This window comes from Heterocephalus glaber, unplaced genomic scaffold, assembly GCF_053883595.1.
Source record: "Heterocephalus glaber isolate CG9 unplaced genomic scaffold, H.glaber_assembly_v1.0 deba00001497, whole genome shotgun sequence".
NCBI classification, from domain to species: domain Eukaryota; kingdom Metazoa; phylum Chordata; class Mammalia; order Rodentia; family Bathyergidae; genus Heterocephalus; species Heterocephalus glaber.
This window is the reverse complement of record NW_028258320.1, coordinates 54,258,248-54,330,336: the sequence shown is the minus strand read 5'-3', so window position 1 is coordinate 54,330,336 and position 72,089 is coordinate 54,258,248. Positions and strand designations below refer to the sequence as shown.

The 72,089-nt window shown below is 39.1% G+C and overlaps 1 long non-coding RNA gene across 1 annotated transcript; it reads right to left on the bottom strand.

Moving 5' to 3' along the window:
• Positions 1-44,456: 44,456 nt before the first annotated feature.
• On the bottom strand, positions 44,457-65,350 carry LOC147825701 (uncharacterized). The gene is made up of 3 exons (XR_015440420.1): positions 65,245-65,350; positions 49,442-50,254; positions 44,457-48,424 (listed from the first exon to the last, which is right to left on the bottom strand). It is a non-coding gene; the product is annotated as an uncharacterized LOC147825701 (long non-coding RNA).
• Between the last annotated feature and the right edge of the window lie 6,739 nt (positions 65,351-72,089).

Genomic DNA, 72,089 nt, shown 5'->3' with positions numbered 1-72,089 from the left:
CTAGGTCTCTTATGGTTCCAAATGAATTTTTGGATTGTTTTCTCTAGCTCTGTGAAGAGTATATTGTTGGAATTTCAATTGGCATTGCATTGAATCTATATAATAGTTTTGGAAGTGTGGCCATTTTCACTATATTGGTCCTTCCTACCCAGGAGCAAGGGATATCTTTCCATTTTCTTGTATCTCCTCGATCTCTTTTTTCAGAGTGATGTAATTTTCAGTGTAGAAGTCTTTTGCTTCCTTTTTTAGATGGATTCCTACATATTTCATTTTTTTGGATGCTATTGTAAAAGGAATTGTTTCCCTAATTTCTCTCTCAGTGAGTCTGTTATTTGTGTATAAGAATGCTATTGTTTTTAGAGTGTTGACCTTATATCCAGCTACTCTACTGAATCTGTCAATTAGGTCTGGAAGTCTTCTGGTGGAGTTTTTTGGATCTTCTATGTAAAGTGTAATATCATCAGCAAATAATGACAGTTTAACTTCTTCTTTTCCCATTTTTATTCCTTTTATTTCTTTCTCTTTTCTAATTTCTGTGGCTAATGTTTCCAGAACTATATTGAACAGGAGTGGTGATAGTGGGCATCCTTGTCTCATTTCTGATTTTAGAGTGAAAGTTTTCAGTTTTTGACCATTTAGTATGATGTTGGCAGTTGGTTTTTCATAGATAGCCTTAATCAGGTTGAGATAAAGACCTTCTATTCCAATTTTCTGTAGGGTTTTTATCACGAATGGGTGCTGGATTTTGTCAAATGCCTTTTCTGCATCTATTGAAATGATCATATGTTTTTTTGTCCTTGACTCTGTTAATATGGTGTATTACATTTATTGATTTACGAATATTGAACCATCCTTGCATCCCTGGGATAAATCCAACTTGGTCAGGGTGTATGATCTTCTTGATGACACTCTGTATTCTATTTCCCAGTATCTTGTTGAGGATTTTTGCATTTACGTTCACTAGGGAGATTGGCCTGTAGTTCTCTTTTTGCGATGTGTCTTTCCCTGGTTGTGGAATCAAAGTAACAGTTTCTTCCAGGATTGAATTTGGAAGTATTGCTTCCCTTTCAATTTCCTTGATGAGTTTAAAGAGAAATGGCATTAGTTCTTCTTTAAATGTCTTAGAAAATTCAGCAGTGAAGCCATCGGGACCTGGGCTTTCCTTGTTGGTACATATTTTATTACATTTTCAATTTCACTCATTGTAATTGGGGTGTTTAGAATTTCTATATCGTCTTCATTTAACTTTGGCAATTTGTATGTATCTGGGAATCTGCCCATTTCTTCTAAGTTTTCCATTTTATTGGAGTAGAGGTTCTCGAAGTAGGTATTGATGATCCTCTAGATTTCTGCTGGGTCTGTTGTAACTTCACCTTTTTCATTCTTAATTGCATGTATTTGTGCCTTTTCTTTCCTTTTTTTTGTCAAAGTTGGCTAAAGGTTTATCAATTTTATTTATTCTTTCAAAAAACCAACTCTTTGATTCATTGATTTTTCGTATTGATTTCTTAGTCTCCATTGCATTGATTTCTGCCCTGATCTTTATAATTTCCTCTCTTGTATGAGCTTTGGATTCCTTATGCTCTTCTTTTTCTAGGAGCTTGAGGTTCTGGATTAGGTTATTTATCTGAGTTTTCTCTGCTGTCCTAATATGGGCATTCACTGCTATGAATTTCCCATGTAGAACTGCTTTCATTGTGTCCCATAGATTCCTGTATGTTGTACTGGCATTATCAATTGTACAAGCTGTCTAATTTCTTTAATTTCCTCTGTGACCCATTGGTTGTTCAGGAGGGTGTTACTCAATTTCCAGGTGTTTGTGGGAGTTTTGGAGTCTCATGTTATTGATCTCCAGTTTTATTGCACTGTGGTCTGATAATATACAGGGATAATTTCAATTTTTTTACATTGACTTAGACTTGTGCTGTGAGCTAACATGTGGTCTATTTTGGAAAATGACCTGTATGCAGCTGAAAATAATGTGTATTCTGATTTTGTGGGGTGGAACACTCTGTAAATATCTATTAAGTCCATTTGTTCAATAACTGGTTCAGTTCTTGAAATTTGTTGTTAATTTTTTGTGTAGATGATCTGTTTATTTGTGATAGTGGGGTATTGAGGTCCCCACTACAATTGTATTAGTGCTTATTTGGTTTTTCATGTTAATTAATATTTGTTCTGTATAGTTGGGGGCATTCATATTTGGTGCATATATATTTAGGATTGTCATCTCTTCCTCTTGGATTGTTCCCTTCAGAAGGTTGTAGTGACCCTCTTTGTCTCTCTTAATTAGTTTTGGTTTGAAATCTACTTTGTTTGCAATAAGATTGCTACCCCTGCTTTCTTCTTTGTTCCTGTGGTGTGGAGAGCTCTTTTCCATCCTTTTACTTTCAGTCTATGAATTTCTTTTTGAATTAGGTGTGTTTCTTGTACACAGCATATTGTTGGATTTTGCTTCTTATCCATTCTGTCAGTCTACTTCTTTTGATTGGTGAATTGATGTCAGCACAGTTCTATATTGGTCTGCCACCATGTTACTTTTCTGTTTGTCTCATTTATTTCTCTTTTTTATTTTAAAAAAGTTGACCCTGTCTTGTATTAATGAAGAACATTCGAATTTTCCAATTAAACTCTTCTATTATTTTTCTAGTTATACCTCTTTACATTAAATATAGGCGACAAGCTCTTGGGATTATAGTATACATCTTTAACTTGTATCAGTTTATCTCAGTTTACCTAGAATTATTATTGAATTATTTGAGGTGAAGGCTAGGAAATTTGCAAAGCAGATTTGCATTTTCCCCAACATCATTGTTGTTATGTCAACAAAGAATCTCCACTGCAATTGTTTTTTTAAATTAATTTTATTGGTACATTTTAGGTATTCAACACAGTTATATTCCTCATTGGAAATTTACCCCTTTACATAATCTCTCTTGGTTCTTATTTTTTCCCCGTTTTCCTGCCCTCCCTTCAACCACTCCATCGCTCACTATTTACAAAGACTTTCTTTCCATTTTTTCATTTTCTCATATTGATTCCATTCCCTTCTTTCCTTTCCCCTACCCCTCCTCCTTTCCCTTCTGCTTTGCCCCTTTTCTTCCTATTTCACATAATCTATTACACATTTTAGGCTTTATTTACACTTTCAGTTTCTCACACTAGAGAAACTATTTGGTATTTACACATGTGTTTCCTATCTATTTCACTTGAGAGTATCACCTCAATGTGCATCCATTTAGCTATAAATGACTCTATTTTCTCATTGTTTATGGCTGAGTAGTACTCCATTTTATTTAAAAGAAACTCCACATTTTCTTTATCCAGTCTCCAGTTGATGAGCAATTGGGCTGCTTTTAAATTTTAGCTATTATAAGTTGTGCTGCTATGAACATGGGTGTACATATAGTACTGTGGTATGACCCTTAAAATTCTTTGGGGCAGACAACCAGCAGAGGAATAGCTGGGCCAAATGGGACTTCTAGTCCTAGTTCCTTGAGGTATCTCCATACTGATTTCCACAGTTGTTGCACCAGTCTACACTCCCACCAGCAGTGGAGCAGTGTTTCTCTTTCCCCACATCCCCACCTGCATTTGTTATTTATTTATTTATTTATTTATTTTTGGTACCAGGGATTGAACTCAGGACTTTGCACTTGTGAGGCGGTGGCAGAACCACTGAGCTAAATCTCAGGCCCACATTTGTTTGTTATTTGTTGATTTCATGATAGCAGCCATTTTTTCTGGGGTGAGGTGGAATCTCAGCGTTGTTTTCATTGGCATCTCTGGAATGACCAGTAATGTTGAACATTTTCTTACATATGTTTATTTGCTATTTCTACTTCTTTGTCTGAGAAATGTCTGTTCATTTCAGATGCCCAATTTTTGGATTGGGTCTTTAACTTTGGGAAGTCTGATTTTTTAAGTTCTTTATAGATTCTAGATAGTAGACCTTTTTCTGAGGAACAGCAGGTAAAAATTATTTTCTCACATTGTGGGTTCTCTCTTCACACTGTTGGTGGTTTCTCTTGCTGTGCAGAAGCTTTTTAGTAGGAAGAGATACCACTTGTTGATTGTGCTAGTTCACAGGCAACTGAGGTTTTGTTCATAAGATCTTTTCCTACATCAATGTCTTCAAGAGTTGTACCTAACCTCTGTTCCAGCCAGTTCCCCGTTTGGGTTTTAATTTTTTGATCTGTAATCCATTTTGATTTTATTTTAGTGCATGTGAGATATTTAGGTCCATTTGGCACATTGAAACCCAATCTTTCCAGCACCATTTATTAAAGAGGCTATCTTTCCTCCAGTGAGGGTGTTTAGCTCCTCTGTCAAAGATGAGGTGGCTGAGTGTGTCTGGAGTTGATTCTGCATCTTCTAATCTGTTCCACTGGACCTCAGGTCTGTTTATTTTCCAGTGCCATGCTGTTTTATCACAGTAGCTTTGTAGTATAGTTTCAGGTTGGAGGTTGTGATACCCCCAGCCATGTCTCTGTTGCCTAGAATTGCTTTTGTTTTTCTAGGTCTCTTCTTGTTCCAAATGAATTTTTGGATTGTTTTCTCAAGGTCTGTGAAGTGTGCTGCTGGAATTTCAATTAGGATTGCACTGAATCTATATGGCAGTTTTGGAAGTATGGGCATTTTCACTATGTTTATTCTTCCTACCCAGGAACAAGGGATGTCTTTCCATTTTCTGCTATCATCTTCAATCTCTCTTTTCAGAGTGATACAGTTTTCAGAGAAGAGGTCATTGATTTCTTTTGTTATGTTGATTCCTAGGTATTTCAGTTTTTTGGATGCTATTGTGAAAGGAATTGTTTGCCCTGTTTCTCTCTCAGTGAGTCTGTTGTTCGTGTAGAGGGAAACTGCTGATTTTTGTGTGTTGATCTTGTATCCAGCTACTCTACTGAATTAGGTTATTAAGTCTAGAATACTTTTGGTGGAGTTTTTGGGGTCTTCTATATAGAGTATCATGTCATCTGCAAATAATAGCAATTTGACTTCTTCATTTCCTATCTTTATTCCTTTTATTTCTTTCTCTTGTCTAATTGCCATGGCTAATGTTTCTAAAACTATATTAAACAGGAGTGGTGATAGTGGACATCTTTGTCTTGTTCCTGATTTTAGTATGAAGGGTTTCATTTTTTCACCATTGAGTATGAGATTGGCTGTTGGTTTTTCATAGAAGGCTTTTATAAGCTTGAGGTAGAGACCATGTATTCCAATTTTTTGTAGGGTTTTTATCATAAATGCATGTTGGATTTTGTCAAATGCGTTTTGCATCTAAAGAAATGATCATATGTTTTTTTTCTCTTTTTTCCCCATTAAGTTTATTGGTACATTTTAGCTATAAAATACAGATACATTCATCATTGGGATCCTGTATCTTTACATGAGTATCTTGGTTCTTTGTTTTTTCCCTTCCCCTGCCCTCCCTTCACCCCCTCCACCCTTCCCTATTTGCAAAGACTTTGTTGCCATTTTTTCCCTTTTCTCATATTTTTTCTTTTCCCTTTTTTCCTTTCCCCTACCCCTCCCAATTCCCCTGCACCTTTAGACCTTTTCTTCCTGTTACACAGTATCAATTATAAATTTTTAAAATTACAATATCAAGATCTAGGGGACATTACCATAGATTTTACAGAATTTAAAAGGATATAGAAAGCGTATTACAAAAATCCTTTTCGAAATAAATTTGACAACTTGTAAGAAGTACCTTGGAAGACAAATTAATGAAACTAACTCTGGAGGAAATATAAAATTTGAATAGCACCTATTAAAGAAAGTATATTCCTAGCTTGAAAACTTACCTATATGACAATAGCAGGCTCATATACATTTTTTACTGATAAATTATATCAAACAATTAAAGCAGAAAAATGAAGGAACACTTCTCCCCTCATTTTAGGAACTCAACATTATGCTAATCCTAAAACTGGATAAAGATAATAGAAGAAAAATGTATGAACATAGATAGAAATTTGTTTAACAAAACAAACTATTAGAAGTCCGATCTGGCAGTATGTAGAAAATGGTTTTGTTATAGGGATGGCAGTGTTGGATCAGCATGGGAAGGAAGATCCACCCCCATAAGTCATCATTTTAACAGAGGAAAGGAAAAAGCCATATGATCCTGTCACTAGTTGGAGAAAAAGTATTGGACTAAATTCTACAGCTATTCATGGTAAAAGCTTTCAGGAGACTAGAAGTAGAACAGAACCTTCTCAACAGATTAAAGACATGTACTCCATATTTCCAGTGAGAATGCCTTATATGCATGGAGAAGATACAATGCTTTCTCCTTAAGGTGGGGAACAAGGACAGATATGCTTACTCTTATCTGTTCATTAAACTTTGAAATCTAGGCCCCACCAAAATAGTCTGGCAATAAAATGACACAATTAGGATAGGATTGGCAAGGTAGAAGAAAAATCTTTATATGTAGATGAAATGATCATCTAGAGAGAAAATACTAAGAAATCTCTAGGAGCCCCTAGAACTTGTATTTGAATTTAGCAGGATTAGAAAACACAAGGTATATATAAAAATTCAGGTCTGTGTATACTTGCTATAAATGAAGAATTGGATATTGAAATTTAAAGTTATGTAGGAGTACAAAGGACCTAGAAAAGTTAAAAACAAAAATAAAAACAGTGTTGTAAGACATTTAGTACCTAATTTTAAGACTTCTTCTAAAGCTACAGTTATCAAGGCAGTGTTGGTGTAAGAAAGACATATAGATCATTGGAATAAAACAGAGAATCTAGAAATAGAACCACACATATATGGTCCACTGAGTTTTGAAAGATTATTTAACATTAGCATTTTATAGAATATAAACTCAATTCAAGAGCCGAGGAAGAGATAGTGTTTTCAGCAAATGGCACTTGAACACCTGGTATCCATATATAAAAAATTAACCTCAACCCTTTATTTCCATACTTGAAAATAACTTGAAGGGATCTATGATACTAAATATGAAAGCATGAAAGTATAAAACTTTAAGAAGAAATTTTAAGGGAAAATACTTATGAATTTAGGGTAGGCAAGAACTGCCTAGTATACAAAAGACATGATGTATAAAGGAAAAAAATTGATAAATGAGATTCCATCAAAATTCAGAACTTTAAATGACATCATTAAAATGAAAAGTAGTCCTTAAACAGACCATATTTACAATGCATATAATCTATGACCAGAATATATAAAGAATTCTTAGAGCTCATTAATAGACAACCCAATTAAAAAGTAGACGTAAGAACATGATAAATAGCCAGCACAGCACAAGGAAAGGTGTGCCACTCTAGAGTCAGAAAAATACTAATCAGTACAATAATAAGATTGAATTATACACTCATGAGGGAGATGAAGTTAAAAGTTTTAAAAGCCTTGTCATCACTTTCTCTTTTTGTTGGATTCTCAACCTTTGCGTTTAATTTTTCACTCCCAATGGATTCATTCTGCTGGGTTTCCTGGGGTTGTGATCCTCATTGTCTTTTCCTAGGGTATTGTCTAAAATGGTTTGGAGTGCTGGTTTGATATTCATGAAGTTCCTGAGGTGCTCTTTGTCATGAAAGTATCTTATTTCTCCATCAATTTTGAAAAATAGTTTTGCAGGGTACATCAATCTGGGTTGGAGGCTGTTTTCCTTTAGGGCTTGAAATACATCACTCCAAGCTCTTCATGCCTTGAGGGTTTGCATTGAGAAGTCTGCTGTGATTCTGATGGGCTTTCCTTTGTCTGTGATTTGTTTCTTTTCTCTCACTGCTTATAGAATTTTGTTCTTCTGTTGGATTTCTGGAATCTTAACTATTATATGTCTATGTGTAGATTTTTTTTAATCAAGGCTATTTGGAGTCCTATATGCCTCACTTATCTGTATGTCAAGTTCTTTTCCCCTCCTTGGGAAGTTTTCTGCCATCACTTCTGTGAAGAGTTTTTTTATGTCATCTGCACTCTCTCCTCTTTCTTCATTGCCTCCAATCAGTCTTATGTTATTCTTCTTTGCATCATCTAGCAGCTGCTGGATTAATTTCTTGTGGTACCTTACTATTTTAAAGAAATTTTTCTTTTCCTGGTCACTAATGGCAATCTTTCCTTCTATATCTGAAATTCTATCCTCACATTGGTTCATTCTGCTGCACAGACTTTCAATGGAGTTTTTAATCTCTTGGAAATCTGTTTGTATTTGTTTTATGGATTCCATTTTTTCCTATGTTGGTATTCCATCATGTTCCTCAGATCCTCTATTTTTTTATCTGTGTCCTCTCTAGGTTTATTAGTAATGTCTTGAGCCATGATTAATAAATGTCTTGCTGTTATCTGAGTAATTATTTCTGATTTCATTTTTCCTAGATCCTCTTTTGTTGCCAATTCAGAGTTCAGGTGGTTGAGTATCAGACTGTTCCATCTCGTTTCCCTTTGGGTGATCTGGAAGTCTGTTTTTGAGGCTTGTTTACGTGTCTTCTCATTTCCATTGGCGGGGGGGGGGGAGTGCTTCTGGCACCTGCTTGGCTCACCTTCTCTGCCCTAGGAGCTTGGGATGGTGGTGGCAGAGCTTCCTTCCAGGTGCTGGGACTGGCTCAGCTTCTCTCATGTGGTTTTTTCTATTGATATAGTGTATTACATTGATTGATTTGTGTATGTTGAGCCATCCCTGCATCCCTGGGATGAATTCCACTTGGTCAGGGTGTATGATCTTCTTGATGATCTTCTGCATTCTATTTGCAAGTATCTGATTAAGGATTTTTGCATCTATGTTCATTAGTGAGATTGGCCTAAAGTTCTCTTTTTTGGTTAGGTGTTTTTCCACTTTGGGGATCAAGGTGATGCTTGCTTCCAGGAATGATTTCAGGAGTATTTCTTCCCTATCAATTTCATTGAAGAGTTTAAACACTAGTGGCAGTAGCTCCTCTCTAAATGTCTTGTAGAAATTGGCAGTGAAGCCATCAAGACCAAGGCTCTTCTTAGTTGGTAAGTTTTTAATTACGTTTTCAATTTCATTCATTGATATTGGGTCGTTTAGAATTTTTAGGTCTTCTTCATTCAACTTTGGTAATTCATATGTATCTAGGAATCTGTCCATTTCTTCTGTGTTTTGCATGTTATTGGTGTATAGGTTCTTGAAGCAGGTATTGATGATCCTCTGGATTTATGTTGGGTCCTTTGTAATTTCACCCTTTTCATTCCTAATTGCATGGATTTGGGCCTTTTCTTTACTTTTCCTGATAAGGTTGGCTAAGGGTTTGTCAATTTTGTTTATTCTTTCAAAAAACCAACTCTTGGCTTCATTGATGTTTTTGTATTGTTCTCTTATTCTCTGTTGCATTGATTTCTGCTCTGATCTTTATACATCCTTCCCTTGTATGAGTTTTTGGTTTGTCCTGCTCTTCTTTTTCTAGAAGCTTGAGGTTCAGCATCAGGTTGTTTAATTGGGCTTGCCCTGTTTCCCTAATATGCACATTCACTGCTATGAATTTCCCTTGTAAGACTGCTTTCATTGTGTCCCATAGATTCTGATATGTTGTATTGTCATTGTCATTTAATTGTAGGAACTGTCTGATTTCTTTAATTTCCTCTGTGACCCATTGGTTATTCAGAAGTGTGTTATTCAATTTCCATGTGTTCATGAAACTTTGCACTTTCTTTTGCTATTTATCTCCGATTTCATCGCACTATGGTCTGATAATATACCGGGGATAACTTCAATTCCTTTGCACTTACCTAAATATGTTCTTTGAGTATGTGGTTTATTTTGGAGAATGACCCATGTGCAGCTGAAAAGAATGTGTATTCTGATTTTCTGGGGTGGAATACTCTGTAAAGATCCTTTAAAGTTCATTTGTTTAAGAGTTTGATTGAATTCTAGTATTTCCTTGCTTATTATTTGTCTAGTTGATCTATCTGTTTGTGACAGTGGGGTATTGAGGTCCCCCAGTAATATTATATTTGTGTTTATTTGACTTTTCATGTCTATTAGTGTTTGTTTTATATACTTGGGCACACTAGCATTTGGTGCATATATGTTTATGATTATCATCTCTTCTTGTTGGATTATTCTCTTTACAAGGATGTAGTGTCCTTCTTTGTCTCTGTTAATCAGTGTTGGTTTGAAATCCACTTGATCTGCAAAGAGAATAGCCACTCCTGCTTTTTTTCAGGTTCCTGTCACATGGAGCATTGTTTTCTACCCTTAACTTTAAGTCTATGAGTTTCATTTTGAATTAAATGTGTTTCTTGTATGCAGCATATTGTTGTATCTTGCTTCTTGACCCATTCTGGCAGTCTATTTCTTTTGATTGGTGAATTGAGAGTAATAACATTTATGGTTATAACTGATACATATTGACTTATCATTGTTATGACTTTGTATTTGTTGGATTCTCCCCCTTTGCATTTAGTTTCTTTTTAAAAATATGTGTATGTATGTATGTATGTATGTATGTATTTATTTATTTATTTGGTACCCAGGATCGAGCTCAGGTCCTTCCATTTGTGAGGCAGGTGGCATAACCACTGAGCTAAATCCCCAGCCCTCAGTCATGCTTTTAATGAGTAGCAGGCAAGGCCCAGGGTCCTGGCCATCATCGTCCATACTGTGGTCTCTGACTTTGCCATGAGTGTGGCAAATGGAGCCCAGTGTTGTTTAATGTTTTGGCAGAATGCGTCCTGGTTCACTCCCTTTGCTACTCATAAGCCTTTTTCTTTATGTGGCCTCCTGCTTTCCTCTCTGCCTTCCCACCTGTCACCTCTTCTCTTGTCCAGGCCAGGTACAGGTTACCTAGTAAATCAGGGTAATTTATCTTCCTTTGTAACACACTTCCTTTATGATCCTCTTCATTGTTTCTTCCCTACTCTCTTCCCCCAGGCAGAATTAGGCACTGTTTTAGTCCCTGGGACCGGGAAGTTTTCAAGGAACAGTGATTTACTGACCAGAGGCTGAGAAGTCCAAGAACCTGGTGAAGACCTAGTGCTGCTTCAATTCATGTCAGAAAGTGGAGCATTTAGTTTCTTGTTGTGCCCAATGGAGTCATTCTGCTGGGCTTCCTGGGGTTGTGATCCTTGTTGTCTTTTCCAAGGATATTGTCTAAAATTTCTTGGAGTGCTGGTTTGGTATTCATGAAATTCCTAAGGTGCTCTTTGTCATGAAAGTATCTTATTTCTCCATCAATTTTGAAAAATAGTTTTGCAGGGTATATCAATCTGGGTTGGAGGCTGTTTTCCTTTAGGGTTTAGCATACCTCACTCCAAGCTCTTCTTGCCTTGAGGGTTTGCATTGAGAAGTCTGCTGTGATTCTGATGGGCTTTCCTTTGTATATGATTTGTTTCTTTTCTCTAAATGCTGGTAGAATTTTGTTCTTCTGTTGGGTTTCTGGAATCTTAACTATTATATGTCTATGTGTAGATTTTTTTTGATCAAGTGTAGTTGGAGTCCTATATGCCTCACTTATCTGTATGTCAAATTCTTTTCCCCTGCTTGGGAAGTTTTCTGCCATCACTTCTGTGAAGGTTTTTTTCATGTCATCTGCACTCTCTCATGTTTCTTCTTTGACTCCAATCCATCTTATGTTATGCTTCTTTGCATCGTCTAGCAGCTGCTGGATTGATTTCTTAGGGTCCCTTACTATTTTAAAGAAAATTTTCTTTTCCTGGTCACTAATTGTAATCTTATCTTCTATATCTGAAATTCTGTCCTCACCTTGGCTCCTACTGCTGCATGAACTTTCAATGAATTTTTATTCTCCTGGAAATTTGTTTGCATCTGTTTTGTAGATTCCACTTGTTTCCTGTGTTGGGATTCCATCATGTTCCTCAGCTCCTCTATTTTTTTAATCTGTGTCCTCTCTAGATTTATTAATCATGTCTTGCACTATGAGGACAATCTCTGCTGTTCTGTGAGCAATTATTTCTTATTTCATTTTTTTCTGATCCCCTTTTTTTGCCAATTCAGGGAGTCCAGGTGGTTGAGTATCTGAGTGTTCCATCTCGTTTCCCTTTGAAGTTGCTTTAGATGACCTGGAAGTCTGGTTTTGAGACTTATGTGTCTTCTCATTTCAGTGGAGGGGTGTGTGTGCTGCTGGCGATGGTGCAGCTCACCTCCTTGCCACAGGGGGTGGTGGTATGGTGGCCAGGAAGGCTCCTTCTCAGTGCTGGGGGTGGCCTCACTGCAATTGTTGATGTTATATCTACATATATTATATACAATATCCAGTATTATGAGTTTTGGCTAAAAAGTCATAGACCTTTTAGTGAAAATAAGGCAAAAGAGAAAAGAAAAAATATAGCCAGTGTTCATTTATTCACATAGTTAATATGTCTGTTGCTCTGTATGCCTCCTTCCTGTACCTCTGAGTTTCTATCAGTGTTATTACTTTTCAGCCTCTTGTGTTTCCTTTGTTTTTCTTCTTGTATGTCTTTTGGTGACCAATTTTCTCAGCTTTCCTTTTTTTAAATATGGTCTTCACTTCAGTCTTATGTTAGAAGGAGAGTTTTGCTTATTGCAGACTTTTTGGTGAATATTTCAATTAGAATATGAAAAAATAATATTTCCTTATCTTCTGATCTCTTAGGTTTTTAGAGTATATCATTCAACTAGTGAATGATATTGATTGTATAATTATTTTCTTATATGTAACAAATCATTTTTCTCTGGCTTTATAAAAATATTGTCTCTATTTAGCTTTAGTTGTTTTATTAGTGTAGCTAGCAATGGTTTATGCTTGGGTTTGTGGGATTAATTGCCATTTTTGGATCTGTAAGTTAATATTTTTCACCAATTCTAGGAAGTTTTTGTAAATATTTCTTCACATGATTTTTTTCCTGCCTGATTTAATCTCTTTCCCCAGTGAGACTCTTGTAGTATATGTTATGGGTTCTTGAAACAGTCTCTGAGGCTCCCAATCTTTTTTCTCCCTGTTCTTCAGATTCATAACTTCTTTTTATCTATAAACAAGTTAACTGCTCCTTTCTCCAGTGCCTTCACCAATCCGCTTGAGCCCTTAGAGTGAATGTTTAAAATTTTATTTCTAGTTTTCAGCTTCAGAATTTCCATTTTTATAGTTTCCATTTCTCAGTTGAGATTTCCCATCCCTTCAGTTATCTAGACCATTTTCCATTTTATTCTTTAATTCTTTTTTATCAGTGTTGCTTTGAAATATTGGTTTATTAAATCCAAAATGTAGGCCCTTGCTAGTCAGTTTCTATAGGCTGCCTTTTTCCTGTATATAAAAAAATTTTTCTGTTTATTTGCATTTCTAGTAACTTGGGTTTAAAAATTAAGTCTTATAGATAATATTGTACAATGATTCTGGAGTCTGCTGTGTTCAATATTTATTTTTGCTGTAATTTGCAGGTAATATGGTTGACCTCAGATTATAAACTTGGTTTTTTTTGTTTTGAATTATGCAGCTCTGACAACCCTGTTCTAATTTCAAATACTCCCACTGTTATTATGCAACCTACTTTTGTAAATTACACTTGCTAATATTTATGTTTCATGTAAACTTGTAGAACCAATCTGTCATAACTCTTTATGTATTTGATATTTAACCTGTGGCTGAATAATTTAGCAATCCATCAATGATTTAGGTGGAGATATATATTCAGGTTTGCCACCAATTCACAATTATTACTTCTTTCAGTTGCATTTCTTTTACTAGTATGACCCCCCCCACTTCTGTCCCTTGTCACCTGATTTCTAAATATATTTTAAGTTGCTCTTTTTAATATTTTATGTAGTTGTTTTTTACATTTTAATCACAGGAGGAAACAAAAGTTGCAGCAGATTGAAGTTTGTATGAGTACTTCAATTTTTGCTTCATGTGTTTTAAAAAAATCTTTCTTCTGGGGTAAGGATGGCGTGTGCAGGAGTAGCTCTGTGGCAGAATGTTTTTAGTATTCACAATGCCCTAGGCTCAATCTTTAGCATATGCACAAAAAAATCTGATTTAGGGCTGAGGATATAGGTTAGTGGCACAGCATGTATATATAAAATAACTTTCTTTCTTTTTTTTTTGGTACCAGGGATCAAACTTGGGTCCTTGCGCTTGTACAGTAGGCAGCAAAACCACTAAGCTAAATCCCCAGCCCCTATATAAAATAACTTTTAAAAGTAAATATACCTTTTGTGCTTGCTTATTTCATGATTTACAGCATTTGGCCACATTTTTGAAAAAATTTAAGTAATTATCATAAGAGTGAATCTATTGTTTTTCCTTATTTTCACTAGAAAGCTTTATAAAGCTTTCATCATTATTTATGATTCTATGTGTGGTAGAAATAGTTAAATATGCCAAGTTCTCAAAAGTTGAGCTGTTTTGTTGTAAATCAGAAATGGAGGCCCAATTGTATCAGTTGTATTATAAGCTTTGTTTTTAAATTTTATATAGGTGTTATTTGGTTTATAGTATGGTTTTTATTAGTATATTAAAACCATACCAATATGCTTTTTAATATGCTTTATTAAAAATATGAAACCCATCTGTTTTACAATCTTATTTTTATACTGTTCTATAGCTACATTTCTTTGATTACTCTTGAGACTGAATATTTTTTATATGTTTATGAGCTATTCCAAATTCCTCTCTTGTGAAATGACTTTGCATGTATTTCTATTTTACAGTAACTTTAAAAAATGGATTTGTTATACCTTTTTACATATTGTGAATATTAAACCTTTGTACATGTTGCATCAATATCTTCCCTAGGGATAATTCATTCTCAAATTTTGTTTGTGGTGCTTACAGATAGAACGTTCTGTATTTTTAAATAGTGCAGTGGGGCAGGGTTTTTAAAATCTGGTTTTCTACTCTCATTCCTTCCTGCAAGTGCTACAGTCATCAGCGTTTCTTTCAAGGTAGTCATAACTTGAATCACATTCAAATTTTCACTCTTTCAAAGAGATGTTTTGATAGGAGTGGTAAAAGAGAGGTGTAAATATCATTTCCCTATGGATTCCCATTTTTCAAGTACTATATGCTAAAAAAGCCTTTCTCCTCTTCCCATGTACTTGATTTTAATTAAGCATTTATATATACTTGGAATTAGTTTAACTTTGTTTCATTCACTGTGCCTCTTTCCCTATACTGTGCATACACACGTTTGTGTATCACATGATATTCTAATGAGCATATTTATATAATGCATTTCTAAATTTTATCGGCAAACACCTTTGTTACTCTTCTTATTTTTCCTCTAATACTATTATATATTTTTATTTTCAAAATAACTTGCTTTTTTTTCTTTTTTGATACCAGGGATTGAACTCTGGACCTTTCACTTGTGAGGCAGGCAGTGGAACCGCTGAGCTAAATCCCTGGCCCTCAAAATAACTTTTGAAATATTTTGTCAAGTCATACTATTTCTCTGTGAGTTCTATTGAAATTGTATAAAATCTGTGGAGGTAACTGGGGAAATATCACATCTTTCAAGTGTTGAAATACTCAGAAACAAAATAAACCTTCATTTGTTCAAGTAAATTTCAGACTTTGATCATATGCATTGTTTGATTTAGGTAAGTCTTGCACAATTCAGGATATTTTTGTTCCCAGGACCCCCATGAGTATTGTAGCTATTGTAAGTGGGATTTTTGTATTCTTACACAACACTTGGTTGTTACTGGGCTATACTAAAATTAGTAGGTTTAGAGTTCAGGTTTAAAAACCCTTCTAATTTCCTAAGCAGTAGGGCTTCTGGGAGCATCTTTTGTCTTCATATATGGTTTTTGACTTAGCATTCCTAAATCCCTTGGAACTTCCTTAGTAACAAAACTATCTTCTATTCCTCCAAAGTGACTTTTGGTAGGATCTGGAATATGGGCTGCTCACCAGAATGACTAAGTCAGGATTAGAAAGATAGGAGCTTTCAGCTCCACCCCTTACATCTGGAGAGGGGAGAAAGGATGGAGACTGAACTAATAATTGATCAGTTTATGCAGTGAAGTCTCCATGAAAAATCCATAGCCTTATTAGGGTGCTGAGCATATGGAGGTCCTGGGAAGGTGGTACATCCCCAGAAAGCATGGAAACTACCCCTCCTTACCCTGTCCTACACATCTCTTCCACCGGGCTATTCACTAGTAACCTTTGTAGCATCCCCTATAATAAATAAGCCAATAAATGTGTTTCCATGAGTTCTGTGACCCTTTGTGGCAAATAATTGAACACAGAGAGTAGTGAGAACTATCACCTTATAAGAGGTAGATGGGAGGTACTACAGGCCTGCACTTGTGACTGGCATAGGAAGTGAGGGAGATTTGTGGGACTGAGCCCAGATCTGTGTGGTCTGCAATAGCTCTGGACTGTGTCAGGATTGAATTGAACTAAGGGATAGATACTTAGTTAGTGTCCACTAGTGAATTGCTTGGTGTGAGCAAGAAAAACCTCACATATTTGATCACACAGGTTGTGACCATTGATCCTGATAAATCAAATTCTTTGGATTAACAAATGCCTAGTAGATTAGCAATGAACCCTTGCCACTGTGTGTGTCTAGGTGGATCCTCGAGCCATGACCTTGGGTACTGTATATGGAGCCTTGCCCATTCATTGCTGACACAGTTCTCCTGTTCTGTTTTCAGGGCTCTATGAATGAAGCAGCTTTGTTCTACCACAACCCTTCCCCACAAGGTTTCTGTCTTGGAGCCAGCAGACTATGTGACCATGTACAGAATGTCCTGAAACCATGAACTAGATTAAGTTTTTTTTCCTTTAAATTGTGGGTGATAGGAATTGTGTCTCAGCAATGAGAAAGCTGAGTAATACAGGAGAATTTTGTGTTAAATGTTGAGAGTTTAACAGTGGAAACTGGTTAGCTTTTTCATGCTATATGCAAATAGGAAGGACTAATAGTTTAACATAAATTTATCTTAATTTTATTTTAACATTCTTAGCCCTATATTTTCTATCCTTATTTTTAAAATTATCTATAAAAATCAAGAGTCAATGTTAAATTTGGTCAAGTGGCTTTTAGACTTACAACAATAATCACAGTTTGCTTTACTTGGTCTTATGATAAATCATATTAATGCATTTAAATTTTTTATAGTAAAATATTTTTATCATTTTTTGTTATTTTAAATATTCTGATAAGTTATGTTGTCTAATACTCATTTGGAGTTTTAAACTATTTATTCACAGCTAAAATAACCATATAGTTTTATTTTGGATTTCTAAAAATTTTGGTGTCAGAGTTATAATTAACTAGAAAGTTTTCCAAATTTCTATGTGATGAAATAATTTAAACAGTAGAAGAATGATGCATTTTTGAGTTTTGAAATTACCTGCTCATAAAAATGCCTGGACCTGGCATATCTTACGAGCAGATTTTGGGTGACTTTAAACATTTCCACTTTCACATTAATTTTTAACTATAAGCTATGTATGAATACACTTTTGTTATATAAATTTAAAAAATATAGATGAAGCAAATTCTCTCCTGATTATTGGATGTCTCCTTTCCTATTTCTCAGCAGAAACAGTTATACAGTGAAGTATAGATTCTTGCAGATTTTTTTCATGTCTTAAAGCATGCATCAGTACTTAAAGAAATATAAACTTTTCCTATCTGCATTATTTTTAATAAAATTGGGTACTTTGGAATGTGTATTATGAATCTTGTCTTTTCCTTTAATAATAAATCTTTGAAATGTTTTCATGTTTTTGGGTTTTTTTTGTATCAGGGATCGAACTCAGGACCTTGCACTTGCAAGGCAGTCAGCAGAACCGCTGAGCTAAATCCCTGGCCCCTGTTTTCATGTAAATATATGTGACTGTAATTCTATATTTTACTATTTCATACTATGTTGTATAGTGAAAAGAACCTTGGTTTACTTTATCTTTGATGCTATCTCTTTCAGGGTTATTGGTTCATTTATATTATCCAGTGTTTCTTTAAACAAGTTTGGAAACATTTGCTTTCCTAAAGTGTCTGACATTTCATCCAGATTTCCTTATTTCTTTTCTCTCTTCCCTCCCTCACTCATTTACTCATTCAAATAACACCAATTAAACACTTGTTATAGGCCAAGTGCTTTTCAAGTAACTTAGCATCTGTCTCTAAAGACAGCCCCAAGCCCTGACATGGTATTGCTAGTGTCCGAGCTTATTTTAAAGTCATAGATATGAACTGTTTGTTAAAAGCATTAAACATTAAAAGATTTAATCCTAATTTTTAGAATGTTTTCTTTTCTTCTCTTTTTTTTGCAGGGAAGGTCTTGCTATGTAGTTTAGGCTGGTCTTTTTTCTATTAGGTGTTTGGAGTACGTAAAGTTTACATTCATTACACTCTTCTTAGGAAGTAGGTACATGTACTTAACATACCTTGATTCTTCTAATTTCCCTTCCCCTCCCCACCTACCTCCCTTCCTCTGTCTCTAGACCCTCTTCCCTCATTTTCACTATTATTATTTTAATTATTATTTTTTGTTGATATTTGCAACATATAATGATTACATTCTTTGTGGGTATTTGGTACATGTACATGACACTTCTTAAATATTTTTATTTCCCCTTTCTCTCCCTCCCTCCCCTCACTTTGAGTCTCTTGGATCTCTTCTCATTTACAAAAGATCTACCTAATTCCTTTTATCAATCTTTTATTTTACTCCTCATTTGTTCTTTGCTTTACTCAAATGGCAGAAAACATATGATATTCAAGCTTGTGTGTCTGATTAATTTTACTTAACATTATGTTTTTCAGGTGAATCCATTTTCCCACAAATGTCTCCAATTTATCCTTTATAGCTAAGTGATATTCCATTATATATAGATACTACATTTCTTTATCCATTCATCTATTAAAAATGAAAATTCCATTTGATCCAGCTATTCCTCTTTTAGCCATCTTCCCAAAAGACCTAAAGACATCACATTATAGTGATACATGTATAACAGGGTTTATAGGAACATAGTTCATAATAACTGAATCCTGAAAGCAGCCTTTAGGCTGGTTTTGAACTCACTACGTAGCCCAGGCTGGCCTTGAACTTGTGATGATCCTCCTGCCTTGGCTTCCTGAGTGCCAGCATTATAGTCACATGTTATCACATCCAGGAATATTTTCTCATGATTATCCACCTTTGTGAAATTTGCTCCTTGTTTGTGATTTTCTCCTTTTTTTCATTCACAGGGTATATTTCTGGTTCCTCTTCTTATGTGCTTGATTAGAATGCTTCTTTTCGCTGATTTATTTATTTTTCTTTATTATCAATTTTTATCTCAATTAAAAGCCCACAAACAAAATTTATGATTTCCACTATTTTAAATAGGTTTATTTCTTCATTTTTCATTTTAACTGCACTGCTTTCTCTATTCTCTTTAATTTTATTTCATATTCTTCTCCTAGGTTTTCAAATTAGATATTCAGTACACTTGTTTTGTTTCTTTATTGCTTAAAAATAAACTGTGTTTCAGACCTGTGTGTTGCTGTGAGAAAGGACTGGCATTTATCATCTACTTGTTGATAGTCAATGGCAAATATATCCATTTAGTTTCGAGCATGGCACATATTCAGCTGTCTCTATTGAGCTCAAGAATTTCAAGAATTTGTGGAAACCACAGTGAGCTTTTTCCTTGTTGGTTCCTTGACAAGGAAGCGTGAGTTTGACAACGTCATCATGGGGCAGAGTGAACCAGGGTGGCCTATTGACTTCAGTAAGGGAGGTGCTAGGAGAGGGAGAAGACACATTCAATATATGGAGACCTGTGAAGAAAGGGACAGTCTGAAACCAACTCATTCTTATTTTTACCTAGCTTAGTGGCTTTATTGGACTAGAACAGTATTTTTTCATGAGGCTCAAACTTCAGAGATTTTGGCATGTTATGTTCAGACCAGCATCACTCCTTAAGTTTTCCATGGTAACTGTTGCTGTTTTTATGAGATTAATAAAAGCTATTATTTATCAAGTGCTTAATGCCTGCTGGGGGATGTACTTGGGTCTCCATTACCTCCTTCAGTCTTCAGAACAGCTCAGCAGGCGACTCAGTATATTAACTGTGAAAATGAGGCTTTGAAAAGTGGTGAACTCCCTGAACTTGTGGAGTTAGTGAGTGGTACAGCTTGTACTTGACCTCCTAGGACTGTGATTCCGAAGCCTACACTTCTTACCACTTAGATTTGAGAATACATAGACATTTTATTTTGTTTTATATTTTACTTTTATTTCTCTGTTTATCCCTTCTCTTTGCAGTCTAGGGAGAAATTCTCCAGCTGGTCATCTAATTCGCTGTTGGAATTGTGCCTGAGTTCAATTTTGTTCTCTCCTCTATTGTCTTTTTTAATCCGGCAATTCTGCTTTTCAACTGAAAGCAATATTCCTGATGACAGATATATTGTCATCTGAAATTTTCTTTAAATTTTTCAAAATAAGGAATTTAAGATTATTCTTTTGGATATTGGGGTGAATCTGATTCACAGTCGGATGATGTTTTTGACCTTGCAGATTTTGTTCTTCTTTTAGTTAATGAATTAGTGTGCATGTAAGATTTTTGTCTGTTAATTCACCTCTGTGAAGAGCTGCAGACTATGGTTACCCATTACTGGATTTGAGACGAAATCTTGCATAGATTTTATTGGATCATTTTTTTCAGGTCTTTCAGGGTAAAAGAATGGTTGGCTTTCCTCTCATTTTATTTGGCCAAATCAGACAAAATGTTGAGGGAAATCCAGGGCTACTGTTCCAGTTGGAGGCAGTGGATAGGGAGGGAGCTTTATTGCTATGCACATGATTTCCACTGCATTGTGACTTTTTCACATTGGTTCTGGTAACCTGGATTTCCTCAGCCACCTGCTGACTACTAACTTGCCTGGGACTCTGTCCTCATCCTCACAGCTTTCACTGGCTCATTGAGACAAAGAGTACACACTAGTACTCAAAGTACTACATGTCCATTTTCAGAAAAACATAACATGTGTTTGCATCCACCCTTGGTGTTAGCCTCAGGGCCTGGTTTGAATTTGTGGGGGAGGCTGCAAGAGCCCTAAAAGGAACTTGAGGACTGCAAATTCTCTGACAATGATGGAAGGCTCTAGGTATCATCCAGATCAGTCTCTCCTACAACCAAATTTGCAGTCTCTCTGGGACATGGACATGGGCAGGTGTGCTACTGTGGCTTCTGTACTGCTGAGCCAGCATGATCGGCCCCATCCACGTTTCTCTGTAGATCAGCCACTTTCCACAGCGAGGCTTCTTCTACTCAAAATTATTAAAATATATTCCCTGGTAACCCTTTCTCTGTGCTTTGAGGCTTCTACTGGCAGAAGCCAATTAGCCAAGCCTAGCCTGTTTCTTTTCGACAAGCCCCTAGCAGATACACCCAAGGTGATCGTGCTCGCCAAATATCTCTGCAACTATTTCTTGCTCCTGTTTCTTGACCCTGCATTTTCTGTTTGTTCATTCTCAATGTTCAACCCAATTGATGATACCTGTTCCTCCTCTAGTTCCTGGTTGAACAAGGCTCAGCTGATACTCACAGTGTCAGAGAACTGATAAATGGAACAGGTGGTGCCTCTGTCATCCCTGACACCTGTTGTTTATTTGGTCATCCTGCAGGGACATAGGATTCTTTTTGAAAATATCACACTGTTAAGTCATGTTGACTGTGGTCCATTTACACCTCTGCTAAACCACACACCATTGGGCAGTCTCGGGAAAAATCCTCGACTCTTGGTCTTTTGAACTCAGGTGTAGGACATCACATTTATCTTTGCTTAACTTACCCTGAGCAGAGTGGTTCATCTCTCCAAGGGACTGGCCTGTACATTCCACAATGCAAAGCAATGTATACAGGTTATCTTATTTCATTTCATTTCATCATCACAAAACCCCAACCAATGATGTGAGGTGGCATAATCCTCTTTACAAAGATAAGAAAACTAAACATTTAGGATAGTCTAAAATGTCCCAAGACACTCAGGAGGGAAACAGTGAAGCTGGCTTCATGCTGGGTATCATCCTCAACCCTAATGGTCATCCCCACATCCTGGGCATCCCTGCCTCTCTGTGTTGGTTGCCACAGCACAGAAGTGACCTTTTTGGAGGGGCGTGGTTTCCGTTTCAAACCATCCTCCTTCTTCATTGCATTTTTCTTCCCCAACAATTTGCCCCTGCACTGGCTAACGCACACAAAGCAGATTAAAAGTACTTAACCTTAAGAACTTGCCACCCAACCTTCAGTGTTTGCTTCTGGGAGTATCTTAAAATCAAGCCGGCTATTGAGAAATGGTTTTTTTTTTCTCCCATCTTTAATGGACTCTGAAAGAAAAGAGAGACTTCTACTCTCTTCTTCCTGGGGTCTCAGCCCCAGAACTCTGCCCTACTCGCAGATCCAGCCCCAACAGGTGTTCGCCTCTATTGGCAACAACTCAAATGTGAGCTGGGCCTCTCAGGGCATGGGCATGGCCAGCTGAGTTCCTATGGCTGGTTTCTGTGGGATCTGTGTGTGGTTTGGAGGGCTGCAGGTGACCACCACAAGATGTTGACATGCTTACACATCCACTGTGGGACTCACAGGTCCTTGTTGTCCTGAGGCCCTCCTAGTAAGTAATTGAGAGTGAGCTGTCCAGGGACAAGAGATTCTTGTCAGAAGAGAAGTGAGAGAGGACACTTGGTTCCCTTAAGTGATTTTGTCTTAGTAGACATGGAAGTATTGCTGACCCCACGCTCCTTCCCACTGATTGCATGTTTATGTGTGTGTGTGTACTGATTGTATGTGTGTATACATGCTCACGTGCCTGTGCACAGGGTGTGTAGGTGTGTGTGTGTCCTTCTGAGTTGCTCTGAGGGCTTTGCCCTGAATCCCGGCTGTGCGTACAGGAGTTTCGCTTGGTTTTACTGGCTTTCTTTTTTCTTTGTGGACACTCATTCACTCCCTTGGCTGCAGGTAAATTCTGTCAGCCAGTGAAGCACTGATGTACATTTCTGGTATTATTTCTGAGACATAAACCACCTGCCCACAGGACCACCCAATGGGATGTGTCATGGCAACTTAATATTCTATGTCTCAACCTAACCTCATCTTTTCCCTCCCTTTGGGCCTGTGCCTCCTCCTTCATGGGCAGTATCAGATTCAGATCCCTCCCTCTGCCCACCTGTCTGTGTCAGAAGTTCCAGGATACCTTGAGGACTCACTAAAGACTTCATGGTCTAATTGCAATTCTCTATGGTGAGAGCAGGGTCTCCTTTTCATGACATAGGAATCCACAACTTTATCCCTTGAATTCATCCTCTTATTCTACTTCTGCCCCCTTGCAATGTTCCCAAACCAGTTATGCTTTTGTTGTCTGTAGAATTCAGTATACAGTTTTTCCTTCAAAACAATCTATTGAGAGAATGTAGAGAAAAAAATCTAGAAAATGAAATTAAATAGTTAAATATGCATGAAATGTTTCAGATTACCATCCAGTAAATCAAGATTCCCAATTCTCCAAAGCAGTGAAATTTTTAAAATCAAAAATATTTTAATCAAATATTTCTTTCAACCAAATGACTCGCTTTTCTAGTTTGCTTTGGTTCAGAAGACTTTCTCTCCCATTGTCCCAGGGACTCACTCTGACTTTTTCTTCCATGCTGAGCTCACATGCTGATTCTTCTAGCAGGGCCTTGTGGGCTTCCCAGGAGCAGGTACATGAGTAGCCCCATGCTGAAGTCTCACAAGCTTCACCCAGAATCTTCCCCACCTGCTCTCCAGTGTCTGTCACAGTGGGGAGAGTCCCACCATGAGGTGTTTGTTGAAGCACTAACACTTCAATGTGTTTTACAACTTGAAGGTGAGTCATGTTACACAATCACTATCCAGGTACAATGACAAGGACACCAGCAGCAAATTCTATTAAATACAAGAATCAAAATATACGGTGAATATTTACTTTTTTTATTCATTAAGTTTGTTGGTACATTTTAGATTGACACATCTTATTACAGTAGAAAACACGTTGCCATTACCCGCCCCCCCCACACAAAGTTTTTCACCTTTGCTTCAAAACACTCTTATCCCATCATTCTTGCTGCTTTCTGAAGCAGTTCTGAAAGTCCTCTTCTGAGAGTGTCTTTATGACATGTGATCAAAACTAAAATGAATGCTGTTGCTGAGTCCCACTGAAAAGAAAGGCAGGCTTGTAAAAAAATATCGCAATGTGTCCTTATTCACCTTATTCACCAGATCTGGCACCATGAGACTTCTTGCTCATTCCCAAAGACAAAATGACAGCGCAAGGCAAATGTTTGAATTGATTGAGGACATCAAGGCAGTCATGACAGCTTAACTAAAGACACTTATAAAAGGGGATTCCCAGGACTGTTTCAAAAAGCGACAAGGAAAAAGAGCACTTCTACACTGGTGGGAATGTAAATGAGTACAACCACTTGGAAATGAGTATGGAAACTCCTCAAAAAACTAAAACTAGAAATTCCAAAGGCTCATCTATTTCCCTCCTAGGTGTCTTCCTGAAAGAGTTAAAGACATCATGTTACAGGGATACATACACTCCCATATTTATAGCAGCACAACTCCTAATAGCTAAATCTTGGAGGCAGCCTATATGTTCATCAACAAATGAATGGATAAAGAGAATGTGGTATTTATACACAATAGAGTATTGCTGAGTTATAAAGAAGGATAACTTTGAGTCCTTTGTAGAAAAATAGATGAACCTAGAGATTATAATGCTAAGTGAAATAAATCAAACACACAAGGTTGAATATCATATAAGTTCTCTTGTAGGAGAAATGTAAAATATAAATAAATTTAAAATAAAAATAAAAAGAGGTAATAGGAAATTGGGAGATCCACCTTTTGCAAAAGGGCAGGGGACTAAGAGAAGGAGGGAAGGAGGATGAAGGGAGGAAAAGGGGATGAAAAAGAATTAAGGTGCATTACGCATACTTACCAACTCTCCGTGAGGAATATAATCATTGTGTATTGTAAACACGTACCAGTAAAAATAAAAATTTAAAAACATAAAGAGGAAAAATCTACCTGATCAATAAAATTTTGAAATCTTAAAAAAAGTCACAAGAAACATAAGATAAGTGTTTTTGTAGCCAAAGGGAATTTTTAGGGGGATTAATGGCAATGTGTCTTTTGGTGTAATAGTTTTTTTTCAATTAAGTCATTCACCATATTGTTTGGGCACATCTTGTGTTTTAACAAAACAACAATAGTCACACACCATCAGAGTATAGTAGATGAGGAAATAATTTCCAAGTGATTTAAAGAGCCTAGCATAGTGGTAAAATCAAACATGCAAAAGCCTTTAAATAAATGAAAATTAGAGCCTAATATCTTTGTGAATATGTGAAAGTTCTTAATATGTTATCAAGCAAAAGTATATACCATAAGTATATATGGACATAAGTACACATCATGCATATACACATATTGTACTGATACACATATATACCATGCGTATATCTACATACACACATGATGGTGAAGAGAGATGTACTGGAGAAATGCAAAATTTATTATCGTTTGTGTTTGCATTAAAATAAAAATGGCAATATGTAATTCAATATCTGACTAGATTCAAAGAAAGTATTTGACAAAATTCAACACTCATTAATGACACCTATTCTCCACAAATTCAGAATAGAAGCAAGCTTCCTCAGTTTGATAAGCAGCATCTATCAAAACAAGCACAGCTAACATTACAATTACCCTGTGATTTATTAAGTGAGGTGATGTTGGTTTTAGTGCAGTCAACTTTGGTACAGTGAGGAACACAGACAAGGATGATGAAAACACTTACTTTATTACCACAGATCCTAGAGGGAAGAAGGAAGCAAGCATACCTTGCATGATCAATGTGAAAGGGCCATAAGAACACATGTGCTCAACCAGCAGTTAAGGAGTAAGAGAGAGAAGAAAGCACCTGAGGGCTGCAGCTTATACTGGGGCTCAGGATATTACATAGGTGAATTTCCCAAGACAGGGCTAGATTGATTAATTTGAAGGGAATGTTAGGCTAAGAACAGGGACTCAAGGATTACACTGTCAGGTTCAGCAGGCTGAAGCCAGAGAAAAGTGGTTCAGCAGTTTAGAATGCAGGGCCTTAATGATCTACAACAAAAAACCGGTACTAAGTGGAGATCATCTCAACATATGTAGGTCAAGGGTCATAAGAGACCCAAAGTTGATGATGTTGAGCTAGCAATAATATGAATAAGAGATGTGATAACCTAATAATGAAAAAGTAAATATTGCCTCCGAAGATAAGCCACAAAGAAGGCATGTCTGCTCTCAGCACACCTATTCAACACTGGCTGATTGGTCCTGGGGAGAGCAATAAGGCACAAAAAATAAGTATAAAGTAGTAAGTATATGAAAGTAGTAATCATGCAGATGACAGTCTCCATAGAAAATCCTTAGGAAAATTGAAGATCAACTAGAATTATAAGACACCAATTTTAAAATTATGCTTGCTTTTTCAAGTCAATAAAGAAAAAAATTTAAAAATACAGAAGAAAACTATAAAAAGTAACATTGGATTTTAAAAAGAACCAGTGAAAAACTCTGAAATGAAAAATGCAATAACTGAAATTAAAAATATATTAGATTGGCTTAGCAGCTGACTAGATACAGTGAAGGAGATAATTAGTAAATTGGAAGACATTACAAAAATTTCTCCAGAATAAATCCCAGAAAAGAAGGTCAGAGAAATCTCACAGAACATGCTGATGTGATGTACATTAAATGGAAGACCCAGGAGATTGTACACTCTTGGCTTTTTCAACTGCCTTCATCAAAGAGGTGCAATAAAATCTGAAATGACAAGTGGGAATTTTCCAAACTTCGTAATGTCATCAGTCTTCATAGCTCAAATCCCATTTATACAAGAAAGATACTCCTGGAAGCATCATCTGGAAACCTGAATTGAGAGACAGGGAATCTCTTGAAGGCAGCAGTATGAAACATCACTGAGTATGGAAAACAGCCTGTCTCCCAACCAACCAACAAATGAGTGAATGAACAGAAATGGCAAAAACAAAAGAGTTAAACAGCTACCCACAGAACTGTTCTTCAGGATGAAGACATAGTAGGTTTTGGACAAGCACAACAAGAGGATATTTCACCAGCATATGTGCATGGAAAGAATTATTTATGGGAGAAAAGTGATCCCACTGTGAGAGATATCTGAAAGAGCAAAGAACAGAGAGGGTGAGCATTTGATAAACTTGGTGAGTGTGGTTTCTCCAGGGGTCCACCATGTATGGTGGGCTGTGTTGGTAATGGGCAGGGTAAGACAGTAGCTCATTAGTCAGACTCTGGGAGGGGGCTGTGCTCACTACCTGCCACTCAGATTATTTCCTTAGCTCTTGCTGCTCTACTCTCTTCTGTATCTCAAGAAAGCTGAGGCTAGGCAAGGCATTCCACAAGACAAAGAATAAATCAAATGTGTTCACTTTTCCAGACACCGATCCTACAGTAATTGAGACAAGGAGGCATTGGCACAAGGATGGACATAGAAACAAATGTTTCCCAAAAGAGAAGCCCAAAATATTTACTCTATGTCATCACTTGATTTACAGCAGAGTTGCAGTGCAAATGTTGGCTCTCTCTACAAAGGAAGGCAGGAAGTCTTTTTTAAAAACTGGCTATTAGGCCATATGGAAAAATAAAAACAGGATAAAATGGCTGATAAACATATAAACTTGCTTAACTTAATTAGAAATCAGAGAAATACAAATAAAAATCATAATGGGATACTAATACTCATTGACTAAAATTTGAAAGATGAAGCATAGTTGGTGTTGGCATGGATGTGAAGCTGTGGGAACTTAAATATACGCTTGTATAAGAATGTGAACTGGATGAGCACAATGGAAAACTAGTCAGCATATTTATGTGAGTTGAACATATACATGTGCCAAAACCCAGTAGTTCCACATTTAGGTATACACCCAATGGCAATTCATGCACACATGCTCATGAAAATGCATTTAAAATGCCCAGCACTTCATCATTTACAATAGCTAAGAATTAGAAACAATTTAAATGTAGAATTAATAGGCAGACTAAAGAACACAGAGTACACAATGTGTATAACTCTCACAAATGTTATGTTGTATGAGAAACTAGGACCAAAAGATTTTGTGGATGGTTGAATTTGCATAAATAAAGAGTAAAGGTGTGGTGTATTAACTAATGGTCAACTTGGCATGCCCAGCTGAACTGAGTCAGTGGAAGCCCCAGGTGAGGATTATTGCCAATGGCATAAAAGGAGAATTGGAGGGGAAGATTGTATGCTGTTGATTTTCCTGGAGAAGCTTGCCAAGGCTGGTTTTCCTGATGTGAACTTGGCTCATCATTGGAGGAGCTCAGGTCCTCACTGTTGCTGGGAATGGCTGCAATTCTCCTTTGGGGAGCTCTGGCCTTTGCCTTGAGTATTGGTTCCCAGCTCCAGTGCAGATCCTTCAGCCTGGTGGCACAGCTCCTTCACCCCACTGGTGCAGACTTTCTAGCTTCCACCACTGGCTTTTGGGCCTTCCCAATGCAGATCCTTGATATGGACTTGCATTGCTGTGGGCTCTAGGCCTCTGGCTAGACTCATGGAGAACACTGCACTGGGCTCTAGGCCTTCGGCTGGACTTATGCAGGACATTGCCTTGGATCCAGGCGCTTGGCTGGTTTCTTTGGGCCTTTAGCACGTGGACAGATCTCTTGCACTCCTCTGCATCTGACTTTTTGGATGAATATTATAAAATAATCCTATAAATTATATGTCCTGTATTAAATCTATTCCCTTGCAAACCCTGACTACAACAAAAGGTAAAACTAAATTAGAGCATTCAAAAATGAATGTGTGTGTGCATATGTTTTTTTTTTTTTTGGTACCGGGCATCGAGCTCGGGTCCTTGCACTTGTGAGGCAGGTGGTGGAACCACTGAGCTAAATCCCCGGCCCCATGTGTGCATATGTTAAAACAAGAAATTGAAGATTTCAAGACAAACATCTATGAAAGAGAGAAGAGAATGGAGTTGCGATGTAAAGGGCTCCTAAGAAGTGTCTGGAAAGCTGGCAATGGTCCATTGCATGACTTGGTGCCTATACAGGGCTCATTTTATAATAACTCATCAGGTGGACCTATTTGGTATATTTAAGTAAATTTTACAAAATAATGAAATAGTTAAAAATAAAACCCAGGCAAGTGAATGACCCATCAGAAAATTTTACACGGAATTCCTGCAAAGACCCATCACACAGGACTCAAAGGAGTTAGAGGAGTTTGGGCTGCATCCAATGAGACAAATCAAGCCCACTGTCCTGTGACCTGTGAAACTTTGAATGTGACAAGAAGGTCTAATGGCAGACCATTCTAAGTCCATGGGTGGTCTTGTCGCCTTGTTAAAGAGTTTGTTAACATCTGAGGCTGAACATGACCCCAGTATCTCAACTTCCAGCTCTTGAAATGCAACTCAAACTGACCACTTGGTCCCAGGGGGCCTCTGGCTTCTCTCAGGTCTCAGACAACCTGACAGCTTCTTCACAATTTTCCATCCCTTCCTATCTCTTTGCCTACATTTCCTCCTCCTTTGGATATTGGTAAAAAGAAAAGAAAAGAAAAATAGTCTAGATATAAAGATATTAATTGACCTAAGAATTAAGTCATGGTGGGCCGGAGATTTAGCTCAGTGGTTCTGTTGCCTGCTTCGCAAGCACGAGGACCCGAGTTCGATCCCCGGTACCAAAAAACCAAAAAAGAATTAAGTCATGGTAAAAACAAAGCAAGCAAACAGTCTGTTGAGGTGTGATGAGATATGTAAATCTCTTGGATGTAGAACTCTCGGTGGGGGCAGGGTCAAGTATATTCTCCCCCAAAAACTCGTACACCCTTGAAAAGCCCCTTTAGAGATCTTAAAGTAGCACATTACCATTCATAGAACAAGTGTAATTTTCATGGGTAATTTTATTTCAAAAGGGAAATATTTTCTAGTGTAGAACCAAATACAGAAAGGTGTAACTAAGTTGGGCCTAATGACAAACAATGTGAATAAAATATATAAATGTTTAATTTTGGCTCTGATAAACCAGATGCAAATTTCCTGTGTCCTCGAGCAATGCAAATACTGATCACTTATATGATTACTTTGAATAAGGGTCAATTTTTGGTATAAGAAATATTAAATATTTATGAAACAGAGTTACTGTAGCAGGAGGCAGAGGTCTGGGCTGAGCAGCTAGTTGCTAAATCATTGCTGTGACTTTCACTCCACAAACTCCTTCTTTAGTATTTGTGTTCTTGCTACTGATGGGGGCCAAAGGCAGGAGAAGTTCATTTATTACCTAGGGGTAAATGATGCCAAATGTGAATTTTTCCCTGCATCAATGCGGATGAAACAGAAGAATTTAAGAAGCAAACATTTGAGCAATAGTGCAAATTACTTCAATTAGTTTGTTTGTATGAACTTATGCTATGGCCCATCCTTCTGTTGACTATGAAAGGAAAGATAATGATGTTCTCTGCTGTTGGTTTACTCATTAAAACACCATAAATATGGTAAAGGAAAAAAAGTCATCAACTATTCTCTATAAGATCACTAGCTAGAAAGTATGTCTCTGATCCCCTTTCTGCACACTGGACGCTGCAGAAGAGCCATTTGGCAGTTCTGCTCGATTTGCAAAGAGCTTCTGTCCCTCTCAGATGGTGGACATGGGAAAAAGAGTCATCATGAGTTTAAAATGTGCATAAGGGGATCAGACGATATACCTATGTTAGGAATATAGTATCCAAACACACATAAACACACAACATATAATTTTATGCATATTATTTATATAAGCGTATTTATAGGCATATGTTGTATGTGTATATTATACACACATGTGTATCTACATTTATAGACACACAGTCATGTGTGTATACACACCTGCACACTCACAAGCACTTTTGATTTGGGACAGAACAGACAGACAAGTAGAGCCCTTTAGTGATGCCAATGTGATGTTTGCCATGGAGTATTCTAATTCTTATGGGAACAGCGAGATCCAATCCCTGCACGGACTTGCTCAGAATGTGCACCTCTTGACCACAGTGTTTTCTTGAGTATGTGAGACAATCTAACCATCCCTGACACATTGCCCTTACTGGTTTCCTTGCAGAGGCTACCAATTCCAGTCCAGAGTTTTGGAGGGGTGTCTGTGAGCTCCCTTTTTCCTAAAGCAAGTGTGTGTGACTTCAAGTTTAGCAACCTGTTGAATTAACAAGTCACTTTGGCCCACTGTATCAAATGGGCTATGCTGCATATCAGCCCTCTCAGGAAGATTCCAAATTGCAGCTACACTGATCGGACTCTCCAGAGGAATTTCATAACCTGCTGGATTGATTAGGCATCACTGCAGCACAGTCTGGAAAGATTTCATATTATGTTTCCCTGGACATCAGTTTCTCATGCTGAGCTATCTGCCCTTTCTGCAGAGGTCAGAATGGAAGCTGGTCTGACCTGCACTGCCATGATAACACCTCTGTTCTTGATCTGGATCAAGATTCAGCACATGCTGCTCAATGCTCAGGCTGACCTGAGCTCTCAGCAAGTCTTGACCTCCTCCTAAGAACTCTCAGTGGCTGCTGCTTCTAGCAGCCTCTACTTCAAGCCTCCCACAAATGTTTCCACAGCCAGACATACATTGTCTAAACTTGTTTGTGTGAGGACACTCAGAATAGCCCTTATCACTCAATTGATTTCAAATATCATTGACCTGAATTTCTAGTATATTTGGTAATTTGGGGATTGGGGATTTTTCTGGGAAACGCTTTTGTGAGACTGCAGCTTCTTATCTCTTCCCTAAACATCCTGATTTTCATATATTTCATATATTCCTTTTGCTGTGTCTCTTTTTAGTTCTTAATTGATCTTTCCTCTTTCTTTGGTCAGTTTCCCTGCAACTCCAAGTGTCCCTGGGCAGGACTGCCTTTCTTGTACCTAGTGGTCACTCCATAGTTCTTAGAGCTAATGGTCATCACAAGTTTGATTGTTTCTGGACCAGAATGAACTTGATGTCATGGTGTAGGGCCCCTCTAAACCTCACTGACTCCCTATTTCCTTAGTCTACTTTGTCTGGGCATCTTTGTGAAGATCTATGAAATACTCTGATAGAACATGAAGCACAGAGTCCTTAGCAAACCTGACATCTTCCCCAATTAGACCTTGATCCAGCAACAGAAACAGCTCCTACCTAGAATGGCCACTGTGCGGTGCACATGCAAGGAAGAGAAAAGTGTGCTTCAGGTGCTTCAGATGGTGGATTGGTAATGTCACCACCATTTCAAACTACCCACAAGCCATGGTTTTCAGGTTTCTCAACATTTTCCAACGCTGTGGGCAAGGGGTGGGGTGTTTTGGATTGTCATATGACTAGTGACTCCACTGGTCTTTAGAGGCCAGAGGTTAGGGATGTTAAATGCTCAAGAGTGCAAAGGATCAGTCCCACAGAAAGAAAAGTTGTCAGTCCTCCAAAGCCACTCTCGTAAGACCTCTCCTGATCTAAGTGTTACCCCTGGCATTCTCATTATGGAGAATGGGTTCTGAACATCCATGGAATATCATCTACAGTGCTGGATCCCATTTGATCTTGCCCCTCTTTTGTTCCCAATCTATGTTATTTCTCCAAAAGGATCAAGTTTTCTCCAGATAGCCATGAAAGGATCTGCTTCTCCTAGCTCTGGGGTGGCATTTAAATCTTTCAGGTTTTCTATGTTTCTGTGCCTCTCCTCTGCTCCAAAACTGACAGGTTGCCTTTCCTTGGACAGATAGGTAGGGCCCAGAGTGCCCTGTTCTCTACATGAGAGTGTGAATGCTTCATTGCTTTTTGACTCTTCACAGATGAAATGGAGGTTTTCACAGAAGACCCAGAATCAATGCAGATATCATCATTTCTGTGGGCTGTGGCTTCCTTCATAGACATCACATTCAGTTGGAGTTTGGAAATATCAAAGAGCTATATTTACAAGTCCTTTGACATTTGATAAAGAGAATCTCTTATTTAAATAAGATTTGGGATGAGGGAAAGTGAAATAGGAGTGTTGTGAATAATACATAGGTTTGTTTAGAACACCTCCTAAGTGCTCTTATAAGCCTGTGAAGATAGAGCAGAATTTCAAGAGGTAGAACTAGAAATTCAGTAGGAACATCTTAGAAAGTGCTAGTGAGAACATTTAAAACTTTTAATATCCCTTTGAGAGCATGGGAAAATATTTTAGAAATCATGGTGAATTTCTAATCTTACTTGATTTTCACACTGCAGTGCTGTTCAGGGGTCTTTGGGTGAACCCCTTGTCAAATTCCTCTTCCAAGAGATCATATTACAGATGCCTAGGTCCCCCACATGTTTGGCACTGCCAGGATCAATGATCAGGGACAGCCCACTGTGGTAGAGAACTGAGTGAGGGTGCCCCATGGTGAATGAAAGATAGGGGAGTTTTAAACTGGCTGCAACTCTGCATCAGGGTGCCAGGAAGGTCTGGGTATGACTTTTTCCCTTTAAGAAGTTAAGTCACTAGGACTTCATTTTATGATCTGCATGTTTTTAAATCTTTGTAATTTAAAATTTGTAAAAGTTTTTCAGGAACACTACAATGTATTCCTGTTTACTCTTTATCCAGATTAACTCATTTTTAAATATTTTTCCATGTTTAATTTGTTATTCTCTCCCTATTTTATTAGGAATCTAAAATTTATACTAGAGTAAATTGCTGATATTACATTAACACTTTAAAATCTGTTTTAAAAGTAAATGGGTTAAATTCCTTTCAGATCACTATTGATTGTGATGTTGAAATTGTCACATTTGTTCAGTAGGAGCTCTTTAACCTGGTTCCACTGTGCTTTGACTTGCCCCAAAGCTTTTTGACCATGACTTTATTTTTTATTTTTTGCCTCAAAAATATGTTTCGGGCTCAATTTATATTTTCCAGACCCAACCACTTACCTAAGTCGCATACTCTTTTAATTGGAGACTGTATTAAGAGGCCAAGATCTAAGCACTGCATGGCCTCATTACTAATGGAGGGTCATTGATTCCAGGTTTCTCAGAAAACAAAACAAGGAAGTTTACACAGCCATCTGTCTATCTATCAGTCTTTCTACTTATATTTTCTCTCCATATCTCTAAAACCATAAGTTCATGCTCATAACTTTAATTCTATTCCTGTACAATGGGATTTTCCCCAGTCTGTCTGCATGTCTTACTTGTATCTTCCTTTGCCAATGAGAAACCTGGCACCCAGCATCATGGTGGCATTTGCTGTCTTGTTGAGTCTACCAACACAGAAAGCCTTTTTCAGGATTGCTGCACTATTTCACTGCGGAAGCCACTTTCTGAGGATCACTGCTTCCAGTTAGGAGCCTCTTGCCTCAGATGACTAAAAAATGAAATGAGATGTGTGAAACAACTGTTTCTAACATTAAGCAATAGACAAAGCACAGGGACAAAACAATATCTGAAAGGATGGAAACAAACCCTTCCAGCCGTAGAATCACACACCTCACTGCTTGCAAGAAGTTACCATGTTGCAGCACAGAAAGGTGAATACCAAGTCAAATATAACAACTTTGCTGAGTTAATAAGATAGCCACAGTGGCTTTGAGAGGCTTTTGAGAGGACAAGGTAACTAGAATTTTTAATGCAGACTATCATAGTGTTCATTCCAGAAGTCTGTAGGGTTCTACTCAGATCTCTGTCTGAATATTAACCTGTGACTATGTGGGGTGAGTTTCCACAGGATTGGAAAGAAAACCACTGGAAAATAGAAGGGCAAAAATTCCTGGAGCTCACACAGGTATAGCAACAACAAGAATGGAGAGATTAGTAATATGTGGGATATTGAGAAGAGTCCTCAGAAGGTTGCTGCTTTAGAAGTTAGAATAAGGAATCCTTAGAAGAAAGTCAGCTCTAGACTGGAAAATCTCCTGCAAGCATACCTCAGACAAATAAGCCTGACCACATGTAAAAGGAATAAAGCACCAAAAATCACTAAAACTCATAAAAGCTGGCATCCAGTAGACATAACAGTGATGCAAATAGGCAAGAAAATAACCCATCACCTGGATGACACTCAAGTAATAATTCCCAGATATGATAGAGATTATGGAATTTTTAGACAAAGATATTAAAACAGTACACGCATGTGAACATGAAAATTAGTTACCTGTATCTATGGAATATTTAACTATGGGTTAAACCAATTATGGATCAAAAACATTTAAAAAATACACCTGTACTGAACATGTACACCCTTTTTTGTTATTCTTCCCTGAACAATACAGCATAACAAGTATTTAATGGCATTTAAATTTTTTTTAGATATTATAAGTAATTAAACAGATGGTTTAAAGTATGTGGTTTAAAGGATGTGGTTGGCTGGATGAAAGTGTTATGCCATTTTATATAGGGCACTTGAGCATCCACAAATTTTGGTACTCACAGGGAGTCCTGGAACCAATTCCCTGCAGGTAATAACAGGCAACTGTATAACAAGAGTAATTAAAAAAATGAATCACAAGAGGACAAAATAAATAGAGCATCAGGATTTGAGAAAGAAAGAAAGAACATAAAATGATATAAAATAAGTACAATTTTCTTATGATGAAGACAAGAGAGAAAGGGGTGCAGAAAAGTTATTTGAAGAAATGATGGTTGAAAAATTTTGGAATTTGATACAAACTATTACCTAACAGATTCAAGATCAACATATCTTTAACAGAAAAGAAGGCAAACTATACCAGGCCACATACATGTTAATCAAATCACTACACAGAAGAAATCTTTAAAGGATTTTGCTGAAGAGGAGCATGGATGCATATCACATAACTGCATAAGAGGAACAAAGATAAGGCTGACAGCACATGCTGTCTAAGAAGTCATGCCAGCCAGAAGAAGTGGAAGGCACCTTTAAAACACTGGAAGGAAAGTATCCTTGACTGGGATTTTATGCCTGATGAACACATCATTCAAAAATGCAGGAGAGCTTTTGAGTATGAGGGACTAAGCCAGGAAGCCACTACAGATCCAGGACACAAAGGAAACGTATACCTGAAAGTGCTGGAAGGAGGACAGGAGATCAGCTGTGGGGGTTGGAAGGAGGAGATATGTGGTTGTCCCATCCCCAGGCTCAGCCTGAACCCACTGCAGCGATATAGCATGCATGGGGCAGCACAGTTCACGTGGGTAACCTGCAAATCTTCTGGCCTAGAGAACCAGAAAAGTCAAGTTCAGAAACTACATCCTACAGAGAGCATGGAAACTGTTGAAGAGAAGAGGCAGAGAGGGGATCCCCAACTCTGTCTCCCCCATCTCAGATTAACCCCAAATACATGTGCAGCAGACTCAGTGTAGCTCAGTTCAAAGTATGTGAACAGAGCCACCTCCCAAGATAGAGTTTGCAGTTCAAACCCAACCGAGGAAATTACCTGCTAAGGGTTTTTTTTTTTTTAATTTTCAGAAAAAATAACAGATTACAGAATTTCAAACATTTTAAAATTTAGTACATGAATATTAGTACATGTTTGTAATACATAATGACTACTTTCATTGTGGATATTTGATACATGTACATGACGCACCTTAATTCTTTTTTTACTTACTCTTCCCCTGCCCTCTTCCACCTCCCTGCATCTCTTGGTCCCCTTCCCATTTGCAGAATCTCAACGTTTTAACACTCATAAATTTCAAAGCACTCATAATTTTCTAAATACAGTTCCAAATTATATGCTATATGAAAAACTACAAAAATGAAATATTTTCCCAAAAGAGAAAATGTAAGTTATATAAACAGAACCCAGCTTGAAGAAAACATTAAGACTATATTTTAGAGTTTATTACAGCTGTCCTAAGTCAGGTAAAATAAAAACATGTATGTATTTTACTCTCATTTATTCCTTCTTTGATGCTGTGCATTTCTGAATATAGATCTGTGTTTCTGATCTGTAGCATTTTCCTTCTGTCTGAAGAACTTCTTCAATATTTCCCACAAAATTCATCTCCTGGCCACAAATGTCCTGACTATTTCTCAAAGAAAGTCTTATTTTCCCTTCACTTATCTCAAGTGATTTCATTAGTTCCAGAATTCTATGTTGATAGTTTTGTTCCTTCAACACTCTAAACATTGTATCCAAAATATCTTTGCTCTCACATTTCTGATGCGAAGCCTGGTATAATTCTTATCTGTGATCTGTTACAGGGAAGCCCCTCACTCCAACTTATTTCAAGATTTTCTCTTTGTCTTCGGCCTCTGCAGTTTTAATATGATATACTGTACCTAGGTATGGGTTTTTTGGTAGGTTTTAAAAATTAATTTTATTGGTACATTTTAAGTAAACAATATAATGACATTCATCATTGGAAATTTGCACCTTTACATAATCTCTCTTGGTTATTATTTTTTTCCCCATTCCCCTGCCCTCCCTTCAACCCCTCTATCCCTCCATATTTACAAAGACTTTCTTTCCATTTTTTCATTTTCTCATATTAATTCCATTTCCTTCTTTCCTTTCCCCTACCCCTCACACTTCCCCTTCCCCTTTGCCCCTTTTCTTCCTATTTAACATTATCTATTATACCTTTTAGTCATTATTTACACTTCCAGTTTCTCACACTAGAGAAACTATTCGGTATTTACACGTGTGTCCTATTTATTTCACTTAAGAGTATTGCCTCAATGTGAATCCATTTAGCTATAAATGTCTCTAATATTTCATTACTTATGGCTGAGTAGTACTCCATTTTATTAAAAAAACACATTTTCTTTATCCAGTTTCCAGTTGATGGGCAATTGAGCTGCTTCCAAGTTTTAGATATGACAAATTGTGCTGCTCTGAACATGGGTGGACATTATCACTGTGGTATGATTCTTTTAATTCTTTGGGGAAGATCCCCAGCAGGGGAATAGCGGGGTCAAATGGGACTTCCAGTCCTAGTTCTTTGAGGTATCTCCATACTGATTTCCACAGTGGTTGCACCAGTCTACACTCCCGCCAGCAGTGAAGCAGTGTTCCTCTTTCCCCACAGCCCCACCAGCATTTGTTATTGGTTGATTTCATGATAGCAGCCATTCTTTCTGGAGTGAGGTGGAATCTCAGCATTGTTTCCATTTGCATCTCTCAAATGACCAGTGATGTCGAACATTTTTTCATTTATTTATTTGTTATTTCTACTTCTTTGTGTGAGAAATGTCTGTTAATTTCAGATGCCCATTTTTGGATTGGGACTTTAAATTTGGGAGGTCTGATTTTTTGAAGTTCTTTATAGATTCTAGATAGTAGACCTTTGTCTGAGGAACAGAAGATAAAAATTTTTTGTCCCACATTGTGGGTTGTTTCTTCACACTGTTGGTGGTTTCTCTTGCGTGCAGAAGCTTTTTACTAAGAAAAGATTCCACTTGTTGATTGTTTATGCTAGTTCACGGGCAACTGAGGTTTTGTTCATAAAATCTTTTCCTACCTCAATGTCTTCAAGAGTTCTACCTAACCTCTCTTCCGGCTGGTTCAGTGTTTCTGTTTTAAAATTTAGATCTTTAATCCATTTTGATTTTAGTTTAGTGCATGTGAGAGATATAGGTCTAGTTTTAATCTCTGGCAAGTTGAAACCCAGTTTTTCCAGCACCATTTATTAAAGAGGCTATCTCTTCTCTATTTGGCTCCTTTGTCAAAGATGAGGTGGCTGAGTATGTCTGGAGTTGTTTCTGCATCTTCTAATCTGTTCCACTGGACCTCAGGTCTGTTTCTTTTCCAGTACCATGCTGTTTTTATCACAGTAGCTTTGTAGTATAGTTTCAAGTTGGGGATTGTGATACCCCCTACCTTGTCTTTATTTCCTAGAATTGCTTTTGCTATTCTAGGTCTCTTCTTGTTCCAAATGAATTTGGATTATTTTCTCAAGGTCCGTGAAATATGCTGCTGGAATTTCTATTAGGATTGCTTTCAATCTATATAGCTGTTTGGGAAGTATGGCCATTTTCATTATGTTGATTATTCCCTTCCCAGGAGCAGGGGATTTCTTTGCATTTTCTGATATCATCTTCAATCTCTCTTTTCAGAGTGATATAGTTTTCAGAGAAGAGGTCTTTGATTTCTTTAGTTAGGTTGATTCCTAGGTATTTAAGTTTTTTGAATGCTATTGTGATAGGAATTATTTGCCCTATTTCTCTCTCAGTGAGTCTGTTGTTTGTGTAGAGGAAAGATATTGATTTTTGTGTGTTGACCTTGTATCCAGCTGCTTTACTGAATTTGGTGATTAAGTCTAGAAGACTTTTGGTAGAATTCTTGGGGTCTTCCATATAGAGTATCATGTCATCTGCAAATAATGACAATTTGACTTCGTCATTTCCTATCTTTATTCTTTTTATGTCTTTCTCTTGTCTAATTGCCATGACTAATGTTTCCAAAACTATATTGAACAGGAGTGGTGATAGTGGACATCATTGTCTTGTTCCTGATTTTAGTGTGAAGGATTTCAGTTTTTGACCACTGAGTATGATATTGGCTGTTGATTTTTCATAGATGGCTTTTATAAGCCTGGGGTTAGAAACAGTCTATTCCAATTTTTTGTAGGGTTTTTTAAAATCATCAGTGTATGTTGAATTTTACCGAATGCTTCTGCATCTATTGAGATGATCATATGGTTTTTGTCCTTGGCTCTATTGATATAGTGTATTACATTCATTGATTTTCATATGTTGAACCATCCCTGCATTCCTGGGATGAATCCCTCTTGGTCAGAGTATATGATCTTCTGCATTTTAATTGCCAATATCTTATTAAGCATGTTTGCTTCTATGTTCAATAGTGAGATTGGCCCATAGTTCTCTTTTTTGGTTGGGTCTTTCTCTGCTTTGGGGATCAAGGTGATGCTTGTTTCCAGGAATGAATTCAGGAGTATTACTTCCCTTTCAATTTCATTGAAGAGTTTAAATAGTGCTGGCAATATTTCCTCTGTAAATGTCTTGTAGAATTCAGCAGTGAAGCCATGAGGACCCAGGCTTCTCTTAGTTGGTACATTTTTAATTACATTTTCAATTTCATTGATTGTTATTGGTTGTTTAGAATTTTTAGGTCTTCATTCAACTTTGGTAATTCATTCTTATCTAGCAATCTGTCCATTTCTTCAAAGTTTTCCATCTTATTGGAGTATATGTTTGTGAAGTAGGTATTGATGATTCTCTGGATTTCTGCTGGTCCATTGTAATTTCCTCCATTTCATTTCTAATTGCCTGTATTTGGGCCCTTTCTTTCCTTTTCCTGATGAGCTTGGCTAAGGGTTTGTCAATTTTGTTTATTCTTTCAAAGAACCAACGCTTGGCTTCCTGGATTTCTTGTATCATTCTTTTTGTCTCCATTGAATTGATTTCTGCTCTGATATTATAATTTCTTCCCTTGTATGAGCTTTGGGTTTGTCCTTCTCTTCTTTTTCTAGAATCTTGACTTTCAGGATCAGGTTCTGTAATTGAGTTCATTCTGTTTTCCTCATGTGAGTATTCAGTGCTATGAATTTCCCTCCTAAGACTGCTTTCATTGTATCCCATAGATTCTGATATGTTGTATTGGAATTGTCATTTAATTACAGGAACTGTCTGATTTCTTCTTTAATTTCCTGTGTGACCCATTGGTTATTAAGAAGTGTGTTGTTCAATTTCCATGTGTTTATGAAATTCTTACAGTTTATTTTGCTATTGATCTCCAATTTCATCACCCTATAGTCTGATAATATGCAGGGTATAACTTCAATTCCTTTGCACTTACTTATACATGTCCTCTGAGCAAGTATGTAGTCTATTTTGGAGAACGACCTGTGTACAGCTGAAAAGAATGCTTATTCTGATGTTGTGGGTGGAACACTCTGTAAACATCTGTTAAGTTCATTTGTTCAAGAATTTGAGTTCTAGTATTTCATTGCTTGTTTTTGTCTAGTTGATCTATCTATTTGTGACAGTGGATTATTGAGGTCTCCAACTACTATTGTATTAGTGCTTATATGATATTTCATGTTAGTATTTGTTTTGTATAGTTGGGCCCACTAGTGTTTGGTGCATATATGTTTATGACTGTCATCTCTTCCTTTTGGATTGTTACATAAAAAAGGATGTAGAGTCCTTCTTTGTCTCTCTTAATCAGTGTTGGTTGGAAATCCACTTGATCTGCAAAGAGGATAGCTACTCCTGCTTTTTTGGGGGGGTTCCTGTCACATTGAGTATTGTTTTCTACCCTGAAACTTTCAGTCTATGAGTTTCTTTTTGAATTAAGTATGTTTCTTGTTATGCAGCATATTGTTGGATCTTACTTCTTGACCCATTTTCCCAGTCTGTTTCTTTTGATTGGTGACTTGAGACCATTAATATTCATGGTTATAACTGATATGTACTGACTTATCCTTGTCATGACTTTGTATTTTTGTTGGATTCTCCCCCTTTGCATTTAGTTTCTTGTTGCGCCTGATGGATTCATTCTGCAGGGCTTCCTGGGGTTGTGATCCTCGTTGTCTTTTCCTAGGATATTGTCTAAAATTTTTTGGAGTGCTGGTTTGGTATTCATGAAGTTTCTAAGGTGCTCTTTAACATGAAATTATCTTATTTCTCCATCAATTTTGAAACATAGTTTTACAGGGTATGTCAATCTGCATTGAAGGCCTAGTATTTTAAAGAAATTATTTTTCTGGTCACTAATTGCAATCTTATCTTTTCTATCTGAAGTTCTGTCCTCACATTGGCTCATTCCTCTGCATAAACTTTCAATGGAGTTTTTAATCTCCTGGAAATCTGTTTGCATCTGTTTTGTGGATTCCATTTGTTTTCTATCTTGGGATTTCATCATGTTTCTCAGCTCCTCTATTTTCTTATCTGTGTCCTCTCTAGATTTATTAATCATGTCTTGAACTATGGGCACAATCTCTGCTGTTATCTGAGAAATTGTTTCTGATTTCATTTTTTCCAGATCCTCTTTTGTTGCCAATTCAAGGAGTCCAGGTGGTTGAGTATCAGATTGTTCTGTCTCATTTTCATTTGGGGTTGCTTTAGGTGATCTGGAAGTCTGGTTTTGAGATTTGTTTATGTGTCTGCTCATTTTAACAGTGGGAGGGGGTGTACTGCTGGCCCCTGGGCCCTTCACTTCCTTGGCCCCGGGGGTGGTGGTTTGGCAGCCTGGAAGGCTCCTCCTCAGTGCTGGGTGTGGGGCTCTGTGCCTCTATGCTGGGGGCCATGGTATGGTGGCCTGTATAGGTTTTTCTTTTTCATCCTGGTTGTTGTCTCTGGATCTGTGGGTTTATACTCTCAATACACCAATGTTCTATATTTTGTTGTCATCCCAGAGTTGTTGGACATTCTATTCCATCCTTTTCATTCTCTTTGTGTTTCAGCTTTGAAAGTTTCTACTGACACACATCTTAAATCTCACCCATACTTTCCTTAGCTGTGTGTAGTCCATGAGCTGGTCAGAGGATTCTTCACTGTCATTCCATTGCTTTTGATTTCTGTTACCTCCTTTTGATTTTTTCTTAGTGTTTCCTTCACTTTTCTCACATTATCCATCTGCTTACCATACATGCTGCCTACATTTCCCATGATAGCCCTTAGTATAATCAAAGTTATTTTTAATTCCTTGCCTGGTCATTCCAAAACCCATACCTGAGTCTTGTTTTGATGCCCTTCTTGCCCCTTCAGTCTGTGCTTTTTGATGTTTAGTGTGCCTTGTGAATTTTTTGGTTGAAAATCAGATGTGAGGGACTGAGTAAAGGAAACAGAGGTAGATGAGCCTTTAGTATGAGGTATTCTGTTCATCTGGCTAGGAGTTAAGCTGAGTTTCATGTTTGCTATAGCTCTCAATGTGAGAGGCTAAAATTTTCCCTGGTATTCTTGTTCATTTGTCTCTTGTTGCACTTGGGTTTCCCTGAGATAGGGTATGGGTTTGACAGTACTTTTGGATGAAATCCAATTATCATGCATATTGCTGATACAGTGGTAAGTGTCCTATGAGCAAGTGTCAGTTCTTTGGGAGCTGGAGTTAGAATTCTCCTTCCCAGTTGTTTAGATTTAGATGCTGGTATAATACTACCTATAGGGTTTTTTTCTTATCTTCATGTGGCTCCTGGAGATAGGAATCACAAAGATATGGTCCCTCTGGAATTCATCCCTCACCACGAAGTTTTTAACTATCAAAATGGTCATATAATTAATTAAAGGACATCTCTGCAGAGAATTAGAAAGTCTCAGTAGAGAAATAGAAACATAACAAATAAAAATTCTTACAATAAATGATTAAATTTGTAAGTGAAATATTCATGTAGTTGTGTAATAGCCAAATGGGTAGAGGAAAGAGAAGGTGAACTTGAAAATATTAATGGAAATCATCTTAGAGAAATGCAGAGAGAACAAGATTTTTGTGTCTTTTTAATAGATAAGCCTAAGTGGCTTGTTAGATTCTTTCAAATGGTTCAACACACAAGTAATTGGATTGTCAAATGGAGAAGAAAGAGAAAATGAGGGCAGAAAAAAATGTTTGGAGATACAATGTCCAAACATGTTCTATATTTGATGTAAAACAGAAAGATGCTAAAGGGACATCAGTAAGGAAAAAATAAATAAAACACAGAGAAGACCAGACTGAAGCACATCATTATCAAACTGTTGAAAACCAAATGTAACAAGCAAATCTTGACAGCAACAAGTGAAAAATGACATATAACTTTCAAGGTAAGTACGATCCAATTAATGGCTGGCTTGTTGGCAGAAACCATGCAGACAGAAGAAAATAGAACATCTATAAAGTGCTGAAAGGAAAAACAATGTCTATTCAGTGCTCTGAGAATAAACTACATTCAGAATTTTATATTCAGTGCAAACATTCTTTAAAAATTAAGGTAAAATAGACTTTTTGATAAAAGAACACTAAAAGAATTTGCTGCTAGGCAACCTTTACTTTAAGAAGTGCTGACATAAATTAGTATGAAGGGGAATGCCACTAGATCAAAAATTGGATACTCCATAAAGAATGAAGAACATAAAAGTAAATATCTCATGTGCATTTCAAAACCCATAGCACCGTATACCCTCCAAACAGTGAACTTTAGTATATGTAGATTAGAAAAATTAACCTGGTTTTGAGGGTTCCCGGATGGAAAGGAAGTGACAAATGCATCTGACTGGATTACAAGTGTGAGGCATGTCTATGCTGTGTGAAAGGAAAAGAACTCACCTTTTGAATTGCATACAGTATACTTACTATAAAGTTAAGTATAAAAGAACTGTAGATAGTGCTGTGAGAACTGCTTCTCACATGGGTACAATTCAACAATTCCAAACTAGTTCACAGTTGTGGTAGGGTTGAATATTATGCAGCTAAATTTCACAAATTGAGAAAAAAGATTCCAAATATCTAAGAGAAAAGACTATAATAAATGCTGTAATATTGGATGAGAGAGTTATCTCATGAATTTGTTTATTTTAATGTATGATTAGATAGTTACAAAACTAATCAAGGGACATGGAACATTCAAAAGATAAATCATGCTGTGCAGAGAACCATTTAGCTGCTGGCTTTTCAGGCAACTGGCTGTCCAAAACTCTGATGTGTAATATTTGCCAGTTTCTGTGTTGTAAATATTTTGCATTGGCTGATTTCAAGGGACAAACATGATGTTTATCCATGTGCTGTTGGAAAGAGATGTGTATTATTGGCATTTGTGAGCCAGGATGAACACTCTCTTTCACATTATGAAGACAAACCATATTCTGGGTTATAAAAGTCTCAATAAATTTAAGAAGATAAAAGAGCATATCTTCTGAATATAAGAAAATTATACAAGAGATCAAGGGTTGCAGTAGCTCCTGAAAAAATAGCCAAATTTTTAAATGTTAAACATTCTTTGTGTATCTGCACATAAAAGAAGAAAGCTCAAGAGAAATAAGAAAAAATAAGAAGGAATATATTTCAACTCGATTTGTGAGACCAACTTTACCCTGATAACCAAAATCAGAATAATATATTATATGTAAAGCAGCTGGTATTTTCATGAACATATATGTGGAATTCTTAACAAAATAGCAGCCAGCTAAACAGCACGATTTTAAAAGAACAATTCAGCCTGAGCAAGTGTATTTTACCCCTTGAATATGATACTAAATTAACACTGAAAAATCAATCAAGGCAATTCACCATAATAACCAAGTAAAAATGAGAATAATTTGATTATCTTAATAGGTGCAGAAAAGACATTTAACAAGATGCAATGTCCATTCATGATAAACAAAACAAAAATATTCTTAAAAACTCAGAGATGAACTTTCTTGACCTAATTAAGAGTATTTATTAAAACCTACAGTTAATATACTTAATAATGAAAGAGCGATTTTGCTTGATGCCATATCACAAGTGCAATAAAACATGATAAAGAATTTAGAACATAAGAGTCACATAGCCTGGAAACTAAGGATTAAAACTCTGATTATGAAGTATGTGATTATTTTTGTTTGATAGCCTAATGCATCTACAAATTAAAGTAATAAAATAAATGAGTAATTTCAAAAAGGTCGTAGAATATTTGATCTATATGCAACAAATTAACTATACTTTTAAAATTATAACTTATAATTTAAAATTAAACTATAGAGATTCTATTTGCCACAGAGTAAAAAAAATTGAAATTAAAAATAACTAAAAGATATTTACATTAAACCTTCACATACTCACCTTTGTATTCCCCCATATATGAAGTACTTAAGAGGCTAACCACATATACATAAAATTTGTGGGATGAAAACTACAAAATGCTCTTTAAAGAAATTAAAGACCCCATAAATTGGAAAATATATCACATTCATTATGTAACAGAAGTTTGACTTTGAGCGCAGCCACTTTATCCATTGACTAGAGCACAATTGTTCTTGACTGAAGTGAAAGAGTGAGTTCCTTGAGCAGTTCGAACAGGTCACATAGGTAATCCAGCTTTGTGACCCATTCTGGTCACTGAAATATAGGGGCAGTGGCAGCTGTTTTTTTTTTTTTTTTTTTTTTAAATCTCTGGAGTGGCTCTTAATGACTCAAAAGCTCAGCAAATGATCTAACTTTAGAAAACCATCTTCTTTGTATAAGAGAAGACTTGTGTGTTCTGTGTCCACCTCCTCACAGAGCTGTGATATCAATTGAGGGCATGTGCTTTCATGTGGTTAATTTTAATCATATCTTAGAAAATGTTGTTAAGTTCAGGTGACATTTTCTTAGCTAGATAGCATTTCTCTGTAAATAAAAAGTACATAGTTTCACATTCAGAAGTTACCCTCTTTGACCTGAGTAGTGAAACAAGAAAGCTATCCAGTCATGGCAGCTGTGCATCCACAACCAATTCAGTGTTTCTGATATGTAATCATTCAAAGACTTGAATAATTCTGTATCTGTGGTGTTGGTTGACAACAAAACTGTACATGACATATCCTCATGCACATTTTCATGAAAAATATATCACACAAAAATGAGTATTGTTGTCAACCTTGTTTGCATACCTTAGTAACTCATTAAAGCATTCTAACAATTGTGCCTCAATGTCCTCTGCTGTTTTATCAATTAATTTATCAATCTAGTTATGGTGTTAACCAAAAGAGAAACAAATGCTACCTTTTGAACTACAGCCTCTCCTAAAATTTCATGGCAAATGTCCTTAGGAGCAGGTAGGATCAACTGTTCACCAATAATAAAGGGATTCTTAGTTTTAGCACTGCAGTTAACCACTAAGAAGGATGCTCTCAACATAGACGCATTTAATGAAATGATAGACTTTAATACCTGCATGTGTTCTTTGTGTTCATATATTTTTTCAGAAAAAACCCAAAAGCTTGTCTTTTAATGCAAGGTACTTGGTCTCCATGTCATGGAGCAGTTTTGAAGGTCACGGCTCTGTTAAATAGCTGGTTGCCACATACTGTACAAAGCAGGTTTGGAGAATGTACATCACATTTTACAATGAACCCATAATTAAGTAGTACTCTTGGCATTTTCTTTTAAATGTCACTTTCTTCTTGTTGGTATTCTTAGAGTCTTCTGGTATCTCATCATTGAGTCTTCCCACCCTTTTCATGGAAGCTTTCCAGTGATTTTTGTTTTTTACTCATTTTGGCTAGGGTTAGCTTATGGGCTTACCAAAACTGTGATGGAGACAAAAGTGCAGTATGGGACGGAGACATGATTGGCAGAGGTAAATTAAATAATAGGAAAGCCACCTGCAGACTCAAGTAAGTGTCACATTTTGACTTAAAGCTTGTTGGCAGACTAGAGAGCCTTCCATGAGATGCAGTTTAGTTGTCACTTGTTACTTACTGATAGGGTTTTGATATGAGTCTGCACACACTTGATTTATTATAGTCTTTGTGCGGTTACACCTCTCTGCTAATGTTAATCTGTATTTGTAGCCATTTCTTAGTGCTAGTATCACTGCCTCAGCTCCACCTCAAATCATCCCACATTAGATTCTCATAAAAAGCACACAACTTAGATCCCTTGTATGTTCAGTTCACAGTAAGTTTTGTGCTCCTATAAGGATCTAATGCTGCTGTTGATCTGACAGGAAGTGGAGCTCAGGTGGTAATGTTAGTGAGGAGGAACAGCTGTAAATACATATTAAGCTTCACTTGCTCACTCACCACAACAGGCCACAGACTGGCACTTCTCTGTGGCCTGGAAGTTGAGGACCCCTCAACTACACATTAAGAAGATGTACTCGTATACCTGTGTGAATGAATCTCAGTACTGTTATTTTCAATGAACAAAAACTATAATGACTGCATACTTAATTATTCCAATTATATGGAATTCTGGAAAAGGCAAAGTTATGATGAGATAAAGCCTAGGTGGAGGGGGTTGGGTAGGGGAGGATTCACAGCAAAGGGGATGAGAGAGAACTATTTTTGAGAATGGAGCTCTTCTGTATCTTGAGTGTGGTAGTGGTTAAATAATGGCATATGTTTGTCAAATTCATTGAACTTCACATTTAAAATTATTGAATTTACATGCATAGAAATCATGCCTCAATAAAAGTGATTATAATATTAAGCAAAAGACTAAAACAAAAGCCTGGGGAAGTTGCCATTCTAATCTCCTTAGGCATCAGCAGAAGAGCTAGATAGTGGCTGGGAGTCTGCCTGTTTCCTACATTTGCTTGTTAAACTCTTCTTTGGGCTGGCCTTGGTAATTGTGGTGCGCAGTGTATGATTTACCTGCTGGCTTTTCAGACAACTTCCTGCCCAAAGCTCTGTTGAGTGTGAAAGCTGTCTTGGCACCTCAGGGCCACTCTTATCTCTGAGGGTTGACTGGTCCAAAGAGGACAGAGGGCCACTGGTTTTGAATTCTTGACAGGAGCCATAGATCTTTTTTTACTGGATTCCTTGAACAACTAAACACCTTTCTGTGCAGACCGCAAGGCTGTTCCCTATGGACACTGCAGATGAAGCTTGGAGAGAACACCTAGGGAAGAAAAAAATCCTTTTTTAATCTCTGTCACCTGTGAGTCCATGTCAATGACATTTATAACATTTGCTTTCCAGCCCTTTTCAGAGAGCAGGAGGAGGCTAATTGCTGTTTTTTCTCTCTTGGCCACAGTGCTCCATTATTATCAACCAAACATGCTATCTTTGCTCATTAATTGGAAAATTGGTTCTGCCTGTGTCCAGACCTCAACTTGGAAGAGCTCTTGGTAGCTGCAATGAGGTGATCTGTGCTGATGCACAGGAAGCCTTCAGATGAGCCTGTAGGGGTTCCTTTGGTCTCTTGATTTTTCAAGAATTTGTTATATATGTGCGTGCTGTGTGTGTGTACAGATGTATGTAAAGATGAACTTCCTGAACACCTATTGTAGGTTCTCACAGACCATTCTCTTTGAGACCCAGAGTAAAACTTTCCATAAGATGTGTCAGTGTCTTCGTATATACCTGCAAAATGAGGACTAACGGGCTCCAGCTCTTACTTGTTCAGTCCTTGGCATGTAGGGTTCTAGAGACTGTATTTCCTTATAACATAGACAATCTATACAAATATACGTGTATACATGTGTGAGTGCATGGATGTTTATATAAGTATGTAGATACACCTGCATGTATGCATGCACATGTACATATACACATGAAGCCTCATTCTACATGTCTATCTGTTGGCATGCACATTTGTACATATGTGTACATATATGTGCATCTGTTCATAAGGCATGGATATGTGTTTGTGTAAAACATGTATGTGTCCATGTGTGCATGTGCATACCTGTGGGTTTGCATGTGTGTGGGTGTATTGCATGCTTGTATGGCCATGCATGCATGTGCATATGTGTGCACATGGATGTCTGCATTTAAATAGTTTGTGTAGGCAGAGGTCATCTATAGAAACATAGCTGGGCGGGTGTCCAGTGTACTCACACACATGCAAATGCATATGTATGGGTAGGGACAGAGAATAAAATAAGGGACAATACTGCAGGAGTTTCAGACCCACCTGGGTGCTGTGCCCATCAGAACAGGTGGCTGCAGCTTGGAGGTCTGGTAGCCTAATCATGAGCCTGAGGGCTGTGATGTTCTTGGTTAGGAAATCCTGGAAATGAGCTACTGTTACTCAGCTTAAATGGGGAGAATGCTCTAACCATAGAATTTCCAGTGATGGAATTTAGATCTGTAGTTGGTTTTATGTTACAGATGCGTTGTCTCTTGTAGGGAAGATTGTAAGGGGAAAATGACAACAGGAAATAGAGGACAATGATATGTGTGGTCAGGACATTTGGTATCTTCTAAATTTGTTCTCAGCTCCAGGGGTGGCTGGCATAGACATTGATGGGTCCCTTGTCCTCTATTAGTTGCAGAGATGCTCAAGAGGTGAAGGTAGACACATGAGACGAAGTACTCATTCTCCAGCTCCCTCCTTTCTGGTTGCCTTTCCCACAGTCTCCTGGGACAGGACCTCTCCTTTTGTCTTCTGGCCCCAAGCAGTCTCTGCTGCAGTTGTCAGTCCCCCATTGGGCACCAGGCCTTGCTAGGTTACAGAGCTTTTTGTTATTAGTGGCAGTTGGATCCACTTGAGGGACTCCTGCCAGGCAGCCTCTGCAGTGACTCTGGATGACACGGGGGCAAAGAAGAGGTATGAAGAGCAACCTTTGGGTTCCTCCAGTTATAGTCATAGTGTGGGGACATGCTTCCAGTAGCTGCGCCCCTATCTCTGGTTCTGCAGCCCTCGGGTCAACTCCTAGGGTCTCAGGAGATGCAGTGACAGCCTTACATGGAATTAACTCGTATTATTCTGAAATATTCTTGGTCCCTGGGAAGAGAGAAATAGGGTTCAGTCAAGCACCAAATCGCCCCAAAGTGATAATGGCATGAATGTCACATGAGTAGGTCTGCTTCTGATCCTGTGTCAGGAAGTCTGGGCCCTGAGTCTGATCCCCAGCAAGTCTCACACTACTTCCACTCCTACTCCCTTCCCCATGCCCTTACCACTCTCCCAATTGCTCAGGCTAAGGTATAGGAGTCATCTTTGACTCCTAGTTTGCATATAGTCTGGGTTTAACCTAATTGAAGTTTTACCTTATGGTGGCTTTAAATAGGTCCCACCTTGCACCTGCACCCCCACCTCCCCACAACCTTTCCCCTGGCTGCAGCTAGCTCTCTCCCTGGGCATTTGGAAGGTGGTCTTGTGACAATGGAAGCAGGTCTGCTCAATCCTGCCTGCCCCTCCTGGCCATGGTCCTCTGAGTCCTGTGATATGGCCCTTTTACTTGCTCATCCCCTATCAACCTTGTCTCCTCCCGTTCACCTCAGTCAGGTCAGCTGTTTACCCCAGACATGGTTCCACATCTGTCTCCTTCAGAGGTTGCTTCTCAAACCACCACCTCCAAACTGCTTCCCACCTGTCAGTCTTCCTGATGATACTCTGTGCTTTACATTCTGATATTTATTTATTTCCTTTATAGTTTATTTTATCAGCTAGAATGTAGGTTTCCTGAGGATGGGGATCGTGTGCTGTCTGCAGCAGATTCTCAAGTTCCTGGTCATAGTCAGCAAAATGTTTTTCCTCATGTTGAGAAGACATTTGTGAAGTGTTTTCGTTGAACTTTTGTGGTTCCTGTTTCTACTGAATGCTTCTGACTGTATTTCTTAGGTTGGGACTTCAGATGGGTGGGATCTAGTTCTGAAAGGATGTGTTTATACACTAAAATGCAATGTTCAAACTAACAGAACAAATGATTTATGCTGTGAAACCCTGTTCCTTCTCTGAAATTCTATTCCTCAAGGTCTCAGCCATTGACTGGGCCTGAGATACCAGAAGAAGGAACATCACATGGTTCCTAAGGGCTGAGACACTCAGAGGGAAGCTTGCCTCTGCGGAGACCCTCTGCCTCAGAGGACAGGGTGGCCCTTTTAGAGCACTGATAGTTGCATGTGTTTCCAATCAGTGCCAGGTGGCCTGGGCCTTGGGGCCATGAGGACATGGTGTGCTGAGAGGCCTTGAGAACATTTTAGAAGGAACAGGTGCCATCAGGGAGAGGACAAGAGGGGTGGGAACTCCACCATGTCAGTCTTTTGTTTTGCCATTTGTCAGGAGCAGAAATAACCCAGGCTGACTTGGGTTGAGCTGGGTCCCTGCCAGGAAAATGTTTCATACAAGTCCCAGGCTTCACAACCACAGGACAAAAGGAAGAACCAGGTACTGAGGTACCTTCAGAGCACCATGTGGCCCAAACTCTTGTTTCCATGTGATTTGTATCCAAATGGCTCCCTTTGTCCAGCTGACACAGTGCTCTGGGTACCAGGGCCACGATCACGCTAACCTCCTTGTTAGTGGCGCCAGCCCTGCTTGAGATGATTACAGGAAGCATTGTGATATGAAGACTTCCACTCCCAGGGCAACTGGAAAGGTTCAAGATGTGCACATTTTCTACATTATGTGTGATGGTTTGAAGACATGAAGCTGTTGTGGACTGGGAAATTTGAACAATTCTTCATAGCATGGAGTGGAAGAATAAAGTGGCTTATCTGCTCTAACCCATCTCCACGATGCTTTCTTGCTGCATCTTGGCCCCTTCCCCACCAGCCAAGAAGACCTCTGCAGAAATGAGTGGCCTGGACTCCCCAGGAAGCCACTGGGCTATGGAAGGTGAGATGCTGAGAGGCTCCCAAGCTTTTCTTTTCCTGTTCTTAATGTTGCTCCCGACCTTTCTACTCCTGACTGGTGGGCAATAATGGCCTCAGAAAGTGGGTGGAGGAAACTGAAAACAAAAGGGTCTTTTGTGTTTTGAACAGGAATCTTAGAAACACAGCAGATACAACAGCCCTGAAGACCAATACTGCCTGGCCAGAGAAAAATCATACTTTGGGCTTCAAAGGGCAAGCCCTGAAATAATAAAGTCTGGAGATGTTTTTGAGCTGGAAGAGGCCAAAAAGTCAGAGAAGAATGTACTTTTTTCTCTGGTGTTTCACGCTAAGTGCCCTGTGATTTAAGGCAAGACTGAGAAATATGGCTGTGTCCCTCTTCCTGCGATGCAGTACAGGCTGTCTATTGCCTGTTGCCTGAGTACTATGACTTGCTGAACCTAGTTCTCCCCTAGGCCAGCAGAAAGGACCGATTGGGGGACTTCCTGCCTTTACAGCCCTGAAACCACTTGATGGAGGCAGCTTGCCAATCATAGTACTGGTTAAGTGTTGGAATATTTTTTTGTGCTACTAGAGAAGAATGGCAGAAAGGGGCAGAAAGGCTAGAGGGACCCACAGAAACTTCAGGGCTGGAAGAAAGAGGACACACAGTGAATGCTGCTGGCAGATTGCTGGGGGTCTCCTGCCCAGACAAGGAGGGGGCCTGCAGCCACAGCCAGCAAGGGCAAGTGTGACAGACCAGCTGCTGCCCTTCTGATACCCAGATGATGCAGGGTGCACTTGGACTCAGGCTGTTTGGAGAGGCAAGGCAGGAAATGGACAGGATCCTGAGTCAGTTCTGTTGAGAGGCTGAAAAGGCTGAATTTTAAATGGGAAAGGAAAAAGATCACTTTGAAAAGATATAGTTATCTCCTAGGAAATGAAGCTGTGAGAACTGGAATGTATTCAGGTAGCGAGAAACACAATTATTGGTCTCCACACTCACATTCTGCAGCTGTGAGACGTGCTCTCATCACAAGCATTTTATCTCCAATTACCCAAACCCAGATTTCCTCCCCACCACCGCAGCTTGCCCAGAAATGTTGATTCAAGAGATGCTTTTTGTAGTTATTGAGAGATATTGGTGGGGCCTAAATTTAGCTCTTGTTTTCTAGTATATTCAGTGGTGTATCAGTGACAGTTTAAAAGTTCCTAGGTCCTGCTGCCACTGGGTGAGGAGCTGGGAACCCCCAGATTCAGAAGCTCAGAGAGTCAGAAGCTCAGGCTGTTTTGCCCAAGCAACATAGGAAACACCGTTTTTTCCTATTCTGAAATTAGGCTGTTGAAGATCAGTATTGCTTTGACTGAATGTTGCTGTACTTTGGAAGGAGCCATAGGCTTAACTGAACTCACCTGGGCAGGCAAGTGATGGGTTTTATATAAGGCACAGACATGTGGGATGTGACTTCAGAAGGGAGGGTCTGGCTTTGGTCTACGAGCTCTTCATCGCACTGGCAAGGGGGAGGGAAAATGCAACAATGTCTCAGCAGAAACATCTATATGTGATTCTAGGATCTGCCTCAATTATTTCTTGTAGCATTAGTCAGTATTTCTTGAGTCCCTCCCAAGGGTAAGATGTAGTAGTGTGTGTGTGTGTGTGTGCATGCCATTCATGTTCTTCCTAAATAACTGTATGAAAGATGATGTATTTAATGAAAGCTTACTTTCTTTCCCAGCCAGAGTAGCTATGATCAAAGAGACACTCTTAGTGGAGGCATCGTTCGGTGTGTGTGGCTTAACATGAAGAATGCAGAGCTGACATGATGGCTAACTTCCTGATCCTCCCTGATGCTTCTCCCCACTGGATGTAGTTTCCCTTCAGCCTCTCTTGCACCCCTCACAGGGCATCCACAGAGCGCAGCTGTCTAACTCTTGATGATAGGGTCACTGAAACTTGGTAATTTCAAAGAGAAGTTACAAGGAAAGAAGAGTGGGGGCTTCAGGATCCCTAATCGGGACACTCTCCAGAGACTGAACCAGGCCACCAAACCTTTACCAAAATTTGGCAAGCAGACTGAAGAGCCCCATACTCTGCTCCTTTTTTTTTTTTTTTTTAGATAAAAGAACACGGTTTTTCAAACAGTGGGCAGAGCATTTGACCCTACCTTACAGCACTACTATTGTGTAATTAATGCCTGTGTGTTAGATAACCATAGGCTTTGTTGTAACTATCAGATCTGATACATTAAAGTAAGACTTGCATTTACGATGTCATAATAAATTAGTAAAAGAACAGAGAGAATGCAAAGTGCTGTTTCTGCTTAGCCTCCTAACAGTTATCTCCTGTGTTATAAAGGGGCCTTGAAATGTGTGTAGCTAGTTTTGGGTTCTGCATACCAGCTGAGTTTTGTGAGTCAAGTGCCAGGTGACATCTTGGCCACACACAGCATCATCACTGTGCATGTCTGTGAAGCCAAGGTGAGCTTCTCCACCCTGAGAACTTCCACAACAGGGTCTCCCCCTGCAGGGCTTGGTGATGAAAGGGAGCAGGCAGGTGGGCAGTGCCAGAGGCAATCAGCTTGAGAGTTAGCTTCACAGAGGACAGAAAGTAGAAAATCAGCTCGGATATTAAAGTGACAGTCAGCAATCAGCCTGGCAGGTCTTCAGCTGGAGGATCTTCAGTCTTTCCTGTGAAAAGTGCTTCTTTGCCAGGTGAGAGCAGGCCTGTCACTCGGAGGTTCGAGACCATGTTTCTTCATGAAGTACTGGCGGGACCCTTGGAGAGGGGTACAAGGAAAATGCCAGCAAGGCCTGCAGGTATGGGCATCTGAGGGAGTATTTACAGGGAGAACACCAGCAAAAAGCATGTGGATATGTAGCTGGGTTTTGTCTGAGGAAGGATTCCACTCAGGGAGTTTGATTGGTGGCCTGCCCAAGTTTTCTGGGTCCCAGACAGAAACCAGCTGCACACTAGGCTGCCAGGCCCAGCTGGGAAACTCTCCCTAAGGAGAAGGGCAAGGGAAGGCCATTGTCAGGCAGCTTGGTCAGGTGTCAGCTGTGCCTGGAACTTGCCTCAGTTTTTAGATTCTGAGCTAAAAGACAGTTTGCTGCAGCCAGCCTTTCTCTAGTTCCTGATGATGAAGTCCCGAAAAGGACCAAGTCACTTCTTTCCTGCAGACACCTGAGAAGACCCCTGGATGTCTGTCAGGGCAGTGGCTGTCAGAAAGATAGCTGACATCTGACAGATGTCTGTCAGAGAGACAAGTGGCTGTGAGTGTCCTCAGGGGCATCAAGCCTCCCCTGTCTTTCAGGGCTGTGCATGTAGCATGTTGGGCAGCCTGTGCCAAGAGGCCCCAGCACAGGGACCTATATGTGTATACATCCAGAGAAAGATTTATTTTAAGGAACTAGATCATGCAGTTGTGGAGACTGAGAGATCCAAATTCTGCAGGCTGAAGCCCAGGGAAGAGTGATGATGCAGTTTGAGTCCGAAGTCTGTCTTCTGTAGATTCCCACCTTCTCAGGGACCTCACTTTTTTCTCTTCCAACATCAAACTGATGGGTTGAAGCCCAGTCCAGTTAAGGAGGGCAATTGGTTTTACTGTACGTCTACCAATGTAAATGTACTCCTTATCCAAAAATACTCTAACAGAAGTAATGTTTGACCAAATGGCTGGGGGCTAAGGCCTAACCAGTTGACACATTAACCATTAGAGAATAAATTTAACAGAAAGAAGAGCACTGACTTGGACACTAAGTATATTAGCCTTTCTGTTGCTGGGACAACACCCACAAATTAAAGGAGGAGAGGTTTATTTTGCTTGCAAATTTCAAAAGGTTCAGTTCATGGTTGGTAGGCTCCAAGACAGAAATGGCTGATAGAAAGGCACGGCAGAGGAAAGCCTCTCAAATCATGGTAGCCAGGAAGCAGACAGCACAAGAAGAGCAAAAGGCATGCCCTCCCCAATGCCCACCTTGTCCAATGATGTCCCACCTCCTCACTGCACATTTAGCTATGAACTCATCAGTGCATTACTCCACTAATGAGGATAGCACCCTCAAGCAATCACCTTCCAAAAGTATTATCTCTGAACATATATGCTTTTGGCAGATATTCTAGATCTAAGCCATAATACTAAGATCACTGGCACCATGCACTCTCAGCTGTTGAGCTGCCAAAGATAGGCAATTGTCACAGTGTGGCTGGACCAGTGTATGAAGACATCTCCCAAAGTGGAGATGGGGTACATTGACTCACCCCACTAATGAAATAGATTGCAAGTTTGTTGACTTTCATCATAGAAAAAGAATTTTCAGGATACATCAGTAAGAGGCAAGAAGAGGCTTACTGGGCAGAATTTTAAAAATATTCATTCAAAGAGTGTAGGCCCTTAAGAGGGAGAGAAGCCTTTGTGGCCTCCAGCTGAGTGTATTTATGGGGGGTGGGGAGCTGGGGGTAGGAGTCTGTGGAACTTGAGAATCTATGGAAAGAGGAAAACCAATTTACAGATGAAAGGTGACTGCCCGTTTATAGGTGACAGTCATCACAAGTGATAGAGTGGTAACAGTAGACCATCCGTAAAGGTAAGGCCCATTTTACAGTTGAAAAAGGATGGCCTAATCACAGGTGAAAAGGCCCATTTGAGTTAAAAAGGAATGGGCAAGTCTTATTGTGTCTTTAAGGACTTTAGGAATTTTTGAGTGAGTTTGTGTCCTGAAGCTGCAGTTTTTATTAAAAGTACAATTTTTAAATTATGATTTTACTTGTCTCCTTTCTGTCTATTTTATTTCTTCTCTCCTACCTCAATAGTTCCCTAAAATGAAGGCATCCACAGAGCAATTGCAGGAGTCAAAGGAAGGGAACAGGGTCCTTTGCTTGTGGACCTGCTAAGTTCATGGGAGAAGAGAGATCTCAACACAGGGGCCCAAGAAAGGAGGTGAGTTGAAGAACTCACTGTGATATGAAACACCTAGGCAATCTCCAGACTCTGGCAGCCTCTTGAGATTATCTAATACTCGCTCTGGGGTTCCTGATAGACACAGATAGCCCACACCAAGAGGTATGTCATGGAAATTCTCTGCAGTGTCCAGGGAAGCCTGTTATATACACAGCCCAAGGCTAGATCCTAGGAGGCTGGAAGTCATTGGACAGCTATGGCAAGTTATTAAGACTTCTGGGATGCCAGCATCCTTGTGTGCAGACAGAGGGTGATACTGTGAACTCTGATCCTGTGAGTGGGCAGTGAAGCCATGAAAATGCAGGCATCCAGCACTGTGACAATCCTGGGGGTGGGAATGGGGTTGGGAAAGTGGGGAGTTGGACAAGTCTTCCCACCTTGTCTTAGAGGCTCAAACATAGGAAGTTGCTTCAGCTTCACTCAATTGAATTAAGAAATATTTATTAAGCCTCTAGGATGTATAGGGCCATGTGCTCAGTGATTCAATTCTTTGTAGGTTCTTTTACATGGTTAATCCAAATGCTCACTTATTATAAAGGAAACAAAAAGTAATTGGCAACATTCAGTTTGCAAATAACTGCCCCAAGGTGGTAACTGCTAGATAGGATGGTAGTGTGAAGACAGCTGTCATCACCCTGGACTTCTTACAGCAAGAGACTATGAGTATTTTCAGCGAGCCTCAGCCAAGGCTTTATCAAGTCATGTTTTGGTCCATTAGGTCAAGTAGCAGATATTGTGTTTCCTCTTTCAGCATTTTCAACATGTAGATGGCTTCCTGGACACAGAAGTCAGGTCATAGGCAATGGCTGATGTCTGTGTGCCCAGGAGCACTGCAGATTTGCATGAAGCCTACTTTACAAAGGATTCCTGTGAATTCCTGTATTCTCCTACTGGGTAATGGGGTTTTAGTTCTTCATGAATAGTCATCTGTGTCCTTCATCAACATGAAAAGGGGGTGCTCTTAAAGCAAAGGTCTTTGGGCTCAGAGAGTTTTGAATTTGAATATAGTTTCCACTGCAGTTTTTCTTTCTAACCTTAAGGCAGTTAGTAAGACTTCTGGTATGCCAACATCCTCACAGAGGGAGAGTGATACCATGAACTCCGAAAACACGAGTGGGCAAGGAGGCCAGGCAAACATAGACAACACCATGCCTGACACTTGCGGTTAGCTTTCTGAAAATGGGATTTAGGGACTAATGTTATTTGCTCCATCTGAGAAGCAAATGTGTTATATCTTCTGACCTCAGAATTCTGGGGGAAGTTTGAGGATCTGGAGGTATTTGGAATTTTTTCATCCAGGTATGAGAAATGGTAGTCACGGGTAGTCCCAACCACAAGCAGACCTCATGAATCTGCAAAAGTGAGCAACATTGTCCTTCAACTCAGATCTCTCAGTGCTTCTGTGGCATTAGGCTTCCTGCCTAGTTAGGGGATAAACAGGTCATTTATATCTGCCAACCTCTTTAGGGGGTGACCTCTCCTTCCCCCCAGAATCAGCGCAGAATGAAGCAAACACAAGGACAAACAAGAGGAGTCCATCAGCCTGCAGCCTCTTTCCTTGGATTAGGATTAACCTTTCCTTGGGTTAGCATTAGGTCTACATCCCACAGACTCTGCCCTGCTGCCTGTGGTCCTGATATTCTGGGCTAGGAGAAAATGTTGGAAGAGGGTGAGTCCTGTACCTTAACTTTTGCCATTATTTGGAAGAAAACACAGCTGAAACTGAGACAGGATAACTTTAAACGATGGACTCCTTCTAAAGTGACCATGAAAAGAGACCAAGAGTTGGAGGGAGGGAGTAGGAAGGGGAAGTAAAGGGGATAAGAAAATTATGATGTGTCACACACGTGTACCAACTCCCCACAAGGAATGTAATCATTAGGCACTACAATCATGCACCAGTGAAAATAAAAATTTAGTTAAAAGATAAAGTGACTTTGAGTACATTTCTCATAAGGTAATTGTGGTACCAAGGGAGTGCTGGTTGCTCCAAATGAGACTTGGCCTGCTGGACTGCAGGTCAGAAGTTGGACCATCCATGTCTTCTCTTCCAACGCTGCTTAACTGTTTAGAACAGGGAGCTGGGCAAACAGCACCATCATCATCTTCCCCATGGGAAGTTACTAGTTCAGAGAGAGTTTCCCTCAGGGCAATGATGGCTTTTTCCAGGAGAGGGAGAGTTCATCATGAGATCAGGACTTTTCTGTTAAAGTCAGTTTTACTAAAATAGAACTATATTGATCACTTGTGGAATGTACAAAAAAAGAAAAAACAAAAAACACAACCCCTCAAGAAACAAATAATCTAAAATAACCTTCACTGGATGGTGTTAGGAAAAATAAAATTGAAGGCCACAGTTGAGTACCTCAAGGCCAACCACCCACAGCCATGAACTGAAACTACCCTGAGCTCCCTGTGACATTAACTTTAGCCTTAGATGAAACAAGCTTGTCCTCCTCATCAGCATGGTAACAATGCACCTGAGCTATGCAGTCTTCACACATAAGAGGGGTCTATAGATTTGGTGATGTTCTCTTGATAAGCCCATGTGTAATGCCAGGCCAGGGCCTCTTACAAGTTTGAGTTTGAGGTCGCCTTGACCTATGAATCATTTTGTTTTCACAATAAACTTTTAATAATTTTCAATTTGATCTGCTTTTATTTTTTAAATATTAAACTTTTAAACCAATTCATAAAAGAACAATACATGTGTGATGTTGATTTCTTTTATGCAACTGGAATACATGATCATCTTTCCTTCTGGGTGATAGGGCATCAGCGTGACCTACATTGAAGGGACATTGTGGAAATTCTCAAGGAGCAGAAGCCAGAGTATCCTGTTGGAGCTTTATCCCACTCTGCACACAGTAGTCCTCAAAAATGTGCAGGCACAAAAGGAATTGACAGGAAAGAAATAGACACCTTTTCCTCTGCAGGCTGTGGCCCTTCTTACTTCCTCTATTTACAGGTTTTCTCATGTTTGTTGCTTTGCCTGAAAATGCAAGTCAGAGCAGATGTCATGGTAATTAAATTATCTGTAGCCTCAGAGTGATTGCACTTGGAGTCAAAAAGCAAGATTCATGATGAGGAGCTGAAGGCCTTTTCCACTCTGATGTGAACTACCTCATTGACATGAAAAAATTTGATTGGGATTCAGATATATTTACTGACAATCTCCAATTTAAGGAAATGTTAAGTTAATTTGTAACTCTAATGTCCCCTAATGTCAAAGATTCTCAAGGAAAGAATCCTTTTTAAAATTCTGAAATAGTATTATTGTTGAAAATAAAGCTTCTCCTCGTTGCTCAGTACTGAGAAAAATCCTCTCATTTTAGAAAATTAGTGACATTGGTGTAATGACTTCCAGAATCCTGTTAAGTCATGTAATGTTAGCAAGAACATCTGAGGGAACTGGAAAATTGATGGAAAGATGACTTCTATGTAAGCAGGAAAGAAACACAGATTCAATCATAGCAAAAGGGAAGGAGAATTCACAGGATTGTGATGGAACAAGTGGTGGAATTTTAAGCATGGTAGCTTTCTTTCTGTGACTTGGGGACACCCAATACAAGGAGGAGGAGGCAATACCTACAAGGAAGGGAGCTTTCTTGGGAGAGTGGAAGGCACATTAGACAATGAGACAGATGGGTGCTTCCATCTGGGAGATGCTTTCTTGAATGGAAAATAAATGATGTCCAAGACAGGCAAAGCACATGGAATGCATCTGTAGCCCTCAAGTTGCTCAATCTTCTGCATCTTCTCACCCTCAGAACCCAGACTAAGACTGACTTTCCTGTGGTCTGCTTAGGAGAAGGACTCACCTAGCATAGAGGAAAAAGGGTCAAAGAAGAGACAGGTAGAGAAAAAGGCAGGTGAGCTTTGTCTCCTGCTGGACTCAAATGGGCTCAGTTGAATGCACACTGATGGGTTTGGACGGAAATGAAGAAGAAATGGGTGTGGGTCCAGAACTGAAGTAGGCCTGCCTGGTAGACAGGGCACACATTGTTTAATTTGAATTTCACAGAGGCGACAATTGTTTAGAAATATGTCTCAAATATTGTATCATATGTTAGCCTTTTGTTGTTGTGACAAAATCCCTGAAATAATCAACTTACAAGGAGGGAAAGTTTATTTTAGCTTGTAGTTTCAGTTCATGGTCACTTAGCTTGTTTTTGGGGGGAGCCTATTGCAGCATATTGTGGCAGGTAAGTACCTGGTGGTGTGGTGCAGCACACCACTCACTTCATGGCAGCCAGGAAGGGATGGGATGGACAGGGCCCCAATATCTGCTTCTGGGGCCCATGTCCCCAGTCAGCTAACCTTCTCCTACTAGGCCACACCTCCAAAATGTTTTAACACCTCCCAGTAGTGCCACTGGCTGGTGACCAAGCTTTTAAGGTATGGCCTTTGTGGGACAATTGAGATCCAAAAACATTATGTCCAGGGCATATTTATACTAAAAACAAATGTTTCTTTATCTAAACTTCGGCTCTAACTGGTTATGCTGAGTTTTTATTCAGTACATCTGGCAACAATATATTGGAGGGTTTCCTGGGATTTGGAAGGGCTGGGAGGAAAGGGAAGGGGCTCACAAGCCCAAGTATTAGTTCTTGGAGGTCCCTACAGCGGCAGTCCATGAGAAGCCACACCATGTGTTTTGGAGAACTCTGCAAAACAAGGGCCAGGTGGCAAGGGCTGGAGCCTGTCGGGGAGAGGCTGTGTGTGTGTGTGTGTGTGTGTGTGTGCGCGCGCGTGCGCGCAAATGTGACCATGCAGAATGCTTGTCCTGTTACAAATATGCTTCACATAATGAGCTTGAAAAATATGTTCTGTGATCCTGTGAGGAAAATGTGTAACAAAAATCACCCCCAGCAAACACTTCTACATTGGCAGGGTGATTCCAGCCTCATTATAACCCGGCTTTTCCAGCAAACACTTCTCTACCACAAAACTTTATTCTAACAATAAAATAATAATAGCTAATATATTTAATGTTCACTGTGTAACAGACATTGCACTAAGTGCCTTACATATTTCATAGCCCTTAATTCTCACAGAAGTCATCATTCATCATTTCAGCAGCTGCTTCCGGAGCCACTCCTAAGAGCTTCTAATCATCCTGACTGGTCTCCATGAAGCAGGTGGGGAGCAGAACTCACTTCCCCATCTGCTGGATGTGTTTAATCTTCACAGTAACCCTTCACAACCCACAATGTAGATAAGCAATGAACTTGTTATTTATCTAAAACTCAAGCTTCATTTGGTGCTATTATTAGTCCTCCAGAAACAGACAGATAAGTGACTTCCCAGAGTTACAGAGCTGGGAAGTAGATGAGACAGGATTTGAGCCCAGGCCACTCTTTGGCCACTGAATCCATCACCTTCTTCATTCCCACATGTACTGCCTGGCTGCACTGAACATTGTGAACAGACAAATCCTATTTACAGGTAGTGAGAGTGGTTCAAGTATGATGAAGGTTTCAAGGAGAAGTTCAGGGGCTCTGGAAGCAAGGAAATGTAGAAAGTTTTTTGGAGGAAGAAGTACTTATTCTGAGACAGGAAGCAAATTTTGAAAGGCAAGGAGGAAGAATATTTCAAATAGAGGAATTGGCTTGGGCAAAGTCCCTAGTGGTGAGAAGCCCTCTCTAAGAACAACACTGGCTATGTAATTTTGGGGGCTCAAGAAAATGAGAAGGCAGACCCCTTCACTGAGAAATCATCAGACTCAAAACAGGGCCTCTGTGTCCTGCAGGTCATACAGCCATCAGGTCTGGAGCTGGGGAAGAGGATGAGGAGGGCCTGGAGAAGGGTGGGTGAGCAGAGCATGAGAGACTGGCTGGGGGATTTCAGACCTCAGCCTAAGGGCAGACAGCATACATGGGGTTTCCAGCTGAATGGTGACAGGATCGAACTGGCATTTGAGGAGATTTCTCTGGCTGCTATGAGAGGTGTAGATGGGATTAGACACCTCGTGATTAATTTGGCAGCTGTCAGAGTAGTTTAGGTAAAACGTGTCAATGGCTCATCGAGGGAGTGGGTGGGGTTGGAAATGGAGTCCAGAGAAGATTCCAGAGCTGAGGAAGATCCATCAGGAGAGGTTTTCAGGGTGGCAACTTGCATGTCAGCTGCAGAGCTGGGGTGCAAGTCAGGGTAGATACAGGGGCTGCAGGTCTTCCATGTACATTTGCAGACAACACAATTGCAGGCCCAGGGCTCAGCTCCAATGTGTGGTCTGGGGTGGAGATAATGTGGGTGTGGAGGTGGTAATTAGAGATTATCCAGTCAGGGAGTGGACTGGGATAGGGCTGGTTGGAGCCCAATCCCCCATCAGATGGAGGCAGGTTGACAACCCGACAGAGAAGGATAGGCAGGAATCTCTGTACTCCATTATGACTTGTGTGGCCAGATGCTGAAAGCAGGAAAAGGAGCCAAGCCTCAAAGAGCAGTATGCTGGAGAGTGAACAAAGTTTGTTTTTTGGATGTATTTCAGATAGAGAAAGCATGTTCTCGCATTTTCATTGACAAGGCAGCGGCCTAGCCATGTCTGATTCTGGATTCAGGTTACCTGTGAAAGCTTTGGGAGTGAGTAGAAGCACCCTTTGGGCATTTCTCCTCATCCTCCTGTGGGCACAAGATAAGGTCTTGTGTCCTGGCTAGGGATTGTAGGAAGCTGTGTGTATCACTGCTGGGGGAGACCATGCCCAACCTGGCCCTGCCGCCTCTGAGATAGAGCTGCTCCAGGTACTGGAACTAAGGTTGGGAACCAAGCCAAGCAAACACTGCCATTATCTCAGCCAACCATGTAGGTAAGCATTAAACATTAACAAGAAGCAAACCTTTATTAATTCAGGCCACTGAGACTTTACAGTTGTTTGTGAGAAAATGACATAGACTATTTAAATACTATGTGTGACTTAAATGCAAAAACATAAAAAGACAAAAACTGCATTGGAATCATGAACTAAAGAGGAGACATAAGATGGCAGAGATATGGGTAGATTAACTAATAGTGCTCTACAGCAGAGAACAAGGCCTGGATGTGCACTCCCAGTCTTGACTGAAGGTACTCCAAGTGCACTGTTTTGAAGCAGATAATTGAGTTTCTAGGGATCTGTGCTTCAGAGATCCAGTAGTAAACACATCAACACATCATTGGCTCTAAACATACTAAAGTGCATTGCAAAGGAGCACATCTGAGCACCAAGAGGAATGGCACATCTCTAAAAATTATATATCAGAAAGTGTTAGCCTGAAAAGACAGAGCCAGGATGGAACAGGACAGGGGGGAGAAAAGGAGAAGAGGATTGTAGCAGGGGCGATGATAATAAGAGTTGGTGAAGTCAGAAAAGACAGGAACAAAATCCAAAATTCAAAGACAGAAATATAAGCAATTCTCAAAATAGAAGGGAACTGAAACCTCTGGTGCGGAGAATTGCATCAGGATGTAGACGAGATGTTAAAAGGCTATTCCAGACTCCAGAAAGGAAAGTCATATAGTTAAAGAGTAATAGACTACCACCAAGCAGTTGATTTCTGAAATAAAAGGTTGATTGATTCAATAATGGGAAATTCATAAATATAATTCATTATACCAGTAGAGTGAAATTCATCATATCAGAATAAAAGTTGTGAAATTAGATTGCTAGAGCTAGAAAGGGCATTTGATAAAATCATTGCTCCATTTATAAAAGCAATAAGAATCACAGACACAAAAAGAAATTATCTGTGATTAGAAGCATACTTTCAAAGAATGATGAAGAATATGTAACTCCAGCAAAATAATAACGTGTTATTCTGACAGAGTGATAAAGAACATGAAACCCCTACACTAGCCTTGTGATCATCATCAAAATACTACAGAAACACTACCAGATCAGAGCCCCCTCCTTCATCTGCAGGCACCCTTCTTTGCCTGGAGGACTTTCCTCCCCAGGAAGGACAGGCATGATTGTGCCTTATCACTCACTATCCTTCCCATAGAAGAAGGGGGCTTATGGGGAGCACTGGTACCTCTGTTTCTGATACAGGAGACCTTAGGGATGGCTCCTCTCAGATTCTCCTTCTCCTGATTCTCTTTCCTTATCAGTCAAAATCTGTCTCCCTTGGTTTGAGAAAATTCTTGCCTCCTCTTCCTGATACTTGGGCTAGTTCTCTGTCCCGAATTCTGAATTCTGTATTTTGTTTGGTTATTGTGAGACACAGGCACAAAATCTGTACTGACCTTCTGCATTTTGATGTCCACTGTGGTGTCCATGCAATGTTCCCACAGGTCTTGTTTTGGGGACTAACACACAGTGAGAACCTCTGAGAGTGGCTGGAATGTGCAGTGCCCCAAATGGGCAGGTGGTTTTCCAACTTGCTGAGTGCAGCTGGGAGGACCTTGTGCAAAAAGGGAGTGGCAAGGTGGGAGGTGCACTGTGTGACAGGTTCAGGCCACAGGGACACTGGAGAACTGAGAGCTGAGCACTGCCCACAGCAGCATTTGAGGGTGAGGTAGCCCAAGACACAGGTCAAAAGTCCCAGAAATATAGCACAGGCCTCAAAGGTCAGTGGGTATCTACAAGAGAAAAACATATGACAACTCCATTAAAAGCTTGCTGGGTGATTTCTCCTGGTTTAGTAGAAGTTCAATGGTTCTGACTTCCAGACAATAAGCACAAACTGTCTGGCATTCAGGCAAGCCCAGGCCTAGTAATTGTTTTCCACTTTTTTTCCTCTATCGTTCCTTGTCTGCTTTCCTTCCCCTAGACAATGCCAAGAGTCCAAACCTAGCAACACAGTCTAGACTTTACCAATCAGGTAAGATTCAGATTTGCTACACAGCTATAAAAAGTACCAGGAACGTGATTATCTCCTCTGACATTTCTTTGATGTGGGAGGAAACAAAGGCATTTCACGTATTTCAGCAATGAGCATCTCAGCAGCAGCCTCCAGCACAGGGTTGATAGGAGTGTGAGCAAGGCAGGGCCCCCGGACCAGATCAGGGAGGAAAAGGAACACCATTAAACACCCTCAGATTTAGTAGGCAGGGAGAAAGATTTAATTTTCAAAATTTCATAATGAAAAAGATCTTATAACCTGAGAATATGCTAAGAAATGGTGAGACTATGCTAATTAGCATCATTTTTATATTATTGACGCATGTTTAAGGATATTTTAATTATGTCCCTTAGTCTCTTTATCTAATTGTTATAGATCTATGAGTCACATTGCTGGGCATAGTTTGAGCTGGGAAATTAAATGGAACACCTATTCTTGTTTTCAGGGGTGAGGAGTGAATTTGGAGTTAATGTATCACCCTATTCCATTGTTTCAGGAGTTCCTAGAGGCAAAATTGGAATTGTCACCACCAGAGCCGGGTGAGTAGTCTGGTCATGCATAAGTAGTTGTCTCCTGGTGTAGACTGAATGTCATATTCCCCAAATGAGTATTCTGAAGCCCTAACCCACAATGTAATGGTACTAGAAAATGGGCTTTGGGGAGGAAATTAGTTCCTGAGAGTAAAGCCCTCATCGTGGGATTAGCCCCTGAAGAAGTGGAAAGAAAAGACAGCTCTCCAACCCCATTGTGAGGAACAGCAGGAAGTTGGCTGTGCCAGGGAGTCCCCAGAAAGAATAGAATCTACAGTTTCTTGATTGCCGACTTCCCAGCCTCCAGAACTGTTAGGAATGACTTTGCGTAGTTTAAACCACAGGGTCTATGGTCTTCTGTTATGGTTGTTGGAGCTGACTTACACACATCCCTCCAGGAGCAGCCTCTACTCACTGAGACCACAGATCAGGGAATCAGTGCAAGTGATTGACAAAAAGGAAGTCTGGGTGTTCTAGGTTTTCATGAGTGGATTTCTATGTCATTTTCTCAGGAGCAATGTTAGGACCACATTCCAGTAGTTCTCCTCCCTGTCCACCTCCTCTTCTCCTTAGAAAGAGACATGGTTTTCCAAAGGGGAGACTGGAGACTCTAGAGATCATTGTGCCACATGTGACTCCATCTCCTTTCATTATCTCTTGCATGTGCTGTGTCTTGGGGGTGAGGCTATGGCAATCTCTGTCTTTGAAGGCCCTGACCTATGAACTTCAACACTGGCAATAATGTATTTATGCTCCTTTCAATAGAAACTCACACTGGTGTCAACTCTTCTCTGGAGGATGGTTGTGATTCACCTGTTAGAGAAAAGTGTTCATCTTGGGCCTGGATTTCTCCTTTCACTTCATAAGGTGAGTCTTTTTCCTCAGGCATCTCCAGACAACAACCATCTTATCTGGGATTCAGACTCAATATTTGTTCTTATGCAATAGCTCTAGCATTAGAGGTTGTTTTCTGGGGGAGTTGGAAGAAGAGAGCTTGAGTGAAACAGTATTTATTAACCTGTAGTTGAGGAATTACAAAGAAAGGGTACAAAATGCCTAGCTTCTTTAGGCATATACTCTTATATGCAGATATTTGGGGTCTATAAAAGAAAACATGCTTATGTGCTCTAATAGTAACATAATGGGGGTTATATAGAGGAGATACATTTTTGAATAAAAATGTTAGAGTTGTGTGTGTGTGTGTGTGTGTGTGTGTGCGTGCAAGTGTGTTACTAGAGAATGAAACCAGGAGTTTTACACTGAACTACATCTTCAGCCCTTTCTTTGTTTTTTATTTTGGGACAGTCTAAGGCACTAAGTTACCCTGGCTGGGCTCAAACTTGCAGTCCCCCTGCCTCAGCCTTCTAGAGTGCTGGAATTACAAGTGTGCACCATTATACCAGACTTACATGGTGTTTATTTCAATTACAGAATTCATATGTATTCAGAACAGAAAACTGAAAAAAGATGAAAAATATCATAGTACCAAAATTAAAAAATAAAAAGAATTGTCTTTAGTGATAATGGCTAGCTGTGTGTGTACTGTTAATGCTTGGAGATAAGACCTTTTAGTCTACTTTTGTGATTATAAGTTTCCTTATTACCTCTTGAAAGTAATAATGTCATGATAACACTTTTTTTTTGTAGATTGGACAAAAGCTGTACCAGGAAAATACTAAGTAAAAGAAAACCACTGTAGCTATCTTATCAATATACTGAATTAAATTGCATTTTTAACTCCAGCAACCAACACTTAGAAAATATATCTGAAAAAAAATCAAAGTACAAATCTAAAGAATAATTATGTAAGAAAAAAATTGAAAATTTATTTTTAAAGTCACTAAAGAAGACCTGAGAAAAAGGAGAGATGTACCATGTACATGGAGAGGAAATCTCAATATCATACAGATATAAATCTGCAAGAAAATTGACTCAAAGATTCAATGAATTATGAATTTTTCTTGTGTCAAGGAGCGTGCTTATATAATAGAATTTTAATGGGCTGTATAATTTAATATTCATAAGTACCATAATTTACTTATATAATCTACTACTTGTTATTCAGATATTTTATTTTATTTTCATTAATGTAAAATGCACTGTGTCGAGCTCCTTGGATTAACTTGTCAACTATATTTCTAATTACTTACTTGACATAAATTCTTAGAAGTAAAATGGCAAGTACAAAGGATATAGCCATTTTTCATAATATTTTGCAATTTGCCCACCAGGGGCTAAATTTTCTTTAGCACTGTGATACATACTCAGCTAATTTTTTATTTTTTATCTTGAGACAGTGTCTCACTAAGTTGCTAAGATGCTCAAACTTAGCCTTGCCTGGGATCAAAATTACAGTCTTCCAGCCTCGGTCTGCCAGAGTGCTGGGATTACAAGTATACACCACCATACCTGGCTGAATAAAAGAATGAAAGGCAAAGTTGAGAAAGGACATCATATACTTTGCCCTATGTATTGATAAAGAGCATGGGAGAATGAGCATTTGTCTCACTGTCTCAATGCTAGTCGTAGAACATTGTAAGGTACCACAGCAGTTCACATTCTCCAGTGGGAAAACAATAAGCATAGAGGAAGATCAATGAAATGGATGCCCCTGTCACCCTGGCAAGTGGCTTCTGCAATGCTCAGTATTTTCAGTTGAGGAGGGAAATAATTAAAATAAATGACTTTTCAGATCCACTTTAGCTTTAAAATCTCATGATTCATTTCCCATTTTCATTTCATCTTCATATCAGAATTCAACAAAAATTGTGACATTTCAGAATAGTGATTAATAAAACATTTTATTTTATTTTATCCCTTTTTTATGTACAAGAGCTTTGTTTCCATTTTTTCCTTCAATAAAACTTTTTAATATCCAGAAACCCTGTCACTACTGGGCAGGTGCAAATGTGCAAACCACACATTGAATATTGGACTTCACATTTGATATTAAACAAAAGGAGCCAAGGATCTGGCCCATGCCAGCCACTGATCTCCTTAGCTCCCAAGTTCCCTTCACAGTGGACCTGAGTGACAACTGATGCACTCTTTGAGAACAAGCAGGGTTGAGTTTCCTACTCAGAATATTTTTGCAAAGTAAGTTGCTGATTTTACTGTTTCATTCATGTTTTATGATGGTTAATAAGAACCTGGTTCTAATTTTATAATCTTTGCTTACAGAGGGCCACACATTCTAGATTTATAGTTTACATTGTGTCTAACTTCCTTGGCATAAATCATAGACAAATTTATGTGTGTATAAACCATATGCAGCTGACAATAATTCTTAGTTTTAATACATTTTTAAAAAGTTGGAGCTTATAAAATTTGAGTGCCTGCTTCTTTTGATATCTGCTCCATGTCTTAGTTTTGGAGACGCTTCCACACAGCGTGTACCAATAAACACTGAAAACTAGGAGAACTCTGCCTAATAGTCCAATGGAAGGCAGGCAGTCTGCTTCAGATCCTCAGGATAGGAAGTCTTCATCAACACCCTTGAGGCATTCTTTCTGAAACATAATGGGAGTGGGGTTGATAAATAAAGCTCAGATTTTTATAGACATCCTACAAATATGAAAAGGTTGATCTTTAGTTGTATCAACTCATTGCATGAATATGGATTTTGCCTTTAAATTCAGAAAGAAACATGTTATAGAATGATACCAAATTAGTCATCTAGCCAAGCCCAATTCCAAATCCTTCACATCCTCCTCTTGGACTCTCCCAACTGTCTGTGTATGCTCAGCAGGGAAGACCATATCTGTATACATATACTATGTGTCCCCTTCCCTTCCACCATGTCCTGAGATGGTGCTGTCATTCACACGTGACCTGTTTCTGCTCACAGGGACAGATGTGTAATCAAGTTATTAATCAAACTCTTACAAAATCCACAGCAGTGTAGACCCAGCTCAAGCTCACTGAAAATGCCACACTTGTTACCCTGAGAGCTGTCACAGTCACACTGACATAAGGAACCTGGCTCCTTCTGTTAATTAATGAAGGTCAAATGAATTAAACCTCACATTTTGGAGCCTTGTTGACATAAGAATGGCTAAGTGAGGAGTGATCTGTCCTGGTGCTCCGTGAATATGTGGGAAGCTGAAAAACAGGAATCAAGTCTTGAGTAGTCAGTGGAGGATTTCATCTTTTAAAAAATGTAACTTGCCCTTTCCGTAGACTGTCTACAAACTAAAATGTAACAAAAGACCTTGTAAATAGAGGCCCAGGAAGGCAGGCACTATAAAAATGTCCTCACTGAACCATGAAAAGCTCCCAGGCCAGAGCAGAATCCTATCTCTCCTTTTGTCACTTAAAGAACCGTAATGCATGGTGACTTTGAGGACTTTAAAAAGTGCTAGATAAAGTGTACTGATGCCTGTGATATCATCATGGATCAATGTGATGACTACAAGTCAATAAAGAAGAAATTGGAAACTTGCCCTGGCTCTGAGAATCCTCAGCACATTCTCTTCTCCATGCTATTTCAGCTGTTGCAATGGCCCTCTGTACTCTGGCAGGGCTACTGGCAGGGAAACAGTGTCCCACCAGGATTGGCTTGATGGGCCTGGACAGGGCAGAACATCTGGAGCTGTGTATCTCATACAGACAACATTATCATTCATGGCACATTGTCCCATGCTGCACACGAAGGACTATGTCCATTCAATCATTTTCCAATCTGTTTCCCTTGTGAAATTCATTACTTTTCACAGAAACAAATATCTGTCAAAATATAATATTAGGATGGCATTTGAAGATCTGTATATCCTTAGCAATAATGACCTCACATTTTTTTTCCTTTGAAGAAGAGCTGATGAGTCTCTCTTAGGATGTGCACCCCCCCCCCCCATTTTTAGGGTTGTTTTCTTGCAGTGGAGTGGTAAACACTCTTAATTGGGCCAGGATGCCCTCCTGCTGTGCTCTTACCATGTGCTTACAACCAAGTAGTCTCTGTAGGAGAAATCAGAGCAAGCCTCACTGCACATTTCAGGGCAAATAAAGTCTTCAGATAAGAGCAAAATATCCTATTACCACTTGTAAAAAGTGCCAGGTCTTTAATATATGGTTGGACTATCATGTTAATTAGGAGAACTGGCTGGAGTCAAGTTGCAAAGATTGAGAGCACAGGCATTCACTTCTGCCTTTTGATATTTGTCTCACATTTTATTAGCAAGAAAGCACAAAAGAAATAAGGGTGAGGATCCAATTTGAAGATGACCCCCGTGACACTGAACAGCATCTTCTTTCACAAATGGCTGGTATGGGTGTCTGACACGGGAGAGCTGTAGATCTGTAGTCCAGAGCAAGGCTTCTCATTCCCTTTCCTGCTTGTCTTGCTCCTCTTCAACCACAATTGTTTGCACCCTCTCTTCCTTGGAAACCTGCTGTGGAGCAGTATTGAAAAGACAGCAGATGCCCACAACTGGCCAGCATGTGTCCTATGTGGCTCTCTTTATAACACCTGCTCCCAGAGGGAGTCCTGGCTGCTGAATGAAACATCCCACCATCTAGGAAAACGAATGGGACAAGCCTCAACTTTCTATGTGGAACTAACACACAATAAAACTTTCATGTCCTCAGGCTCAAAGCATCCCTCCTCCTCTTTCTTACCCCGTTGATTCCATTCTGTCCTTTGCTCGGTGCCCCATTCAGAGCCCCAGATCCCAAATCACTTTCAAGAAAATGGCAGCACATGTGTTTTGAGTTGCTATTC